At 38.3% G+C, this 60,948-nt stretch overlaps 1 protein-coding gene across 1 annotated transcript; it reads right to left on the bottom strand.

Annotated features, from left to right (window-relative positions):
* Positions 1 to 9,961: 9,961 nt before the first annotated feature.
* LOC150082345 (xibalbin-1-like) lies at positions 9,962 to 36,719 on the bottom strand. Its single transcript, XM_090379230.1, has 4 exons — positions 36,597 to 36,719; positions 12,371 to 12,488; positions 11,401 to 11,464; positions 9,962 to 11,274 (listed from the first exon to the last, which is right to left on the bottom strand). The coding sequence occupies exons 2-4, from the start codon at positions 12,447 to 12,449 to the stop codon at positions 11,136 to 11,138; spliced, it is 282 nt and encodes a 93-aa protein (XP_090235356.1). The 5' UTR covers positions 12,450 to 12,488; positions 36,597 to 36,719; the 3' UTR covers positions 9,962 to 11,135.
* Between the last annotated feature and the right edge of the window lie 24,229 nt (positions 36,720 to 60,948).

Here is a 60,948-nt window from a genome sequence, read left to right as displayed (position 1 = left end):
AAATTAAAAAAATATTTTTTCAAACGTTTTGAGTAAATTTTTTTTTTAAATATTTGAATCGTTCAAAATAAGTGAGCATTATATTTTAGTTTAAAAAATCAAATGTAGAAAATTTATTTGTTTTGAAAAATTCTTTTAAAAATTTTGGGAAAAAAATTAAAATATTAAATTCATTCGTTTGGGGAAAAAAATCCAAATCGCTTGTATTGAAAAAACAAATTTTTCACAATAGTACAAATCAATGTTTAAAATTTGTTTTGACCTTGCTTTCAGCAATTTTGTTTTTCAAGAATTTGAAAAAAAATCACAATTTAAAAGAAAAAATGAAGGGAACATTATGAGGTAAGGCATAACCTCATTTTGGAGCCCGGGTCGAATCCCGTTAAATAAAAACTAATTTAAAACTTAGTATTAAAACAAATTTTTCATCTGTTTGGACTAAACATAAAAAAGAAATTCCACAAAAAGCTTTCTTAATATTCAAATATATCAAATCGATTAATTTTTCTTGAAGATCCAATGAATTTAAAAGACCCTCCTCTTTCTTTCAAACAACTTCAACAAAATAGGACATCTCAATTAGCATTTCTCAATAGAATTCTGGAGTTTCCAAACAACACAAAAAGAAGTACTCGTAAGAATCTAAGATCAAGCTTGCTAACCACTAGAACATCATGATATGGCACCAACTTACTGGACAAGCTTTTCTACGACCAAGATTCGACCCTAAGAGTAAAATACGCGCATTTTCCACGCAACGCTTCCTCTACAGAAGCTTAAAATGAAAACTTTCCAACCAAACTGAACTTTCAGAGGTTACCAAAATAACTTTGTGACACCACCAGACTCATATCGAAAAGGCGAATACCTTTGAGGTAAGGTTTATGGGCTTTGCGATATCTTTTTAATGAATCTTTCCTTCCCCGTGGTTTCTGAGACGCGTGAAGTCAAGGTTCATCCGCGCCCAGGGAGCAATCCGTTGCCAATATCGAGTCGATAAGGCAACGCTGTAGTGCCGAGATAGCGCACTTTTACACTTGTTAAAGTTCGCGCGTGTTCAATTCTTCGCTGTGCGTACGAATAAATGGGATGAGAACGCCGGGGAGCACCAACAAAACTGACTTCGTCGACAAACAGAATTATTTTGCTTAGCGAAGGACTCACCCGAGTGTTGGGTTGTATCACTATTGGCCGATGGTTGTGCGCAGAAGGAAATAGGAAAAGATGAAAATGGCACGCGCGATCTCAGAGGTCCACTCCAAATGATAGAGCACAAAAGGTCAAAAATAACTTGGAACATTTGAAACTTTCTCCGGTCTGGGCCTAATAAAGTATTCTTCTAGACATCAGGAGTTAAATTACACAAAAAAAGAGTGGAACATCATTAAGAGCTTTAAATACACTGCATCGCAAAAAGGAAGTGGACACATGATTGACAAGGGCATCGGACGTGATCTGATGGACATTGCATAAAGGTTGATTGTCGTGTACTGATTTCAGCGTGGTAGTATTACGAAAACTGCGAATCTTATAGGCTCTTTGCGGAGACTTAAGATGTTCAACAACGGACCAGTGGACAGAGTAGCAGTCGCCGGTACTTTGTCTGAGTGAGCTGCCCTCCCGACACCGAGTGAAAAAGCTGGGTTTCAAATTCCGTCAGGAACTTTTATGGGCTTTTTCACTTCTTGGCTGAGTTAGTTGGTCTTAGGAGTGCATCAAGCATCATGCTACCTTGGCCGGTTTTGATGGACAATCCTCTCTTCTGAATAAATAATAGCCATCAGGTGACAGATCTGAGCTAAATGGGGAATGGTTTCATATTTCAAATCCACATTCATGAATGCGAATTTGAATGTGTGCAACTCGGGATTTGTATACAAGTGCATTGTCATGGAAAAACAAAATCCGATGACCCAGCCTTCTCTCTTCCTGAAATTACAGCTTTAAACGTTGGCATAATATACCCCTGTTATTGTGGTTTTTAATTCAATGTCCAACAATCCTTTTGTGTCCCAGAAAATTGAGTCCAACACTTTTCCAGCTGGGTTTCGTTTTAAAGTTTTTCGTGGGTGGTAATGAAACAACAATCCCTTGTTTCATTACCATTTTCATCACCAAGTTTCATTACCAGTCACCAAACTGGATAAAAATATATCTGGATTAACAGAAGTTAATTTTAAATCCTCTTTCGATGACCATCCTCTGATGTTTTTCGCGAATGGAAAGGTGTCTGGGAACCCATCTTGTACAAACTTGGGACAATCCCAGATGCTTGTATATTATTGTTAAATTACTTCCAGGAAATGGTACCTTTTAAATTTCAGACACTTCTGTTTTCTTCAGCCATGGTAATTGTCTCAGAATTGATTGCTTCGGATGGCCAACTAAATCTTAGATCATTCTTCTATGACTCATCAAAGTAACATTTTGTATTCCTTGTTCTTAGAACTTTTTGACCATACTTCGTATGTCAAATTCTCTCTCTGTCTCTTCTTGTTTTGTCTTTTTCTTCGCCCTGTCTATATCCGTGAGAAGTTGTGAAGGAAGTTGAATTCTGTTTCCATCAAAAAGAAAATCTCAGATGAAAGAATCTCGGATTCTAGATCTTTCTTGGATCGGAACCTCTTGGTTAAAGATAAGGAGTTTTTTTATTGTATTAATTGGTGCTGTTCATTAATTAGCACTTCAGGCTGTCCAGGTCGATCGTGTCAACAATGCTAATTGATAACTTTCCAATTTCCACCAAGGATCCAAGCAATAAAACTTTCCCAGCACGATAAACGACTTCGTGCCTCTGTAATTCTTTGCTCAATTAAAATGTGGCTTTAAATGTGCTGTCATAACTGCCTGTGAGCTCTTCAGAAATGAAATGATTTTTCACGCGTTCTCTCAAACAACGAGATGAAGCCGGTGGAAACTCATTAATTTATTCCTCTGAAAAAGACAACTGAAACCATTTCGCTCACAGCTTATTGACAGATGTTTTAATTTACACACGCGTGCACGCACACAAGCAAACGCTTGTCCAATGAAACAGCAAGAGGACAAAGAGAGAGAGAAATAAAATTAGGAGAAAACTGGGTCAAGTTACCCCAAGTTTCGCAACAGCCAAAACCATTAAGCATATCGTACAGGACAGGATGATTATAAAGAAACTAGAGCTGTCCTCTGATATGAGAAATTATTTGTTTTGTCGATAGAGGCGCTACTGTCGCAATTTTAAAAAACGTATTATCAAGAGTATTTGGACGAGAATATTCGTGTCATTAGCATACGGCTTCCAATGGGGTTACGATTTTAACTGGGCCTTAACTGGGATGATTTTACCATAAGACACACCTGACTGAAAAATCGCGGACTCAAGAAGTTACATATACATAGTCGTGGAGAAATATCTTGAAACCAAAGATATCCAACCACTGCCGTGGCCAGCACAATCACAGATTTAAATCCCATAGAACATATACTGTGCTGCTACTTTATTAGGTATATCCCTGCTGTGCACATAAATGGTTTATATTGATAGAAGATGCACTGAAGTTTGTTATTCGCTTGTTCATAATCCTTGTCCCTTGACATCTACTTATCGACCAGACAATTGAACGCAAAAACACTTACCAAAATGCAGATAAGTTCCCCTTAACGAAGTTCCAAACTCCCAACATCAAGAAAAATATCTTTTCCTCGTGCTTAATGGGGTATGTCACACTTCCAGGCGTTGGCCAATTAAGGAGAGAAAAACTGTCAGGTTTTAAAGATGGCCTTAGACATCTGTGAGGCGCAGAAAGGGAGTAACCCAAAACACTGTTTTGACACCGTGTAATTAATTCCCAACACTGTTGGCAGTCTTTAAACACCGTTCAAGAAAAAATAAGTCAGCGGTGTGATCGTGACTTCCTCTTCTGTTATTAGCATAATTGCGTTGCTTAAGGAATGATCAACCTTCTTTTGATGTACTTGAGCGTGAACCACGTCGCTACACTTAATTAATTAATTAATTAGCGAGGGTTTTAGTACAAAAACACCTGTGCGGTTCTTTCCAACTTACCAGACCGTGCTCTGTGTTTTCATCGAGTTCTAAACTCAGAATAAATGTATTAGGAGCATCGATTACCTCCAGATGGCTAAATGGAGTTCCTAATAATCTGTCCATTGAGTGTATAAGCTAATTAATTGGCTGCTTTCAATTTATCATAATAATTTTCAGTTTTTGAGATCATTCTTAGTTTTTTAATAGTAGATGTTTTATAAATTGAGCTCTACATATGTGGCTACCATAACAAGATCATTGCTGTGGACGGAGAATCAACAGCCATCGCGAAATCAAACCTGGAAAACCAGATAGCGCCACCCAAGGAGCTGCCAGTAAAATAAAAATCTGAAGAAGGGCTAATTTGTGGTCCCACGCTGAAGTCAGAGAAGCTTTCAGAAGAAAACAAAGAGCCTTGCCGAAATGGAAAAAGATTAATAGTTCGACCGACTATCACATGTACAAGAAAGAGTGGGCCACCTTCCTCAAATGTAAACGAAACGCAATCCGACAGGTAGTACTCAACAGAATAAACCACTCCAAAAGAATAACCAAGCCCCAACGATCCAGTAACTCCAAACCACAAACATTTCATCAACCAGTCCAGACAGTCCATCAACAAACTTCCCAACAAGCCTACTATCGGACCAGATGGCTTTCATTGTGAAGCCCTTTCTGTCTATCTTTATCCAGATTTTAAAATCAGGAACAAGCCCGACCATATGGAATTACTACAGGGTTCATCCCACATTCAGAATAAAAAAAACCCTAAAGAGCCCAAGGACTTTAAACCAAAACTTTCAGCAAAGGACCATCCCACTGCGAAGTGGGATGGTCCTTTGCTGAAAGTTTTTGAGAAAACTATCCTGATAGCACTCATTGATCACCACTTTTCTCACAGACCTAAACATCATACAGTGATCCCCAAAGACCAACATATAGTAACCTACTTACACCCTGTTTAAAATACAAAGAACTCTCAATAAGAAATCTCAACTGGATATAATTTTCTTTGATATACTTCTGCTTATATTGGCTCTCAATCGCTGCTCTGATGTACATTCTGGAGAAACACTTTGGTATTACAGGAATCGTATCAAAAATCATGAATCTAATTGTTACACCCAGAGAGCTGCTCATCAGCCATAAACCTTCCAGAAAAGTGTACGCTGTAAGATGGACAACCTCAAATTGTATATAACTTCGAATGACCCTGAAAAGACTCATCTCGTAATCCATCGACTCTCTACCCTATTTTAAAGCCTCGTAGCGTATCTATAGCAAATAGGTCTGGAACTCAATACATTCAAATCAGTTCAATTCACTTTTACCAATGAGAGGATTAAGAATGACATCAAAGCCTATCATAACGGTTCTCCTACATGAACTTGGCTTAAGATTGGAAGAGGGTTTCATCCTTCAGTGTCATTTCTCCACAATGAAAAAGAAAACCAACTCTGCAATATGGGAAATCCGACAGCAGCTGATGGACCTGCTCAAATCTAGAGATACGTCCAACAGTGCCTACAACCAAGTGCACTCTACGCATCTCCAATCTGGTCATCAGCCCCACCGTCTTATATAAGCAAATTTCTCACAGTCGAGTACTGAATGATGAGGTGGATGAATAGGGTAAGAGGCAACCCATTCACCATCTCCAAAGCAGTATTATGTACAAACCTAAACATCACTCTCAGGCAACTGCCTCGTGGGTAGGGTCATAGGGTTCATAGGGTCGTCATCCTCACCACACCGGGTGAAAAAGACCTGAGTTCGAGTCCATCGATGACGGTAAGAATTTTTTTGGGCCCTTTTTCACAACGTGGGGGATTTGGTCAGTCTCCGGCAAAAGTAGCATAGTTTTTTCTCCCGGAAACTAGGGTTTTTCGTCTAGTAAACAGAAAATCGACCAGAATTGGACAACGAACGGATTCGGACTGGTTTCAGAGAGTGGGAGAATTACGGATGGTAATTCAGAAGAACGATACCCATAGAAGTATCTATAGAAAAAGGCACGCAGCAGAAACATAACATCTATGAGACACAGAAGGGAGCGCCTTTGTAAGACACGGGGCATTAATTAACCTAACCACCCTTTTTTGAATGAAGTCTAGAAGACTGAGAGAGGTTATGGGGACACGAGTGCAGATGTTTGGACAATATTTCATGATAGGGTGGATTTGAGATTTGTACAGAGAGAGTAGGTGTTTAGAAGAAAAGGAACGTTGAGAGCCAAAAAGGAAACAGTTTTTGATGCAAGAGACAGCAATATTTTAAAGATTACAACCATGGTAATCTTAACAGAGATAACTGATCTTGTCTGGAAATCTAGATATCATGGAAGGTGAGAACAGGAGACTCTTTTTTGCAAGTTATAACACAGGACTTACTTTTGTAAGAAGAATTTAACAAGGTTTCTTCGCCCTTGGTAATGAATATTCAAGAAGTTGAAGTTGTTTGTACAGGATAAGATTGCTGAACCTAGAACATGGAATGTATGTGCTATCGTCAGCTGAACTATCGACAAGATTTCCTTTAGAAGACCATGCTAAACACGATCAAAACTCTCAGAAATATCAAGAGCAAATGGTCGAGGATCAGCAGCTTTTTCCATGGAATTTGTTCAAAGATGAGTACAAATAAAGGTCATTACAGTCCAAAGATGAGTAACCTAAGCCATTATATGACCAGTGGATCGACGCTGATGGCATCTATACTGGCTATCATTAATCGGGTGGAAAGTTTCGAAATAGTTAATTCACCTTTTTTATTGGCTGGATGGATAGCAGCAAATTTTCATGAAGAAGAAATATCAGTGGATAAGAAAGTTTAAAAATGAGAAACAGAAACATCAGAAATCTCAGAAACACAGCTTTGGAAAACAAATTAAGGAACACCGTCAAGAAATGAAGCTGTCTTGATCAAGACTGTTCGGAATTCTTCTGAAGGCACTGCGTGGAATGTTTTTGGGACCATGTGACGTGATTTACAATAATCAATAATTATTGTAAATCACCTCCAAGGTTATTTACAATATTATTATCTTGCTTATTGTAAATCAACAATAACTAAGATAATAATTACAAGAGTTATAAGAAAAGTAGAGTGCTAATAAGTCAGCTTTCTCTTTAGCTGAAGACGCAATGGAACCATCAAGTTTTAAGAGAGATGGAAGTATAATTGAACAGTAGTTGCGTTTAATAGCTCTGGCAACAGACCAGAATGCTCGAGAACTATTTGGACAAGAAGCAAGTTTTCTACTTTTAGCCTGTTCAAAACTGAGTTTGGATTGATTGGGAAAACGTTGGAATCGGAAGATTTAAAACCTTAGTTTAACAAAGAATAAGAGGAATATAATTGAAGCTGATCAATCCATTTCACATTCTTATAATGCGAAACAACATGAGACTGAGAATGACCATGAAAGAGAGAGGCTCCATTGCAGAAGAGACCATCATCAAGTTGCGATCTGAGGTACCTAAAGAAACAGCTGGGTGGTTGGTCGGTTGTTGTACGATTTTAGGTTCACCGTTATCGACGGGATTCGAACTCAGGTGTTTTCTACCCATGAGGACTTGAAAACCAGTAACAATCGACCGCGTAATTTGAAGCGGTGTTGGTGAGATAAATATCAAGAGTGTTCCATGATTGGCGAGGGTTGTGTAGTATTCTGGTCAGTAAAAAGAACAAGCTGTGTGACAACATTAGTAGAAGTAGAGAGGGATGAAATTTTTGGATATGGTGTCAAGAATATACCCGGCTTCTTATTATAGCGTGGCCTTGACGATAACGCCCTCCTCCACGCATACATACTTGGACATCTTCTGGTCATTATCTGGCAGAGTAGAAGCAGCGAGATTGCAAACTAGCTGATCCGGATGCCTCCTAGAGAGTTACCAATAGGTTTGATGATGGAAGTGATGGGGGTTGCTGGAGGTCAAAGATGGGTTTCGACACTTCAAGACACCAATAGGAAGGGTGGTGGTATGCACTAGGTGATTGACGTTATCTACCATCCAGTAATACTTGGTGACGCAGAAAGTCGGCCATTCCTTTGTGTGATGTGGCTAGCAGTTCTCGACCCCTGCTCGTGTTTGATTTCATGAACTCCATAAGGGAGTACTTTAGGAATAAACTTACAACTCTACTATTTTATGTGTAGTGTCATAAACTGTCACAATGTTAATTTTAAAAGAATAGATTGCAGCAGAAATAATTGGATTTAGATGTAGACATCAAGTCTTAATCCAGATTTTATTGTAATTTAGTACTACTCAGGATGTGAGACAGGGATTCGAATTGATTGTCGTTGATGAAGACATTAAAAAAAAAAGAATGATTCTAAGGAGAATCCCAGGAGAACACTGCTTTTAGATTTATTGATATGGTTGAGAGGACTTGTTAAAGGCTCAGAGATATACACACCCACCGAAAAGTTTGGAATCACAGCGTATGACAACGGTTTTCTTTATTTTTTTGAAGTTAGCTATGACAATGGAAGATTTAATGTAAAAACAACGCACTAGAAGCATTTTAAGATTTTTATAAGCGTTGAAATGATTAATATTAACAACTATACTGAATTTTCATCAAAATATCCTCCCAGAGATTTATCACACACGTGATAATTAATCTCCAGAACACAAACGGCATTCTGGAGATTAATTTTATAATAGTTCCTTTACTAACATTATTCTAAGCGATCTCCAAGGTTTCCCATAAATTTTGTGAGGATGGGCAGACTTCAAGGACTTGATGTTCAAAATGATCCCATAAATGCTCTATTGGGTTCAGATCAAGAAATTCGGTGGACATACCATAACTTGCAATATCATGTCCCCTCTTGTTGTTTAGCTTCTAGAAAGTCCCTGCACAGCTTATAGCTGTACTTGGAGTTATTGTCTTGTAATATAAAATATCTTCCACAAATTCGAAGTCCAGAGGATATTGCATTATGTTCAGGAATGTTCTTATAGCCTTCTTTTCTTAAAATTCCTTCAATTCTGACGATGTCATCCGCTCCAGACAAACAGAAGCAACCGCAGATCATGATGGAACTATCAACTCAGTTGGTATTATTGCAAAACACTCTAGGATCATCAACAACCTTCAATAATATTGAAACCGTACTTTGTAGAATATTCTAGAACGTATTAAACGTTCTACCACAGTTAGTAATCTTCTACACCTTTCTGGAATATTCTCAAATAATCACAAGTTTGTCTTATTTTGACAAAAACTTTTAAAATGGAAAAAAATTAAACATGATTCCAAACTTTTAGGTGGGAATGTACATAAAAAGAGTACCTATTTGTTCGTCAATCAGTGACAAAATATCGATTGCTACCAGCCAGTCTGATCAAGTCAAACCAGGCTGATCGCAACCGTTGTATTTCAGTATCAGAAAAACTGTTCCATTGGGAAAGAGCTAATGGAACTATGGAAATTTGCTGCAAGTTGCAAGCGAAAATAAGCCGGTCACGGGGCCATTTGCTTGGTCAATGAGTCACATTAATTGAACATAACCAAATATTGCTTTCACCCTTATCTTTTTGAATAACAACGCCCACAGGAATCAATCTACACTTTCAGGATGAACCAATCATTCTGATACTGATTGTTGTATTGGCAGGATTGGAACCCCAACCTTTTTCCACCCGTTGTGGATGGACAGTGATTATAATCACTGTGTTGTATTGACTGGATTTGAGCCCCAACCTTTTTCCACCCATTGTGGGTGGGAAAAGTCCTGTGTGCAAGGTCCCGTCAGTATCCAGAAACCACAATGGAATTGTGAGCGTACTCTCCACACATGACCATATGATTGTTAAAAGGTTGTGAAATATTGTGTGTGTGTGTTCTTAATTTATTTTCTTTTATAAATTTCCTTTTCTGCTTCTTTTTGCTGTCTCCTTTTAACACATCATCAAAAAAGACAGGAAGCACCACATATTTATTAGCCAGTTCAGCATGATTAGGAGCAGGTACAGATGTATTAATGAACCCGGGCCAATGCACCAATAGTGCTTAATACACGTCAAAAATAACTTTATTTTTAAGTCCACTTATTCACAATATTTTCGTTGATATATTTTTAGTTTAAATACATAATTTATTCATCTTAGAGAACAATAGGGACATTTTCAAAAAATGGCTGACCCGATTCATTTTTGATCTTCAAAGGAAAAAATCTTCCAGGGATTTATCTTTTAGCATTGTGCACGAAAATAAATTTTAAAATAAATGTATATTCGAGAAAGAAAATTAAATAATTGAAAGAGCGTTGAAAAATATTTTAAATTTACTTTTAAAAATATTTAAAAACTAAAATTAAAAGTTATTTGGTGCTGTTTTTAACTGTAACGAAAGCGCTTGACCATTCTAATGATTCATCGCGAGTACAACAGAAAACTATTTAAAGTGCTTTAATAGTTAATCGAAAGTACCTTTAAAAAGTGCTTAAGTACTTAATCAACAATTTCCACCACGGAAAAGGAATCCAAAAAAGACGCCAGAGGATGACCAAAGATGAATTCTTTGGTCATCCTCTGAATCTTTGTGGTCAGTTGGGAGTTGAATACGAAATCTGAATTTTGTGCATTGTGGTCGTGTCCAAAGAGTTAATTTTGAAAATCCTTAAAGAAAAATAAATTTTTACCGAAGATAATTGAAAGATGTCCCTGATGTTCTTTAAGTCACAGCCATATTTTAGGAAATATCTTACATTAAATATTTGTAGGAAGTTAACTCTATTAATAAACAAAGTTCATCTTTTGTACTTCTTTATCACACACAGGTACGTCGTTCTGTCCAGATAATTGATCTTCTCCAAAGCTGGAAGGCTGAGATTTTGCAGAAAAGAAAAATACATCTGTTGGTCACACAAATCTAAATACAAGTGTCTCTAAAGTGAAACTATATAGTCCACCCTCTGTTAACAGAGGAGGGAACTACACCGGGAGAAAGGTGTCGGGGGAAAAAGGAAAGGGACAGAGAATAAAACACAGAGAGGGATGGTGGAGGGGGGGATCGATGAAGGGATGAGACGTTGACATGTAGAAACTGTCAAATTGGGTGTTGGGTGTTAACCAGAAGACTCGCTACTTTATTTTCCCCACTGTTGGAAAAGGCCAGCACGTTCGCATCTGCAGTTGGTACCCCAGAGGTTGCATCGGCAAGAAGAATTTTGACAGCAATCATTGGGTCGACCATCGCAGCTTCCCCCTCGGCGAACGCAGCTCCGTCTAGAGGAGAAAGAGAGCAATCGCGATTACAATAACGAAGCTTAATAAGTTAGGGTTCACCATTAAAAAAAGTAAGATCTTTTGAGAGAGTACATAACCATTATTAAGATAATAATTGACACTCACTTGTCGGTTCTCATCAAAAGATTTTCCAGGTTTTCATTGTAATCATCTGATGGGCTGTTGCGTTCTGAAAGAAAATTTAAAAAATGGTAGAAATATAAAAAACATATAGACTTCTTAAGAAAGATTCCAACAACGATTTTTACAAAGAACCCCAGATGGAGCTAAGCGTTATAATTTCCTTTCTGTGGTATATTATTTTTAACCTCAATGATAATACCGGAAAGGTAATTTCCCGAGGAGAATCTAGGGCCGGAAATATGTGAGCTAATCTCCAAAGGAAAATTGAGCAATTCATTTGCTGGTGTATTCTCCAACGCTGCTTGATGTTTCCATCCGTTTTACAAATGGATGCAATAAAGAAAGGTAGATATCTCAAATGGTATAACGTCATGAGATACAGCCATATCTCCTCCTATAAACATCTCGCAGGTAGATTAATATGTGCTAAAGATGGACGTCTGCAAAAGCGATAAGATTCCCAATTTGTTTCTAAGGACGAGTATTGCTAATGAGAAAAAGGAAAACAATCCCTATAAAGTTCATATGAATTGAGAAATTCCCAATATTGCTAAACAATTCGCTCCATTTAAACGTGTAATGCGAGCAATGCACACTCTCCTTTACTGTTTCTCATCTAGGAGAACGCTCACCGAGTTTAGTACACCCACACATGCAACGCACCAACCCTTAATAGACTAATAACGTATGATGGTATCTGCTTGCAGCCAAATTAATTCTAATTACTCGACTCTGGCCAAAGATTCTAATCACAGTTTATGTACAGCGCAAACTCCAAGATAAAATCAACGCTAACCCAAATGAACCCTGAAGATAATTTCATTAAAAGTTAATTTTACGTACTAATTTATACAACTCTGGTGTACAGCAAAATGGAATTAAATGAAGAATGGAAAACTATCCCTTTTGTTTTTTATTAGAGATAAGTTTTGTGAATAAATTGGTATCTTACCTATTGGAGGATAGGGCACAGCAGCCAATGCCCCAACCAACAGAACAGACAAAACAACGGCGAAGATAATGTGCTTCATAGCTCAGCAAGGCTTGTTGTCAGGATAAAGAAACAGAATCTGGAAAAATAAAGGAGAAGAATGTCTTAATGAACGATTATCTTTAATTTTTTTTAAATGTATTAGCTTTCTGGACACGCGCAAATTACCAACACAGAGCAATATGGCCTTAGTTGTAGAGTTTTAGGAGCATCATCAACTAAAGTCATATTGTGTTGGTAAATTGCACGTGTTCTGTGGTGGATTTTCTGTTTACTGGACGAAAATCTCCAGTTTCCGGGAGGGAAAACCCATATCCTCGCCTGAGACCAACTAACAGAGCCACGTTGTTAAAAAGGGCCATAAAAATTCTTCCCGTCATCGAGGGGACTCGAACTCAAGTATTTTCCACCCGGTATGGGGAGGAAGGTGCTTCCACCAACGTATTCCAACCCACGAGGGAGTGCATTAAAGAGTGCAACTTCAAAAACAGTTTTTGAAGTTGCCTAAAATTCCAAAGAGATATTCAATCGAAATTTCAATTTTGCTGAAGAAGTACATCAGTCCTCTGGACTGCTAATCTCGTCTACTAGAATATGAATATTCTAGCACACGAGTCAAATTCATTTCGTATTTATGAAAAATGGAGAAAGAGAGAGAGAGAGAAAATATCCTGGCATTTGATTTATATCGATTTTTTGGGACAAACGTATTGGTTTTATCTAGAAATGAAAGTTTAAATCACTTCGATACATTATTAATGATTCAATAACAGAATCAAGAAATATTTCGGTAATATTAACTTTCCTCAGAAGCAAGACGAATGGAACTTATTTAAATATTTATTATAGTTTGTTCCTCTGTTAACAGTTGAGTAGATGTCGCTGTAGTCTTCACTACACATGTACTGATTTAATTTCCTTCTACCTTTCGTTATTGAGAATATTGAGGTTTTCTTTTCAGCTTGATTTTGTTTAAAGAGATGCACATCCAGTGATCATGAATTACAACCACCTCGTTTAAAAACGGCACGATTGTGGGAGCTCGTGCGTTGGATGCTTTCATATTGGAAACGGCCCGTCGGTTGATCAAGGCCCACTGTGGTTAAAGTGTCCAAAGAAAGGAATTGAACGGTTCAAACCATCTCCCGCCGACAGAACTGTAAAAGATTACTTGTTGGTACAGCAGCTCGTTGTTTGAGCTCAAGAGCAGATCACTGTGGGACAGTTGACATCGCAATACAATATAGGGAATGTAAGAACGAGGTCCCAAATTATGATGCAACGGACACTCACACGTATGAGGTCCCACAGCAGACCACCCAAGAGACAACCACTCCTCGCCGCTGATCATCATTGGTGAATGCTGTGGTGTCAACAACACACTGGTTGGATAACGGAAGACTGGAAACTGGTGTGTGCTGGTCGATGAGTCCAAGTACCACTTTCAACACGCGAGTGTTGAAAGTGGTACTTGGACTCATCGACATATGGACATTTTGCACGTGGGCAGTTGAGTTGGATCTCGAATGGCCCTAATAAGACTTCTTCTTTCGTTATATTGTTACAACTTCGCCCTTCAGTGCTCTATTTTACCGGATTGCTATGGATTCTTTCAAGACGACAACGAAATTATCCCCAGTGAAAAATTGTATCTGAATGGTTCGAGGAACATTCTCAAGATTTCCAACATCCAACTGGTTGCCTAATTCTCCAGATCTGAATCCAATTGAGAATGTCGAGATATGTTGGAAAAGTCAGTTCGATTTGGAATCTCTCCATCTGCCACAATACAGTCATTTGACCATTCTTCTCTTCGGACAAATGTGATGGATGAATTGTAATTTGGACAAAAGATGGCCCTATTAGATATCAAATAAAGGTTCCTTAATATTTTAGCCACTAAGTGTATAGTAATCCGTATTTAGTTTGTATAAATAAAAAATATACCCGCCTTCCAAAACATTTACACTAATTAAAAAAGTTGAAAAGCTTTCTGTGCACCATTAAAACTAACCGCAAAACTATAAAAATACGTATTTCTTAAGAACTAGGCTAATTTAAAATTTAACAAGGCTAATTTAGAAGAATCGAGCGAGGAGTCTTTAGTGTGATGAGCTTGGAAACAATAAATTCCTTTAGGGGCTATTATTTTTACATCGATCGCAAGAACGAACAAAGAGGATTCCTTTAAATTGGGTGAGCATTTAAGTATCTAAAGAACTTGTTCTTTGATAGTAATTGCTTGAGGCAATAGCCTGTGATTGAAGAAAGGTGTGATCCTGGAAAAGGTAATAGAGTTAAGAAATAGCCACTTCCGCATTACTTCCAATATCCAAGTGTTGGTTTTTCCTTCCAAGCCTATTGGGATAAACTTCAGTCAGTACCTGACTGAAGTACCCAATATTAACTGCGACGTGAGCAGAGAGGGTGCTGGTGGATCACAGAGTGAACGCGCGTGGTCGATGTCCGCTAAATCAACACGCCATCTGCTTGCTTTTCTAACCTTTCTTGATCATATAATTGAGTTTACCAGATGCTTCTGGGACTTCTAGGGCCTTCACCTGTTTCTTACGCGAAGAGGAATTGATTTGTGTTGATATGAGTGACAAACCTCTCGTCATGCAATAACATATGTGTTGCTTAAAAGATTTTTATTCTCTTAGAGGTATTGATCAAGCTGTATACACTGTCCGGTCTAAATATTATGGCCACCTCGATGGGCAGCCCTTCCCTCTTTGTGGCGAGAAACGATAAATACGATGTTGCAGGTTCATGACATGCGGTCCCTACGAAGAACTTGATCGACACGGTCAAAGGACTTCGAAAAAGAATCTTGTGGGTTGCTGTACTTAAGGTGTTATTAGAGTAGATGGATGGTGGACAATGCCGCAGTGATCTGGCCAATGGTGAGAGCCCATGTCTCATCGTTGGTCGTGGGAACGTAGGATTCCCCTGCTTGTGCTAGCCAATAGATGGAAAGCGTTGGAACGGATGTTTCCAAGACCACAATCTAACGAACCCTCTTATTGAGAAACCGAATAAGCACCCATGCTTACGACCACCTATCCCAAACGATTCCTGAACTTTGCATCTGGACGACCTTTTTGGATGACCAGAAAAAAGTTCCCCTTTCCGATGAATTACATTTTCTGATATGCCATGTGGATGGTAGTTGAAGGGTACGTTGAAAACTGCGAAGAGGAACCACATCAATGTCCTGATCCAACAGAAACAGACAGATGGCGACAGTGTTTTGGTATAAAAGATGTTTTCCTCGGAATCTCTAAGTCTTCTTGTCCCTAGACCGCACTAACTACCAATCCATTATGGCTAAAACAACATAACACAGTACAACCAAACAAACAGCACTCAATTCACGTATGGGCCTGTTCTACAGAGTTTGTATCTTCACAGTGAAAAGAAGGAATTGAGCTGATGTTCCTGGTGCCACCTTCATAAATCATTTATGTATTACATATCCATTATGGTTGATGAGGTACACCCATGGTGATTGCCTTCCTGGATGGCACAAGTGTATTCCAGCAGGAAAACGTGCCTTGCCACATTGCCGGTATTGCTTAACAGTGATTCGTCCAGCCCAAAAGTGACTTCCAGGTGCTACTTTGGCCAACGAAAATGCCAGACATGAATCCCATAGAACATTTCTAGGATTACGTGGGCCCATAGATCAGCGTATGGATCCTCCACCACGGACTCTCGCAGATTTATGAAAACCAGTCATGGCTACTTGGTCTTATAGAGTCCATGCGTAGCCATGTGGCAGCGCTATTGCCGGTAAGAGGAGGACATACCCACTTTTAGGAATGTGATCATAATGTTTTGACTGGACAGTGTAGTTTAAAAATTAAATTAAGAAATAAAATGCGTGGTTCATCAGGAGCTTTAATGGAAATTGGAAAATTTCTACTTGAAGAGGTTTATCAGTAGATTATAAATCCACAACAGCTTGTTCGTTATTAGAATTGAACGGCGAATGATCTTCTAAATGTTCGTTCCCTTCTGTACAGTAACTTCTGGTAATGGTCTTTAGAGATCAAAGTAGGCACCACATCAGAGGGACACCAATTACCGTTCGCCTGCTTGCGAAATCAGCCCGTAATGACTCTTGGCATTTGTATAAGCGTATATCTAGGAAATGATCTGTTTGCTCAGGCCACCAAGTGTTTCCACAGTCTCTTATGTAAATGCGACTCTTCTCTAGTGGCCAATAGATCAAGGTCAGATTAGACATTTTTGCGTGCGCGTGTGGGTTTTGGTGGAGCGTGGGTTGGTTTCTTTTTTTGGTTTTAATTACTGGGATGGGACCAAGAGCGAACTATAAAAGAGCGATGTAAAAGCTGGAGGAAAGAGATTTTATCTTTGATATTAGAATAATGGACCACGCTCTGAAGGCTGACAACTTAAATTAGAATAGCTAATAGGAATTTTCCTTGCGCAAACATCACTGTTAGTTGAAGGAAGTGTGCAGTGCAGTTTCTAATTAGGCAGAGCGCTTTGTAAACAACGTTTTGTGATGTCCAGGATCTTGTGGATAAATGAATCCTGTCAATGACGAAAGGTTCGTTTCATCAATCCATTGAAATATAATTAAACAACATAAATATGCTTTAATCTCGAAAAAAGGTGTTTTGAAATTGAAGTGGATGAGCTAACTTGACAGGATTTACAACATAAGCTCAGAGAACATCATGGTTGCCGGTTTTTTCTTTCTTTTTGTAGTACAAATAACCGATAGGTGGCGTATTAGAAATATATCGAGGTTAAAGCACTTAGTTGGCAATAGATGTTCTCTCTTGGCAACTGCTTCAGCAGCTGTTTTCCATTTTATGGCATAATCTATCAACTCAACTCCAAAAAGGTTCGTTTTGGTGCCAGAAATAGCTGTATTTGAAACTGGAAGATTTCCAGGAGAAATGTGAGGATTTCTTTTGCGAATTTTTCAGATTTAAAAGAAAAAGCAATAAAGTTACATAAGGAGGGATATACTTAGTGTACATAACGTGTTATTATATGAAAAAAGTTTCCATAGCAACCTAAAACATTGAAGGCCAAGTTTCTTCTTCGTGAATTGAGAACCTCGATCAATGGGCTATTTATCCGTAACATTGCGTGGAACTCTCTAAATATTGGGGAACCGATGAAATCCATAATGTAAAATTATCTCTCTCTCTCTCTCTCTCCATCCTGCAAAATGATCATTAGTCGAGTTTTGTCCAGTATTCTTCATCGCAACTGAACGCCTACAAGAAAAAACCTTCGTGCCGAAGACCATTATAAAGACTGTTGAGCAAAACATTTAGCTTTTAAAGGGCGTAACTATAGTAACCGACCCTAGTCTGACTAACCGAAGTAACTACAAAGTCTATAAAGCCCAGCAGGGAAACCAAAGGCGGTCGTACCCACTCTGCTAGCCAAGAAGGCTAAATTATAATCTTAAAAGAAAGTGAGTCAATGAGAAAATTTTATTTATCTTCCATTAGTTTTCGCTTTAATCAGCAGAGTGTGCTGATAGTCATCCCTAATGGATTATCTAAAGATAATTAATTATTATCAAAGTATATTTATTGACAGTCCAAGTAATTGAAGTGCAAAAATAACAGAGCCAGGGTTTTCTACTGATTGGAAAATCTTCACCGGTCCTAAAAGGCCGATAGAACAAAGAGAGTTACTGTCCAGACTCATCACTTTTTCCATTAACACAGAGGATCAGAGAAACTGCCCTTTTTTTGGATCTTTCCCATTCTTCTCTTGGTGGTTGCAGAGTTAATAAAAGAAACAGGCGAAGCTAACGGACAATTTTTTTTACTCTTTGACCTTAAGGAAACGCGTGGCCGTGTGGAGTAATATTACCGGGGATTATTGGGATTAGCGAGAATGGTGGAGTAGTCATCGGACTGATGGGCCTCGCGTGAGTCCAAGCAGATGTTTGTTTGACATTACAGAAACCTTGGGAGTCGATGGAACAAAATGATTTCACTTCACGGAATCGACAGAATTGCTTAATAAGAACTCGGAAATAACGCTCCAGTTTGTTCGATGTAAATAAAGGTCGCAGTTCATCTCCTGGGGAAACAGTTTCATAATAGGTTGCAATTTGTAATCTGTGTGCATTTTAATCTGTACGCACGCATGCACATTCAGTCAGTTTACAAAGCTACATTTTGTCCTCAACAGTTACTGAAATATCGAGTGTCGTTAGAGTTTTAGCTTGGCTTTCTGTGAAATTGTTCACAGTCCCTATGTGAGACAAATTCATGGTAAACAGTGCCCCGTGAGTCAAGAGATACGATAAGCACGATCTTCACATTTCCTTTTTTCTGGGCCTTGGAAAATACGGATGGAATCATTCGGTTTTGTAGTTGAAGGCAGGCCAGAGCGATGAACATTTTCTATGAATCAGCGGCCCTCTTCAAACTTTGCAAGCCATCTTCCAACAACATGTATCAAATTGACTTCGAGCATCTTCTCCATCGGAGAAGATGCTAATTGAGTGTGGTCTTGCCTGATTTTATGTTTTCTGAACGAAAAATCCAAGTTTCAGGGAGAAAAAACCATGGTACCTTTCCTGAGACCAACTTACTCAGCCACGTTGTGAAAAAGGCCCATAAAAATTCCTCAAGACCGGTTTACAGTTCGGCGAGAACCTTATAAAGCTGCAATTTAAGGCAGAGCTGCTATTGCCAATCAGTCCTTGTTACTGATGCTAATCTTACAAAGACGATATAATGGTGTCAGGAGCCCAAAAAAAAAACTGGTCACTTCATGATTGGAGACGTCATTTTTCCAACATCAAGAGGAGCTTGCATCTCGCGAATACCAATGACTGTCTTGTGCCAACATGGATGAAGAGGAGGATGAACAGCGGTTAGGCAGAAATATCTTGGTTTTATTTAAGACCTTTAATCACACCGAATAGACGAATTACTACCACTGATTACTTTGATATTCTGAGTGGCCAGGTACATCTCATGGGGCAAACATTATTTCCCACAAACGATGGCATATTCCAAGCTGACAATGCTCCAGATTTGTCCAATCTTTGAGGAGTACGAAACTTCTCATACCAAGATTAGAAATAAAAGTGAGAAGCAGTTTCCTCCACTTTCATCACTCAAGGAGCTTGAAACGTTCCGTCACGAAGAACGATCTGATGTTCCTCTTAAGACAATTCAAGATTCATATGAGTCTATTCCACATAGAATACAAACTGCTTTACAAGCAAAGGGTAGCCCAAGACGATATTGGCACATACCTGTAACTCTTATCACAGATATTTCCATTATTTGGTCCACCCCTGTATATAGATATCATTTATCATCTATTCCTGGAACTATAATTCTTTTTGAAGTCTGATAATAACTAGAATCGAAATCGATTTCGGTATAAATCCCAAATTACTTAAGGGCTTACCTCTTCCGATTCTGCAGCATCATCTATAATGAACAGAAGAGGAACCGGAACATTATTCATCCGATTCTTCTACCTTGGAAACAATCTTTGGCCAATCTCACGTACGTAATTTTGGCAACCATAGCAACGAACAGTTGCCCTGGTTACCGAAAAACACAAAATATTACCCCGTAGAAGCTTACAAATTTATCTTCTACGCTTACAGTTTCTTTCATTAATTTATTATGGCCCTCTAACAATATTAATAATGATTTTTCATCCCACCTTCTCTCTAAGAGCTCTTCTAGTTTTGTTTCTGAATCTTTTCTTCTCCATTATTTGCGGTTTAAATTTGAATAAATCGTTTTAAATCCTACCCGATTTTCAACCTTAAGTCCATTGGGACCTGGCACTCTATTAGACTCGCCACCTTATTTCTAAAATTCTTATTTAATTCCGTTCTTAGAAGATTTATCGCGCGTGATTGCATTCCAGATTCAATGTATGCAATTGGGCCATTCCTCTTCTGCTTTTACAATGGCTTCTGACACTGTTGTTAATGCCTGATCATCTGCGCTAATTCTCTAATTAAAATTCATGAGTATAAAAGGCAAATGTCGCTTCTGATATCACTCAACTGGAGGTGTTATCCAAAGGAGTCATGTGGAGTTTGGTTTTCTTTATTACCAGCACAATAGAAATAATTTCTTATTGTCTAGACGAGGATTTTAATGGGGTAAAAGAGGCTCAGATTAATATGTACCATGCAAGAGGCGAGGAAGATAACAAATTCTGAATAAATGAGTTCGGTTGTTTCTCTCCTATCGAATTACGTTTTTCATGCGTGTCTGAGTCACTGGAAAGAGGATGTCCAAGGTTTTTGTACAACAAACAAACTGATGTTTGTTTGTTGTACAAAACCTTGTTGTACAACATGTCCTGCGCATTTTTGACAACCAAATTTTCCAGACATCAATTCTATCGGCAATTTGTGGGATGTCGAGTTATGCAGCATTCGCCAGTCCACGCCAGTGCCTCGCGCCCTTGTCGAAATCAGGGACATCCTTTTGTCCATCTGGTCCAGGATACCTGAGGACGTCTTCTGCAGGATTGTGGAGTCGATGCTGCCTCGGATACAAGAGAGGCTGCCCAACACGCTATTCAGTAGGCGGTCATAATGTTTTGGCTCATGAGTGTACTGTCTGGTGGAATAGAAAAGTTATTTGGGATCCTCTTCCCTAATTAATTCTTGCAGTAACTAATCATATTTGCAGCTGAAGACCGTTGCTAGTTTAAACATACTGGGTGTGATTAAAAAGTTGAGACACTGAGTATCCTTCGAAGACAGTCAGTAGAACTTTTGTTGTGACACCCTGTGCCTTTATCGTCATGACAACTAGGGATTCCTGCGATGCTCTTCTTTATCTACAATTGTTACTTACAGATAAAAATAATAGAGCGTAAATAAATGTAGCTAACTTAAGAAAACTCTTTTAAAGACAGCTGAATAACCTTCTTCTTAGACAAAAAAATTAAAAATGTCGACAGAACAAAGAAAGCCCAAAAGAACGCGTGTAATCATATCGTGTCTGCTTGTATATCTGAAGGATATTTACTTAGTTTTTGACATGCGTCACGAAGAGTTAATAGCCTTGTCATGTACCCTTGGGAACTATGATGGATTTAACAGATGCACTTGCAGAAGTTTCCATTTACTGTGCGAACCAACGTACCCAAGGGAAAACGGGATTTACCATCCTCAGCATCCCGAGTTAAGCAACATTTATCATGTTGGTTGTTTCTCATTTTTGTGTCTGTTGTCAGAGCAACCGTTCTGACGAAAGAAGCCCAGGGGATTAGCTTTCTTTTGCATCCAGAAAGGGATGGTCATATTAAAGAAAAATCACAGGGCAACGTTTGTTTATAATGAATACATTACTTTTAAGAATGAGCAGAGACCAGAAAAGATTTGATTCCATCATAGTTTTCTGTCTTAAGAAAGAACTATTAATTAAGAATTAAAATGCAATGCATGGTCACCCAATATAAATGGAATTTTCAAGGCAACACGGTTACGAGAAGAGTTAAGTTTAGGAGATAATTTTGACATTGTTTATTTGAAAACATCTAAGATGGTAGGGTGGTTGCCGAGGGAAGTTTTCATTCTTATAAGTGATTCGAGAACTACAGGCCATAAATTCAAATTACGGGTAAGAAGATTTAGATTAGATTCTATAAAGTTTTCTTTCAGCTAACGAGTTATTAATAACTGCAATAAGTTGCCTCCATTGGTGGTTGAGGCAGCCAGTTTGTGGAATTTTTAAAGTTCCTTTAAAGAATTCTGGAATTTTTAAAACCAAGAATTTTTTTCAGTGTATGAACAGCGAGAAGTCATTAAATTTCTAAAGTCTGTAACATGTACCATGGACTTATCGAAGTTTGTGGTGAATCTCTGATGGAAAATTTTGCAAATGAATTTCCGAATTTAAAGATAGAAAATGTGTTGTTATAGATGGACCACAACCCGGCAGACCTCGATCATCACAACCACCAGGAAACGCAGATGGTATGGAGAAAGTGATTATGGAGGAAAGTCGATTAACAACTAAGCACATCCATTTGGAGTGTCAAAGGTTCGTAATAGTTCCTTGGAAGTTGGATTTTTGAGAGAAAAGTCGATCTACTGGACGCCTATCAAACTCTACTGACACTTCCCGAGGTTCAGAGAATTTTCTCATCAGGGACTGGTCCATTATCCCTTTGTTCCTTTACAAATGGACTCCAATCGATATTCAGTTGTAAACAGATGGTCTGTTTTTAGGCTGCATTCTGCTGGAATGAAATGAGATATTTTTCTGTCCATCATCTACTGTAAAGTCCTTTCATGTTCCTTTTTCTCAAAAGTCTTCAGATCTCTCCCTTGATATATAAAAAAAGAAAACGTGCACTTCCTACGATGTCTCAAAATCTGTTTTAAGGAATTACAGATGACATCTGACTTTTGTCGGGAGTTTCAAAACATGTCTCTGAGCTTATGCAAGCGAAGAAAATCGATGTGCACGCACTGAGAGAGAGAGAGAGAGAGACTTCTTGAAATATGAACTTGAATAAAACCTCATCGGAAATTTAAAAAAATACAAAAAGACATTTCTCTAAAAGCTTTTGGTTTCTCGGTGGAATAAACCGGATTCCTTTAGATAAAAAAAAAACATGAAAACAACTCACATCCAATCTTATTTTATTTAAATATTTTTAAGTAACAAAAGAAAGAAAGATCAAAGGCGTTTTAGAAGTGCCATTTAATCTTTAAAAGCATGTGTCTCTGTTAACTTATAAAATCATTTCAGCTAACCAGTCCATCTTTCTCTAGTAGTGTCCACGAGCAAATTCACTGATATCACTATCTCCAAAGACCAACTGATCGAGATCTTAAAGGCCTGGTTCATATTTGCAATCAAATCGTAACCAGCGGGAATCCTCCAGAAATTTGGAACATATACTTCGAGCACCCATTACCAAAATATAACATCAAAGGGACTCAAGGTCTTCAGGGCCATCGTTTGACAAAAACGACGCTGTTTCAAGATGATAATTCTACAATACACAGCCATTGTATTGTAGAATTATGATGAGTCCAATCATGGTTTGAGGAGCACCAAACTGAATTCAAGTAACCCCCGATGCCTTCACAATCATCTGACTTAAACGTTATTGAGCCACTGCGGCCATATTTGTTGTAGAGAACAAGAAGCAGATTAATATTAACCACTCCAGTACTTTGGAGAATAATTTCAATATTACTGGTAGTTCACTACGTATTTTGGGGCCAATTCTTAAATCAAGACACATACTGGGTACTCACCAAAACTATCAACATGCCTGGTCACTACAGGAGTATCATACTGAAGCATCCTTTCCCCCTTTCTTCACAGCTCAACAAAATTTACAGAACACGTAGAAAACTTGGTGTAACTCGCTTGACATGAAGCGAGACAGAATTTGGAATGGTGGTGTACCATAGAATAACGATGAAATGAGGAGACAGTAAAGGGACATTTATTGGGGTTGTATAGGAATTACCAAAAAGGGTCACATTACAGAAATCGATACAAGATGTTTAAAAATATGGTCACATGACATCCGTACGGTCCCTTCCAACGTCTAAGAAACCTGACAGCGGTGAACCATGGTCGACATAAGCGTGGCTATAAGATTCTGTGGCAACAAATCCCATTCTTCCACCAGCGCAGGCGGCCAATGCGACGCCCAAGGGCATCCCACACGTGTTCGATCGGATTTCAGTCTGCTGATTGTGCTGGCCACGGCAGTCGTTGGATATTTTCAGTTGAAAGATATTCCTCCACCACTTGAGTTCCATGAACAGTGGCGTTGTTGCGCATAAAAAGAAACGAGTCAACTGCACCCTTAAAAATCGCACATAGGGGTCGAGGATCTGTTCTCGGTTCCGATGCTCAGTTAGGGTAACAGCCCCACACGTGAACACCGCCTCCACCATAAGTGTCCTTTTCTTTGATATTGGATGGATGGTACCGCATTCCTCGTTGTCTCGCGATGAAATAACGTCCAGAATCTGTTTGCAGTCCAAAATGGGACTCATCAGAGAAGAAAACTGTACCCCATTTAGCTATATTTACTAACCATTCATCAAAAATGATGAAATACCTCATATAGTTACCAGTAGGTGTCGCTGTGACCAGTTCTCATACACGGCACTCCATAATAATTTCATATTTAATTCATGCAACAGCTGGCGTTGTCTGCTCAATAACATTAAAGACACACATCGGCTGTTCCCTTTTTATGACAGCTGTTACCTTTCAGATGGGATGTTGGGCCGGCCCTCACTAATGTACGTAGATAGGGACGCGTAAAAATACAATTAATTTTAATTAAAATAATTAGCGGCGTTGTTATCTCGAATAAATCGAGGTTAAATCCATCGTTGTCTTGTCTGATGATTGCCTCCATCAATTATTTTCACAAATATGGTTTCCCAATTCTTCCTTATCGAGGTTAACTTCATTGAGTTGGTTGTCATAGCAATACTTGACATTAAAATCCTCGTTATTGGAGTTTCTTGGGAGACATCGCAACATAAAGGGGATGCATTAAGTGGAGATGCGATTTAATGTCTCCAACTGAAACGAATTATTAATGTTTAGCACGAAATTTCAATCGACTCCATTCCACTTCACATAACTCTGTTAGTTTCGAAATATGTTTGCTCGCAGACGAGAATTTATCTCGACATTTGCGCCCTCTTGCTTAAGTTTACGCAAATGATTATTCAAACATAATTACAGTTTTATATACGACAAACCTTGTTGGTAATTAAACAGAACGGACTGTGACATTAATTTTTGATAATGAATTCAGGAATTTCGGCCTTTCCTTTTAAAATTATCGACTGAGCGCTTGAGAAGTCTACGAAAACGATATATGAGCGTTTAGATCTTAACTAGTGTCCATTAAACTATATTTTAATTTCTCGGGAAACTAAAATAATTCGAAGAGAGCCATATATGGTGAATAAGGAGGAGGATGCAACGAATCCAATGCTTATTTCTTCAATAATAGCCTGCGCAGAATACAAGCGACAGACACTGCTTGCAGTTACCCACCGATGAGTTGCCAATAAACACCAAAACGCCTATCTAAGTACCTGCACGAATAAACAGCAATATACTTCTGTTTTGGGAGTATTTAATCAGTGCTTGCGTTCACAATAAGATTGATACATTTGTAAGAAATTTCGTTTATGCTCTACACAGCGTACCAACTGATGTCTTATCATTAATAGCATTCACTTTTGGTAGAACAGTGTACATTAAACAGCATTGAGTTGCCGGTTTCTAGAGGATGTGTGCAGGATTTAAGTTCCTCTTAGAGAACTGAAATCCTGCTTCTTTCCTCCTAATTTTAACTTATGGTCCCCAGTTCCGGAATCATCTAGTGAAAATTCCACCTTTATTCATTTTACTACCTCTTTTAGAGTCTTATGGAACTCAATTAGACCTCTAAGGCCTTGTTGGCATGCTCTGTAGCCCACATATTCGAAATCGTTCCTCATATTAGCACCCTTTCGCAGATTTCACCAAGCGAGTTGCCTGTCTTTGGACCCTTTTAAGAAGCAAGATGTCTTCCTTTTAGGTACGATCACCATACTTGAACACAGTGTTTAAGCAGCGAAGGAGGGAAACATTCATTTCGCTGGTTCAGCAAAATATTATGTTCCTCAACATTAAGGCGACTTTCGACAATCTGTCCATCTCTGTACTATGTGCCATACTATGAGATTACTTCAACATCTCAGGCCACCTATTAGACCTTCTTAAGAAGCTCCTACAGTCCAGGACCCTATGGATAAGAAATCAGAACCATCATCACCGAATTGTCTTCTCCAAAGGGCTCCCTCAAGGGGGTGTTCTCTCTGCGCCTTCTTCGCCGCATCTTTAGAACCCTTCCTCGCAAATCATGCTAACTTTACCATGTACGCTGATGATTTAAAGTTCTCCCTTGTTACAAAATGCCTCTAGTCTACCTCAATGAAACAGATCTCCAACGTTCATAATCTGCATCTTATCATCAACTATATCCATCGTTGCAAAATCCAAATTCCTTTATATGCCTCAACCATATGGTCCTCTGCAATAAGAACCTAATGGCAATTTGAAATTCCATTTAAAGTCAATCAATAAATTTACGGTCAGGTTCTCTTGAATTTAGACAAGGGCTTATGAGTTTTACCCCGATTTTTTACAGTTCTCAGTACAATTCTCTTTTGTAATAAGTTCCAGTTCCAGGCTATTTGGATGTGAACTGTTCTCCTAGTTTCAAATACTAGAGACTTCAATGAAAGCGCTCTTACATTTTATCGCCTTTTATTGGTCCTCTTTACAATGTCGTCAGAAGATTATTGAGGATTGCGTGTCATGAATTCTACCGCGGGTTCCTGAAAAACAAAAGGGATCGATAATGTTTCTTTCGAAACAGTTTCTAAAACCTACAATAATACACATTTATTTAAAGTTTCGTGAAGTCACTTCCGATGTCCCTCTGGACGTTCTGCAGGGCTTCCACATTAGCATCACCGGGATCCAACGCCGATATCTTGGTCCAGGGTTACACCATAGGAATTCGGCATGTCTGCCGTGCGCCACGACCTGTGGAAACTCGAAAGAGGGGTTCCTGGTGGGGCTCCTACTTCGACAAGACGGTAGATCTCTGACCGGCCCGAATGGATCAATTGACGGGTGATTCTTACTGCTAGGGTCAACTACATTCCAATGTCTCCTTCTCTTTGGTCCTGGGACAGAGTCAAGACTTATTGGAAATGTAGTTACGATGCTCTAAGCGAACTTGGTGTCCCATTCGCGTACCTGCTAGTTCGCGAGTGGGTCTCCCCTCGTAGGGCTTCGCGGTGGGTGAGGTACTTTGGGCATCAGAACTTTTTATTTCATTCTTATGAGTAATTTAAATCCTTCTTCTTCTTCTTCTGGCGCCCCAAGAAGCACCCTACTTAGTTGATCCGATGATGTAGACAGCAAGTATCTCAAAAGACCCAAAACTGAGGGTACGCCACCATCAGTGACACCGCTTTTTCTCATTATCCATTCCACTGGAGAGCAGACAATCGGGAACGTATCATCCTTCTTCCTACAAAAAAGGACTAGAAGGGTTGGCAGGATTAACAAAATCTGTGAATGGTTTGCGTTCTGGAACTGAGGTGTTTCAAACGACAAAATTACGGCCACGCACAAATAGCCGCTCGTGGTAACCCTGCGTGTGCTCGATGTAATGCCAAAGGCAGAGAGAGAGAAAGAGAGAGAGAGCAAGAAACTTTCAGCTCCAAAGCCAATTTGTACGAATTGTCAAAAGAACATCCTCATAATCTCGAGCATTTGCAAAAATCTCTGCAATATCAAATAATATCATCCCCCCACCAAAGTCCTTAGCCCTAGAAGTGACTTCTTCAAAAGGGATCGAACCATACAACAACGCTCTTTACACAAGAAGAGTTAACTGCGGCATTGTCTTACGAGCAAGGTCTATGGAGCCTGATGACATCAACTATGAAATGATAAATCACTTTTCAACATAATTTATGGATCATTTTCTAGTTTTATGATCCATAAATTCTTGGCAAAGAATTTCTTTGCGAAGAAATTATGGTAAAAAGAAATTCTTGGCAAAGAATTTCCAGATTCCTGGAAGAAGGCAATCGTTCCTGCCTTCCCTGAACTTGTAAAGGATCCTAGAAATCCAAAAATCGTTCCATCACTCTGACAAACTGTTTCTGCAAGGTCCTGGAACGAATGATTAATGTTCACCTTACATATGATGGTTATATAATGGTTAATGTTCATCTCTCAAGATCTTGGGGGAAGATTATCACATCAAAATCTCTCTACCAGTAACCCTGCATCACACTGAGCATAGTATTCTGACTTCCTGCCAGTCTACACAGATGGTTTGAAGTCCGAATCGGATGTGGGATCACCTGTAGTCTTCCCACACACAAAGTATTCAACAAGATCCCACAAGAAGCCAGCATATACACCGCAGAGTTGTATGCCATAGAAATAGCCCTAAATCACATTAAAGATAGCGATTACCAAAGGTATATGATATATATACTGATTCGTCAAGCGAGTTATAGGCTTTATTATTGGTCGAGTGTAACCCTCCCTCATCCAATCCTGTCTCAGATTAGGGAAATGCATTTTTCTCACGTTGACTAAGAATGTGACATCAGCTTCTGCTGGATCCCAATCCACATTGGGACAAGGGGAAATAAATTAGCTGATGTCGTCCCCAAATCAGCCATTCCCCTAGATAACCATCGCCTGTCGGTCCTCTATAGAGACTACAGGCAAGTAACACGCAAATTATATTCCCAATGGCAAGATTCTTGGAATGGACAAGCCACAGATAAACTATATCAGATTAAGCCTCTAATGAAGCAGTGGCAGTCCGGTCCAGTCTAAGCAGAGTACGAAAAGAAGAAATTGTTCTTGCTTGGCTCCGCATACGTCACAGTCATCTGAAACACTCCTTTTTGATGAGTGCAGATGACCCACGTTACCATGCGGGTCATCCACCCTCATACAGAAAATAATCAAAAAGAAAACATGACGTTTCTGATGATTTACAGGGTCCTGATTCCCACATTTAAGTTGTAGTAATTTGGCGAAAGCCTCTTCTAGTCGAAGATGTAAGGTCTCTTTAGAGCCAAAGTTTCTTATAAACAAAACGAGAGATCATCTATAGTTCAATTCATATCCATGCTCTACTGTGCCACCCTCTATATCATCATCACAGCTGATGGTATATGGTGCGATTATTCTCTCAATAAGTTGGTACACCTTCAACGTCTTCCAGCAGTACCATGAGTTGGACATTTTTCACTCATTTCGAGAAATCTGGGTTCGAACTCCGTCGTACATTGAGTAATTTTTAAAAGACCCTTCAATTGGGCCTCTAAATACACTGCTGGACAAAATTAACAGAATAAATTGTTTTTCATGAATATTGTATTGTGAACAGTGTCCCCAAAGGCAATTATTCAATATAATAGGCATCATGGCTTACAAATTCCCAGTATCCAATAGAAATCGATCTACCACCTTATAACCGAAAAGTATGCAAGTTATTCATACCTATAAAAACACCGGTAGCGACTACATCATTTCAATCCCCTTTGTTTGTCTTGCTTAGTGGGACAGCCACATCTCCAGTACTCAGGATGGCAAGTCATCCTCGTTCTTTGAGATGATGTGTCGTTGGACAATTTGAAGCTGGGCAGTCGCAGGTGACGGTGGCACGATGGCTTAATATGTCACGCAGGATGATGTCCTATCATCAACTGTCTCTTTAGATTGGTGCAGTCACAGGTGAAAACATTTCCGACCAGACTGTGTTAAGAAGGCGCAATTCAATTGGATTCTACTCAAGAAAGCCAGTGGTTTGTATCCCATTAACCCCAAACCACCACAGATCTCGTCGAAACTGGTGCCACGAGCATGTGACCCAAACTGAAGATATCCAACGACTGCCATGGCCAGCACGATCCACAGACTTAAATCCGATTGAACACGTCTGGGGCGTCCACCGGTGTCGCATTGCACGCCGAGAACCAACTCCTCGGTGAGCCAATGTCTGCGCTGGTGGAAGAATGGGATTTGTTGCCACAGAATCTTACAGACATCCTTATATCGAGCATGGTTCAGCGCTCTCAGACCCGTTGGAGGGGACTTAAAACAAAATGTAGTGCTTTGCAAAATCTGAATTTGCAAGGTAGAGCAATTTCTAGAAGATACTTCACATCATCCAGTAAAATTAATAACATCCACACCTTTAAAGATGCCCAAACACTTTACTCAACAACGCAGTGGAAATACACTCGGTGGCCACAAACTGTTTGCTTTCTTGAACTTTCTGCGACGACCTAAAAGTTGGCCCTACTGGATATTGAACAAAGGTTTCTAATTTTTTGGCCAATGAGTGTGTTTTACTATTACATTTAAATAGGAAAGATAGTTCGCTGTTTGTTTGAGCATCTAAATAATTGTTCATGTTTAAAGTAATTAAAAATTTAAGAAATTGTGCTTATTTAAGCAAAGAGTTAAAAGCTTTTGGAAGGGCCGGCTATGCTCCGTTGTTAAAAATAGAACACATTTTAATATCTTCCCTCTTTTACATAACAATGGAGTATGAAGTTTATCGCGTGAACCTGCAAAGGTTTCTGGATGAGCTATTTCACTTCCTTCCGTGGAGATTACCAAGTTTTTTTTTCAGTTTTCTTACTAACACCATCTTTTCTTGAAAAGCTTCCTATCTTGGTTGCAATGTAAGACGAACACGCTTACCTAACACTGTGCGTGATATGTTTTGATGGATGGGGCGCCTTGAAACTCTTTATTTTCCTACCTTATCAGCATTCTAACGTAGCGGGAATATTCAGCCGCAATATCATTTCTGAATTTAACATAAAAATGCCTCAATTTAAGAAAGACTACTCTGCCCATTATTATTTAAATAAAAGAAATTCATATATAAACTCCGTAAAGATTTTAACTTTTTTTTCACCACCTAGTGACCCTTTATGGAATTAATTTCAGCGAAGTATTAAAATCCGTTGGATTTTAACTTTCTCTCGCCACCTAGCGAACATTTATGGAACTAATTTCAGTGAAATATTAAAGTCTGTAGATGTTTTAACTTTATTTCGCCATCTAGCGACCCTTTGTGGAACTCATTTCAGTGAAATATTAAAATGCATAGAGATTTTAACTTTATTTCACTACCTAGTGACCCTTTATGGAACTAATTTCAGTGAAATATTAAAATCCGTTGAAATTTTAACTTTATTTCGCCACCTAGTGACCCTTTATGGAACTAGTTTCAATGAAATATTAAAATGCGCAGAGATTTTAACTTTATTTTGCCACCTAACGACCCTTTATGGAACACATTTCAATAAAATACTGAAATCCGTTGAGATTTTGTTTATTTCGCCGCCTAGAGAATCTTTTAGGAACTAATTTCAGTGAAATATTAAAATGTGTAGAGATTTTAACTTTATTGCACCACCTAGCAACCCTTTATGGAACTAATTTCAGTGAAATATTAAAATCCGTTGAGATTTTAACTTTATTTCGCCACCTAGTGAACATTTATGGAACTAATTTCAGTGAAATATTAAAGTCTGTAGATATTTTAACTTTATTTTGCCACCTAGCGACCCTTTGTGGAATTAATTTCAGTGAAATATTAAAATGCATAGAGATTTTAACTTTATTTCACTACCTAGTGACCCTTTATGGTACTAATTTCAGCGAAATATTAAAATCCTTAAAGATTTTAACTTTATTTCGCCACCTATCGACCCTTTATAGAACTAATTTCAGTGAAATATTAAAATCTGTAGATATTTTAACTTTATTTCGCCACCTAGAGAACCTTTTAGGAACTAATTTCAGTAAAATATTAAACTGTGTAGAGATTTTAACTTTATTCCACCACCTAGTGACCCTTTATGGAACTAATTTCAGTGAAATATTAAAATCCGTTGAGATTTTAACTTTATTTCGCCACCTAGCGAACATTTATGGAACTAGCTTCAGTGAAATATTAAAATCCACAGTAATTCTTATTTATTTTATTTCGCCACCTAGCGACCCTTTATGGAACTCATTTCAGTGGTATACTAAAATCCGTTGAGATTTCAACTTCGTTTCGCCGCCTAGTGACCCTTTATGGAACTAATTCCAGTGAAATATCCATAGAGGTTTTAAGTTTTAAATTTCCTGACTGCGTGACTTCGATTATCCGAAAGGGGATAATCAGAAACTCCAATTATTCGAAATGATCAATCTCATCACTTAGTTCTGATGATTGACATTATATTTAAAATTATTTATTTCGCCATCTAGTGATCTGATGAGGGACTACTTTCAGAGAAATCGAAACGTGTCATTTTAAACAAAATCCTGTTGCATCTGTAATAGAATCCTCGTGTTAAGTTTTCTGCAATTAGGAATGAAAGATTTACATTTCCTGTAAGTTTTGTTCTAATTTGAATTTGATTCAGTCGCTTAATCCTATCCTGAGAATCAGTTCTCAACGAGTAGATTTAAGCCTATAGTAGCTATAGAAACCGTTAGTTTAAACGACTGCGCTCTCGAGCTAATTAAGACTCCTCGACTTGGTGTTGCTAATTAGATTTAAAATGATCGATAGAGGGAGGGAGAAGCTACCAAACATAATTAGAAACCATGTCTTCTCTAGAAGTACCACCATAAACTTTACTCCAGAAAGCAACAACGCTTGGAGAAAATATTAGTGGATATTTTAAGTTATCTTTTTGCAAAGAAGAAATGTAAGATGTACTCTATACTTCTGCTTTCTTTCTATCTATTTTTAGGGTCTCAGAGAGAGGGATAATAGTTGATTTAAAAGCATTGAAGAGAACGGTGAAGAAACCTCAAACAGTGTGGACATCTCTTAGAAAAATCATGGAGGTGACCCATGTATCGCTGCAGACTAAGAGAAGTCGACAGTGAAGTTCCAGGGCCGAGTCCAGGTAACGTTCAGCGCGAGCTGATGTACGTACTCGACTGCTTCCTTCTATAAAGTCATCTGAGTATCGTAGGTGGTAATGCACGCCATTTTAGCAATTGGGACTTCCCGCTCTGAAAAATTTAGGAATTAGCTCATCGACCAGCCCTTCTGAGAAACGCGTGCCCCAAATACGTCTACCGAACACAAATAACGTGGGCACGCCCAGAGATTTTATGTTTATTAAACTTAGGGCGAAGCTATCATACTGGAGGTAAACACAGTTGCCAACATACATACTCACTAATGACTGGGTGCCATTATTAGTAAAAGGAGACGAAAAATCAAAGACAACAACGATCGCAGAAGATAATTTACTTTAAAAAGGGACAGATTATTGGCACGTGGTGAACTTCAGACGAATAGACCACGGTATTATGTCTCTATTTCTCATACGCGCGAAAAATCTGATTTGCTAATAGTGCATGATGCCCCCTACTGTATTTTTCCTCTATAAAATCCATTCTTTTCGTCAACTAAATTTTTTGAAGGAAATCTGTGTTGAGATTAAAGTCCAGGAGACTTAGATTGCATAAATTACAATGTAAACTAAGCTACAGTAATTTACTGTTAAAGAAATACGAGAAGGCCGACAAGGGCCGGCTCATAATGACCCTCTGGGGAGTGCCTTGCTAAATTAGTCGAAGGCAGGATGTTAGAACGCTTGATTCGTGGTGTGTGTGGCTGCGTGCGATTTTATGAAAGTGTACAAAGTTTCTCACGAGATTACCTCTACTCTGAACAGCAGCGTGGCTTATTATTATCTTTATTATACACTGCATTGACAAAAGTAAACGATCACCTGTATTTTCCAAACGTTTTCGTGTCCGAAATAAAAGGTCCTTGGGTTTATTTGATATAATTTATAAACGCAGCTTGTTATGTCCAACTAGAAAACTTGCATCCAGTTCTGCTTGGAGGATGTCAAGGTCTCTAACGCCCCCTGGCGATAACTTTCCTTCAGAAGCAATGTTACATTAATTGGCTTAAGTGTGCCGAACAGATACCTGCAAAATTCCAAAGGAAGCCATAATAGGAGTATTAATTGTGTTGTCTAGGAGAGGAGTTCTCCTGGAACTATCCACATTGCATTTTCTAACCAGATAGAGCCTCGAGGATAAGAGGATTAAAAGCCAGCAATGGTTCCTCTTTGTCGCTTTTAATATTGGGAAAGTAGAGACAAATGAATGGAATTAGAAGCGAGATGTCTTAGCACCCCTTGAGTAATTACCATCCAGTTAAATTGTGTCGTCTTTAGAGAGGAGACACTTTAACTAAGAGCAGGAACACGAGGAGAATAAACTCGTTAATCCACACAACAAACCCCAGAATAAAAGCTGGTTTGCTGCATAAACAGCCTTTACAAATTTAAGCTGGAACATTGAGCACACTTTTGTACCTTTCTCAATCACCAAACTCAACGATTCTAACTTAATCGAATGAATTCCAACTCAATCGAGCCAGAAGTGTCTTGATGATGAACTACAGGACCCTTTAAATTCAATAACTGGAACTTAACCGAATTAAATCGTCTCCTCGTGGTTGCCCAATACTCCATTATTGAAATAATCAAGAAGAATTGGAAAAGCTGATGTTTCAATCAATTCTGTTTTCAAATATCATTTTTTCCACCATGCTTGTCCTTAAATCGATTAAGAAGGAGATTATAGAAGATGACGTTGGTCCCTCTAAATTATTCAATGATCCTTAAAGCGCTTCTGGCTATTTGGCTTGTACCAATTACGTTTTCAAACAGAGGATAAGTGAATTACTTAGAATTAACTCTGCGTTTAATCTTTGTATGGGAAACACGTTTAGATACTTTTAGAAATGGTTAAGAGAAGCGCGTAACCTTTCTCCAAGCAGTAGGTCAAACCTTCCGCGTTGAGAAGGAGGATAGTTTATTTAAAAGAACGACCATCTCCTAGAGCGATAGAATAAGATGTTGGTCGCATTCTGGAGTAAGTTAGAATTTTAATCAATGCTTTGTTGTTGTATACGCCTCACATAGATAAAACTCTTTGGATGGTTACTCCAAGAAGTTTTAATTTCTTTTTGGATTTTATTAAGACAAAAATAAACGCAGAAATATCAAAAGGTGTTTTATCTTTCTATCTTTTCTTATCCTCGTTATCGATTATCCTAATTCAAACGTTGGAAAATTATTGAATTACTTGTATGCGTGCAGGGACTCATTCGATTTTGCAAGCAATTTGAAGAGGATTACAGAACAGGAAGTCATAATTAGACAAGGAAATGACACATTTAATCAGGAAGTACGTTTCAATGCGTAATAATTTGCATAATACCGTCTGAATAATCCATGGCCACCAGCTAGTGGTTGTCATGGATTAATTTCCACCAAGGAATGAATCTATCAACATACATTATTTTCCATCAATCTATTGAATCCCAAAATGGACTTGGAATGAATCTACCTACAACCAGAAATATCCGGTTATTTGAAATGTCCGGTCCTAGAGATTCACCATTTTCCATCATCGTTTAGTCATTGGAGTTCCAACTGACATGATAGTTGCTGATAACAGATGTTGACAGTTTATACGCTAGTGCCAAAGGAAGTCACTAAGATCCGTCCCTTACTGATAAGTACAGCAAATGGTGGTGTCATCTGCGCTCGCGAGATTTTCTAGAAGGTTGATGGAAATTTTCAACTCACCAAGTAATGGGTTTATCGATGCTTCTACATTTTTGAAGAATGTCAGAAGAGGGGAAGCTATCGCCTCTTGTACATCATTCGGAAGATGCGGAGCTGTTGCTAAGGTTACGAGTGTTCGGAGATCTCCTAGTTGCCTTTTTTTTGGTTTTCTTCGAAGCTGAGTGTCTACGTTTCGATTACAATGTTTATTCGATGCGTTCTCTTCACACAAGAGATATGCATAAATTTAACAAGCTGCAGATGGAAGGCAGGAAATTGAATAAGGACCTCGCTCACTTAGTTAATTAAACAACTCCCCAGAGAGTAGCTCAACTCCATCTTCATCTCCTGCTTGTAGAGAAACGTGCTATCAGTATTCGCCTTGATGGGATTTATTAATAAACCTCTTTGATATTCGGGATTGTGTCCCAATACTTTTTTGTAGGTACTATACATGTTTATTTTCTAGTAGATGCAATGGCTGTTGCTAATTGGTTTGATTTCTTGCTTTTTTTCGAAAATGATTGCAAGCTTTGATCTTGTCAAACTCGCTTTCGAGTCTATAAAATACGTACTTAAAATACTACGAAAAAAAGTGGTATTTTAAGTACGTTTCAGGGATAATAATACACCTTCTTCTTCAGAGTGCCTGATATGCTAAATTTACTCTGCTTAACTATAATAAACAAAAATTAAATATATTTACAAAAAATACTCAAGAAATATTGAGTTATTTTTATGTCTAATATCATCCACCATTACACGCCCTTTTAAGGTACCGGGGCACTGCTGGAGGTACCGCATTTTGCAACCTCCCTTCTCCAACACCATCTCCATCCTACTACAACCTGTTGGATCGTAGTTCCCCTCCTCCCACGAGAAATCCTCCACGAATTAATAAATTAACTTTTTCTGAGCTTTATGAATTCAAAAAAAGACTATTAGCCCGGCCCTTAATTAGTAGAAACTTTTACTTACCTCTCCGAGGACAAAGAAACAAGGTTCTCTTTCACTGAGATTGTAGACGGGGAACTCCGACACTAGGTAGCTGCTCTTATATCCACGCGGCTGTTGGGATACAGTCTGCGCATGAGCGGTGGGATCGATCAATAGCAGGCGATAGAGCCAGACCAGTGTGTGCGCTCGCTGGCAGAAACATGTCCTTTTTTTTTTCTTTCTTTTGCTTATTTAAGCTCCTGTTGACGAGAGTAATAGAAAGGTGACATTTGGTGAGAAATCCTGAGCGAGTCTCTTTGTACTGAGGGGCAGGGGGAGGGGGAGGATGTTGCTGTGATCAGCAACAGCTGAATATCGGGTTGACGTACAATAAAGGGGGGATGAAAGGTTAAACAGCGGATTCGGCCTGCGGTGATACAAAGAGCGAAACAGAAAACAAACAACGCAGCACTAATGAAAAAAACAGCAGGGGGGAAGAAACCAAATCCCCTTGCTCACAATCTGCGCTGAGGGGAGGGATGGATACAGGGTAGAGACGATACGTATAGTTTAGAAGCTGATATCCGTGTATAAGAGTGTTTGTGTTCTGAAGGTTGGTTTGTCTGTTTTAGTGGATGATTTTTTATTGCTTCGCCCCCTGATTCAGTAATCCAAACAAGCCCTTCTCGACCCTCAATTAGCGGGTTGGTAGTGATGTTAGATTGTGTTACTGCGCATGAGCGAGTAGACGGGGATGAGAAAAAGATGAGTTAAATAAATGGATATTGGAAATGTGTTTTCGAAGATGGATAGAAAGAAAGTAGTAATGGGTTGAGAGCGATTTTTAACGCTCCGAATGGTTGTGTTTTTGCTGTTCGCTGGGGTCGCGTTGATGAAGTGATTATTCGGGAAGACGCAGAAATTCTTGTCTTCGTACCATCGTCTGAATGAGCGAACGGGTTTCTGTAGAGAGAGAGAAAGATTAAGTGTTGTTCTCGTATCGGTGGAAGTGTTTGGGAAGGCAGAAGTGCGCTTTCACTCATTGGCCGGATATAACGGACGCGGGAAATGGCGAACGAAGGCCGATCCGGATGCGAGTGATTGGAAGAAATCGGAAAGAAAGAAAGAAAGAAAGTCTTTGTGAAGAAAAGAATGAAACTATTCGTTACACTTAATTACAGCGCTTTAGCACATCTAAAAGAACACTGGGGAGAGGGGGAGATGAGCAGAAAAAATAAAAGGGAGGGACAGAGAGCGAGAGAAGAAAAGAGAGAAAGAGAAAGAGAAAGGAAGATAGATGTATAGAGAGAAGGAGGATGAATATATATACAGTATATACAGATATACAGAGAAAAGAAAATACAGAAATACAAAGGAAGATGGATATATATACAGAGAGAGAGAGAGAGAAAGAGAAAGATGGATAAGCGAGAGATAAAGAAAAGAGCGAAAGAGAAAGAAACATGGATAGAGAGAAAAAAGAGAAGAGAGAAAGAGAAATAAAGATGGATATAAAGAGAGAGAAAAAAGAAAAGAAGAAAGGAAGATGGATATATATACAGAGAGAGAGAGAGAGAGAGAGAGAGAGAGAGAGAGAGAGATGGATATGTAGAGATATAAAGAAAAGAGAGAAAGAGAAAGAAATATGGATAGAGAGAGAAAAAAGAGAAGAGAGAAAGAGAAAGAAAGATGGATAGAGAGAGAGAGAAAAGAAAAGAAAAGAGAGAAATAGAAAGGAGGATGGATATATGTAGAGAGAGAGAAGAGAAAAGAGAGAAAGATATAGAAAGAAAGATAGATATATAGAGAGAAAGAAAGATAGATTTAGAGAGAGAAAGAGAAAGAAACATGGATATATAGAGAGAGAAAATAGAAAAGGGAAAGGAGGATGTACATATATATTTGTATATAGGGATAGAAAACAAAAGAAAGAAAGAGAAAGGAAGATGGATACATAGAGAGAGAGAAAAGAAAAGAGAGGAAGAGAAAGGAGATGGATATATATATATATAGAGAGAGAGAAGAGAAAAGAGAGATAGATATAGAAAGAAAGATAGATATATAAAGAGAAGGAAAGATAGATTTAGAGAGAGAAAGAAAAGAGAGAAATAGAAATAAAGAAAGATGGATATAGAGAGAAAGAGAGAGAGGATAAATTAATGCCAAATAAAAGGAGGGACAAAGATTTACACTGAAAGGGAAAATAAAGGAGAATATAGATAGCGAAAGAGAGCGAAATGCAGATATGGATAAAGTCAGAAAGAAAGAAAGTGACGGAAAAATGGAGAAGAGGAAGAAAGAAAGAAAGGTGAACAAAAGAAAGAACAGAGAGAAAGACAGACAGACAGATAGACAGAGGGAAAGAACGAATGAAACTCAGGAAGAGAAAAACAGAAATAAAGACTGGTAGAAAATATAGAATGAAAAAGGAGAAAAGAGAATCAAGCACTGAGAAAAAGAGAAAGAAATTAAGATGGAGAGAAAGAAGGTAGGAAACAAAGAAAATGAAATAAATATGAGGGGGAAAAGGGAAGGCGGCGAGAGAGAGAGAGAGATAACGAGAAATAAATATGGTAAGAATGAAGGGGGAACTGAGAAAGAAAGAGAAAATAAGGATAATCGCAGAAACAGAAATAAAGACCACTGGACAAAGAGAAATAAGAATAATTGTAGAAATAAAAATAAATATGCGAGAAATAAACAGAAAGAATAGAGAACAGAATGAAAAAAGATAACAGACAAAGAAAAGGGGAAAAAGAAACTGCAGAGAAAGAGAAAAAACAAAATGAAGAGAAAGGAGAGGGAAAGAAAGAGAGAGAGAGAGAAATATGGAAATAAAGAATGAGAAGGAAGAAATACAGTTAGCAAAAAGAAAGATAGAAATATAAAAGGAAAGATAGATGGAGGAATTTAAAAAATGTGAAAGAAGGAAAAACAGAGAATGAAAGAAAAAAAGAAAAAAAATACAGAAAAAATCTCTCTCTCTTTCTATATATATATATATATATATATATATATAGAGAGAGAGAGAGAGAGAGTGTTTAAAACAGTTAAAGCAGACTTCGAAGTATGAAACTGAAGTATGAGGTTACTTCACAATATCGCGATTTATTCATTCGTATCTCACGATCCATCATAATCCTCTATTCCTTAATATCCTTAAGAATATCGGTGTCCCCCTTGCATCCATCGTTTATAATCGAGCTGTACAAAAAAAAAAAAAAAAAAAAAAAAAGAAAGGAAAAGAAAAAATCTCTGGAAAGGAAGTGAAGTATCAAAATCAAAGCTTTGCGTGTTCCCCTGTAAAGGCATCCTTCCTGTACAACGAAGGAGCCCTGCATGGATGATACAACGACTAACAGTTAATCTTTAATTAATCTCTTTATTCGACAGCGATTATCACTGGGTTTTAAGCTCATCTTTACTTGATTTATATGAAAACCAGTCTTTCTTTCTTTCTTTCTTTCTTTTATGATAATTTTAATAACAAAACGCATTACTAGTATTTTAATTTTCAAATGTTTTTCAATTTTCAAATGCACCCAGAAAAAAATTTGAAAAAATTTAAATTAGAGAGCAAAGACTTCTCCGGTATTTCTCTTAAAATTGGGATTACTAAATCCCCCTCTAAATTATAATCCTAATCCCTTATTACGCATATCGATGGATATTCAACCAGTTGCGCATGTGGGATTAAATCAAATCTCTCCGCATCCTCACATCTTCTCATTTATCACATTTATCCTTATCACCAAGAGCGGATTAAGCTTAATCCCAAGGTCTCGAGGGGGTTTCTACTGATCCATCAATCATGTGATTTTTTTCTTTTCAATCTCCAGTTATGTAACTTCCTACGCGTTAAAATCGATTTCGACCTCTGGTAATCATCCAGAAATCTTTTTAATAGATGGAGTTAAGATGAATTTTTCAAATCGATCAACAATATCGATTAATCTTCGTTACCGTTGACTTGTACCAAAGGGACTATTTGTTCATTCTATCTCTCTCTCTGTCTCTCCGTCTTCCTATCTGTCTCTTTGTTTCGTATCATCCGAAGAAATGTGTCTCTGGACTTGGACTTCTTTCTTTTTATACGCGTTTCTCTATTATCAAGCTAATAAATCCATCCATGCGATGTGGTTTACTCCATCAGTCATCCAACAAGAGGATCTGTGGTTGCAAATAACGCTCAATTCATTTTTGTGCGCGAGACAAAAAAATAAATTTTTATTTGGGGCCCCGCGACCTTGATGCTTCGCATAATATTTCAAGACCTTTTAGGAGATTCCACTTAAGATTTCTTGGGAGATCAAGGACAAGGGCGTTTTAATGTCATAAGAATACTGGAGCAGCCAATCTGGCATAGAGCCAAATAGAACAGATTCAATGGGGTCAAATCTTCCAATGGAAAAGCGAAAATATATTGGCGAGAAATGTGATTTTATCTATCCATCCATGGTCATTAGTCGAACTCCAGTTAAAAATATAACCAATGATGGTGACCAATAATGACTGTCGTGATTCTAGAGGGAGAATGCTTTTTCCCTTTATCGATATGGAAGGATGTGCAAGTCACATTTCAGCATCACGTGATCGGTTTCATTGATGTATTTTCTAAAGCAAAAAGTTGAAGTGGTTCTCTCTCTCTCTCTCTCTCTCTCTCTCTGAAGGATAGATGTGCGCTGAATGGTTCATAGCGGAAACATTACGAGATCATATCACGTCGTCTGCCAAAGTGAATTGCAGACGACACAAAAAGGGGTCAGTGAGTGAGGAGAAGGCTGTTAGATAGAAGGCACCTAAATATTTAAAAGGTTTTTTACCAATTGCAGTTTCTACCAGTCCTCAGACATACTCATCAATGAAGACTTTTCAAAGATGCACGCACCTGATTGTTATGTATCAATTTATCGACCGATTTATCATAATGTGATTTCTTTCTATGTTTACAACCTCGATGGGTGTTCAGGCCCTATCTACGTGTACAGATTTAGCAGAGTACTCAGTGCAAAACAGCACATTTTATGTCACTAAACCAGAAATGTCCATAAAAGATTTTCCAAATTGTCATCTATTTAAGAACAGTGCCTTACGTGTCATATCATGCTCAGGAGAGCGGAAACCTTAAAAAATAACTCAGAACAGTTGTAAAATTACTTAAGAAAGATCCAGGATCCAGTTATAGTGTCTTAATCCTTTTTGGGAATATTGTAAAGAACCAGAACTGGTTAAATTTCGTAAATAAAATAGCCTTAATCTTCAGATGGGGGAATGCTAACCTATCGCATCTACCTGTCTTCACCCTCAGAAATGTCTTTATGCCACCAGTTGCATCTCCTGGACTATCCTCGAAGCATTTGGTCCCAAATTTGCTCTCAGTTTTCTTACTACTCGCAGGATACAATCACATTCTATACAACTGCCAAAACTGTATCCATAAATTACAATGAGAGTTTGGTTACCTCTTACGCTCACCACCAGCTTTCACCGAAAACAAACAATGGAAAGTTTGGGATTGGATGATTCCTGGGTTCAGTGTCCCAAGTCCAGAGCTGTGTTCAACAGAATTAATTCGTAGGCCATTAAACGACACATCCACCTGTCACCTACGACTGAAAATTTGATTAAATACATTTCAAGATTCAATGAGTCCTGGTCAGGGGTCGCTGAATCCAAACCAACAACTCAACTCCAACATTGCTCCTATCTATTCCCTTTCCTGGAGTCTCTCTTGATGGGGACATAAATTGGGGTTGTCATGTACTGCTGAAATTGAACCAGTGGACACAGATATCTCATCATTCCACTTCCAAAAGTTCGGACTCCAACACTCTTGAAGTATTTTCCACTAATCGCCACTGAATCACCTTTACTGAAACTCATGGAAAAATTACCTTCTTGAGTTTAGCTGACAAATATGTGTGGCTCATCCCAAATCCATGCAGAAATACAAGGTGGAGTACTTTTGGGGCTGCGACTGTCATTCTCTTACCTTTCATCAGATCGGGAGAGTCCGTGCAAATGACATTAGAGTTCTACCTCTCATCAATCTACCAACAACTTTAAATGTCTACTGCTACCATAAATGAAAAGGTTGAGGCCACGAAGGTCCAGTTGGAATGAGGCATCTACACGGCATTAGTTAGGTGCACCTGATAAAATGGCCACTAAATGGTATTATGGAGATCAATCCCCATAATGGTACACTCCATACACCCACGTAAAGAATACTTTTCATTTTCAGCTCTTTTTGACAATACGCCCACGTGATCTAAAAGATTTCTTTCTAACGCAAAGAACTCAAGGACGCAGTCAGTAAGACACCCAACAACAAGAATTATTATTGGGTCCAATAGGGGCCCAAAAGAGAAGAGCGTGAATTTGTTGTTTCCTCTTCTGATAATTTAATTTATTCAATCGATATATCTTTCTTCAGCGCGCAAATCAAACGCCAAGAGGACAAAGGAACTCATCAATACACCTTTCTTCGTTCATATTCGCCTATAATTAAAGAAGAAAAGCTTTCTTGTTGGAGACTGGTCCAAATTATGATCTTTTTTTTTTGCAAACGTCACGAAGAGACTCGTCTGGAAGAAAGAAAGTATTAGCGTAAGGTGTACTGCGCGTTACTCGTTCAAAGGAAGAGCAAAGACATAGAAAAACGCTCCTTGCATTATTCATAAGCATTTTTAGTGTCATCCAATAGTGTACGTGTTTCTTTGAAGACAATCGATTGAGAGTTGTGGACTTGAGAAGTAAGAAGGTAAGTTTCTATTGTGCACAACCATTTTTCCAAAATCGATACACCAGCCAATGGTAAGAAAAGAAAGCTACTTTCTCTAGAAATGGTGAAAGAGTAAGAAAAGTATCGTTTGACTTTGTGGTACGCTCGACTTGCCTACTGCAGGGAGGACATCATCTTCATCTGTCGCCACAAATTCTTAACTTCCCTTCTGGTACACTTCATAAAAGCATCAACTCGACCACACGTCATCTACTCTAAAGCGTGGCTGGCCATTAAATTGTTAAATTAAGTTTACTGACTGTTAGAGAGAGAGAGAGAGAGAGAGAGAGAGAGAGAGAGAGATGGTAAATCAGTTATCTTTGTTTACGCTAGATGGCAGGCCAAGTGTTGGTATCATGGTAGCTGTAGTTTCAGTTTTTGTGTTCATGAAATAAGTGATTGGAACAAAAATAGAATCAAGAGAAAGATCAATTAGAGAAATGGTTGTACCTATCTCAGAAGAAAACAAGAGAGAGAGAGAGAGAGAGAGAGAGGCAAAAAGGAAAGGAATATATATATATATATATATATATATATATATATATATATAAGAAAGAAAGAAATACAGAAAGAATGACAGAGAGACAAAGAGAAAACGGAAAATATAAACAGACAGAAAGGAAGAAAGACGGAAAACGAAAACAGGCAAGAGGAAATAAAGGGAGAAAGACGGAAAACAGGCAAAAAGGAAGAAAGGGAGAAAGTGGGGAAAAAAGGCAAAAAGAAAGAAAGGGAGAAAGAGGGAAAGGTAAACAGGCAAAAAGGAAGAAAGGGAGAAAGAGGGAAAGGAAAACAGGCAAAAAGGAAGAAAGGGAGAAAGACGGAAAAAAGGCAAGAAGAAAGAAAGGGAGAAAGTGGGGAAAAAAGGCAAAAAGAAAGAAAGGGAGAAAGAGGGAAAGGTAAACAGGCAAAAAGGAAGAAAGGGAGAAAGAGGGAAAGGAAAACAGGCAAAAAGGAAGAAAGGGAGAAAGACGGAAAAAAGGCAAGAAGAAAGAAAGGGAGAAAGACGGGAAAGGAAAAAAAGGCAAGAAGAAAGAAAGGGAAAGGAAAACAGGCAAAAAGGAAGAAAGGGAGAAAGAGGGAAAGGAAAACAGGCAAAAAGGAAGAAAGGGAGAAAGATAGAAAATCAAACAGACAAGAGGAAAGAAAGGGAGAAAGAGGGAAGCGAAAACAGGCAAAAGGAAAGAAAGACAGAAAAATGGAAAATCAAACAGGCAAGAGGAAAGAAAGGGAGAAACAGGGGAAAGGAAAACAGACAAGAAGAAAGAAAGACGGAAACAGGCAAAAAGAAAGAAAGGGAGAAAGAGGGAAAAGGAAAAAGACAAAGATTGCGAGAAAGAGAAAAATTCGAAAACCAAGCGAGATAAAAATGCAAAAAAGGGAAAGCGAGAAAGAGAGAAAGGCTAAAAGATTGATAGAGTTGATAGGGAAAAGGAGAAAAAGGCTGAAATTTTTTGTGTTAGGAAGAGAGAAAGAACGATTGAGTGTACGATCGGAAGAGAAAGGTAGAGGGAGAACGATTGAGGGAGAACGATCGGAAGAGAAAGGTAGGCAGAAAAAACGAACAGGAAGAAGGGAGAAAAAAGGAGAAAGAGAAAAAGTGTGTGTGTGTGTATTCTTCACAGAAAAAAACAGGAGAAATACAAAAAGAAAGAAACAGGAGAAATGCAGAAAGTGAGAAAGGAAAAAATATTAAACGAGAGAGAAAAAGAAAGATGGAAATTCAGAAAGAATAATAGAATAGTGGAAGGAGAGAGAGAGAGAGAGAGAGAGAGAGAGAGAGAGAGAGAGAGAGAGAGAGAGAGAGAGAGAGGAACAAAGACAGATAGAAAGGATCCATTAGAAAAATGGGGATGTATGTAGAGGAGAGAAACAAATCTGAGAAGACAGACGAACAAAAAGGAAACTAAGGAGAGAAAAAGGAAAAGAAGAATGGCAAAAAGATTGCTATAAGAGAGAAAAAGAAAAAAACCTGGAAAGCAAAGCAAGAAAAAAGGCAAAGTGGGAAAGTGAGAAAGGCTGGAAGATTGAAAACAAGAGAAAGAAATATAGATTGTCAGAGAGAGAGAGAGAGAGAGAGAGGGATCGGAAGAGATAGGCAAGCATAAAGAAAGAAAGAGAGAAAATTGAGAGCGAGAGACAGAGAGAGGGAGAAATGGGGAAAGAAAGACAGACGAAAGGAATGAATGATGGGGGAAAAGGGGAAAGACAGAAAGATTGCGCGCGAGAGTGAAATCTGAAAAGAAAGACAAATATTGTGCAACGGAGAAAAAATCTGTAAAGAAACAGACAAAAAAGAGAAAGAGAGAAAGAAATGAAAAAAAAAACTATTATATTTAGGCCAACCGAATAATTAAATTCAACTGCCGTGATGTGTCTTATGTCTGTTAATTGCGTGTGTTCTGTGGTCGATTTGTCCACTTACTGGACGAAAAACCCCAGTTTCTGGGTGAAAAAACCTTGCTATCAACGCCTGAGATCAACTAACTCAGCCAAGGAGTGAAAAAAGCCCATTAAAGTTCCACGCGTCATCGACGGGATTCGAACCCGTGCCTTTTCCATCCGGTGTAGGGAGGACGGTGACGATAGCACTGTGCTACTACCCGCGCAGACTAGAAAGAAATGAAACATGTTTTTGTAAAGGGCCACTCCTTGAACCCGAGTTCATCTCCCCCTCGTATCTCTGTGAAGAACAGTACCACTGTAGAAGGGCCAAAAATGAGTAGTGTATTCTGTGTGTGGGTTCTGTTGTTCTGTTCTGGCAACTTGACTTCCCAGAAGCATCAGTCACCTGGACAGATGATTCTGGGTACTCGTCCACACCACGAGAAGGTGGGCCAGTCCCAATTGTGCTCGTGATGTCTCAATTCGAGACTCTGACCCGAAAGAAATGAAATAGAAAGAAAAAGAAATTAAATAGAATGAAATTTTGTCCATTTTTGCTCCGGACGTGCAAATATAAACGAGCCACGGCTTGGCAACTGCCATTTATAAGTCCTGACTGTGAGTGCGCGCAGTTACATCGTTTGTAAATGTGTAAAAATACGAATAATGTTTGGGCAACGAAATGTGGTATGCGAATAAAATTTAAAATAAAATAAAACTTAAACTTTCAGACGCACTTCAATCGCAGATCTTCGACTCCAATTGGTTTTTTGATGACACTGAGAAGGGTTTTTCCACCGGTAAATCCTGTGGTTTAAAGTCCTTCCGAAAATCGCCCGATAGTGCCTGATTTGATTCTCCAAAATTGAATAAAAGAAACGCAGAGAGCATCCTGAAGACAAGATTTAATCTTGCTTTCCGCAAAATTCTCTTTCGCCCATCTACTCCCCATCCACACTGAATCCTATAAGAGTGCCAACTCACTTTATGGTTATTTTTTATTACTCAAAGTGCCCGTGGCAAACCCGTTGGATCTGAATAAATCCGATTGCTTCGATGTCCGAATTTAGCTTCAATCTTATTCGTATCTTTGGTGGAATACCTCGGGGCATTGAGCTACTCCAAGTTTGGTCCAATTTCTTAACAAAATTCTTTTTGGCCATTAGGGTATTGTGTGCGTATTATAAAACGGAAGACACTCCAGAATATTAAATTTTTATTTGTTCTCAAGAACTTCCATCTACACTTTCGCGAAAATATTTAAATGCATTTCTATACTTCTAAAGAAACTTTTCAAGAAACTCCTCGCAAGATTTCGTGAGTTCTGTGATTATATGGAAGTAAAGTTATACATAGATGAATACACTGAATTTCCACTTTATTAGATACACATAAAATTTCTAAATGAAGCACTTATTGAGTAAAAGCATCAGCTGTTCGTACCATGTGACATAAAGGTTCTATCTAGATTGATATTACCAAAGAATGCCTACCCAACAGCGACCACTAGCATCAAAGAGCTGCTTTCGATGCACCAGACATTGGAAGATTCAAAGAACATTTCCTGGTCTGACGAATCCTTGAATATGAAGCAAACAGCATTAATCCATGGGCCCATCCCGCTAGGTGTCAACAATGGATGCTGGTGGCGGGTGTGTTATGATGTGGAAGTACTTTCGTGGTGCACTGTCGATCTCTTGATACGAGTGCAATGATAGTTGGGATATTACAAGTTACCCGAAAGTTTTTACCAGGCACATCTCTTCATGGCTGCATATATCCATCTGCCGATGGGTTCTTCCAACAGGGTAATGCACCATATCACAAAACTAGTTACTCATGAAGGTATTTGGATTTTAGCAAGGCATATGACTCTTTCCATCATGATAGATTATTTTATAAGCTTGAGCATGTTGGGGTTGCTGAAAAAAATTTAAGATGTATTGCTGGGTGGCTTCGGGGCAGAAAGAAGAGTTGTGATTAATGGATATTCTTCAGTTTGGTGTCAAATCAGAAGTGGGGTACCCCAAGGATCGGTTCTTGGAACACTGTTGTTTTTGATTTTCATAAACGACATCCATGATGGGACAATAGGCTTGATGTCAAAATTTGCAGACGACGTAAAGATTTGTAGGTTGGTTAAGGATCAGTACCAAGCAGCGATCCTTCAGGATGGCTTGAACAGGCTGCAAGAATGGTCAGAAAAGTGGCAGCTACGTTTTAATGCAACAAAATGCTTGGGGAACAGCAACCCCGAAAATAAATTATACACTTGATGGAGTTCAATTAACAACAGTTGAGGAAGAAAGGGATCTGGGCAATCAGAAAAGCCCATGGTGTCCTGTCGATCATTTATCGAGCAGAATCGTGTAGAGAGAGAGAGAGAGAGAGAGAGAGAGGGTAGCCATAATTCCACTGTATAAGGCAATTGTATGGCCTTATCTGGGATACTCTGTCAAACTATGGAGACAGCATCTGAAAAAAGACATCGAGCTTCTTGAAAAGGTTCAAAGAGGTGCAACTCAAATGGTGAGATTGGCAGAAGGACGACTGTAAGAAAAGAGGAAAACTCCGATTATGTGTACTACAGAGCTTGCATCCACCTCAGAGGTGACCTGATTGAGGTTTATAAGGCTCTGAGATGGATTAATAAAATGAATGAAGGTGGAATTCCAATTATCATAAACAATTCCAGAACTAGGAGCCATAATTTCAAATTACAAGGGTTGAGGTTTTGATTAAATTGTAGGAAGTTTTCTTTTATTCAGCTTGCTGAATAAAAGAAAACTTCCTACGTTGATTGCTGGAACAAGTTGCCCTCTCAGGTAGTTTGGGGCTGACAGTTTCAATAAATTCAAAGGTCATCTGGATGGTTATCTATGTAACCATCCAGTTGCAAGAACAATATCCCAAATCCCAATGCAACGTACATGTATGGGGTTGAACAACAGGCCACTCAAGAGACACCCTTTCCTCACCGCTATTCGATTTTCATTCAAGAGATGATTATGAAATCCATGGTCTACAGAATTTCTGCGTATGGTTCTGTCTTACCAATGTTCTGGACTCCATATCATTGTCATATGCACATTCTGTGGTCACTGAGTTACGACTACCCTCATCCATAATGGAACAAGCCATAACTTTCAGTATAAAACGCTGAACATCTTCCTACCCTAGATCAGTGGTAATTTGCATCTGGTTGTGCAAGTCAAAGTGATAAAGTAGAAGTTATGGGACGTAGTAAAGATATCACGGAGTTTCAAAAGGGAATGATTGTGGCAGCTCGTGCATTGTCTTGTCAGTTCCTCGCGGCCCACTGAGATTAAAGTGTACAAAGAATGGTGTCGAACGGGTCCAACCACCACCCTCCCACAGAAATGTAAAGGATCGCTCAAGGTGGGTGTTTGTGGTGAGCTAAAGATGTAGGGTGTTGTAGGGTTGCAACGGCAGGTAATTGTGCGACAGCTGACATCGCATACTGTATGGGGAACTCTTGTTGGACAATGCAGGGCTGGAAACGAGTGTGCTCGGACGAGTCCGAATACCTCATGCGACATGCCAACGGATGCCTTCGTATGTGACACAAGCAAACACGACACCATGGATCCGCCGTGCATGGTGCACCCTGTCCACGCGGGTGATGGAGGTTGCTTACATATATACCACCAACTCTTATTAGACCTTGTGGATCCTGTCATGTTGTATTTTTCTTGGATAGAAAGATCTTCCAAGACGATAATTTTTCTCATTTAGTATTTCTAGTTGAGAACCGAGTTAACCTGGAAGAGTATCATAACGATTAGTCATTGAAAGAGGGCTGACAAGGAAAAGAGTTCCATGGTAATCACTGGAACACCATTAAATTAACCACAATATCATGAATTAAGTTGGCAGAGATACTGTAATATCAATGTTAGATTCTCCAGAGAAGCTGCTAAAATTTGAGGGTTGTCATGGTATGTTGTGAATAATAAGATCATAAGGAAGCAAAGAGTCCCCTAATGGACTTCCTCTTTTTAAACCTGAAAGATGTCACCTGTTTGATTTCCTCTGATGAGAAGCCATCCACAAGATTTTTATTCAATTTAGGTTGAATGTAGGTTGAATGCCCTTCAATGTAGGTTGATTGTTTTTAGGTTCATCAGCAACTTAAGCGGTATTGTGCCTTATAAAATGTCTGTAAATTGCGAGTGTTCTGTGGTCGATTATCGCATATGCTGCTGGTGATTAGTATCATAAAGTGACATATGGTGTAATTAGGAGGCATTTAATGTCTGCCTAAAGATTCGCTCTTCTAGGTATCACCAGGGTCTGCCATACTGTGTCTACTGACGCTCTGAATATGGAAAAATGCCTGCGGATTTATTGGTAATCCGCGCGGACTTGAGGTACTGTCTAAGAAGAGGCATCTCCACAGAGATTTTAGTATTCGGTCATGCCCGAGGGGGATGGCGCTTGAGGGATGGCTGCTTGCTGTTGAGAGTTGGAGGATACATGATAAGTTAACCAATGTTTGGCAAACTAGATGGAATGACTCTAGCAAAGGTAGGGAAACCTATGCCTTATTTCCCTCCATAATGACCGTGGATTGGAAACTAAGATCCTGGATGCAATTCAACTTGAGTGCTTGCTTCCTGCTGACCGGGCATGGTTTGATATCTAGGCTAAGTCAGTTTGGTTTGATGCCTTCTGGGTTGCGATGGAGACTGGCCTTCATATCATGTTCAATTGTTCCTATTATAAAGATCTACGCAGCAAACTTGAACGGCAGACTTTTCATTTAGATTTGGATACCTTGCTGATTTGTTTGTAAGTCGAATGTCTTTTAAATGTTTCTTGACTTTTGTTAATATTTTTAAAAGAAGGGCCATGTTGCTAAATAATAGTGGAAGTATTTCTTCACAAGGTAAAGAAATGGATAGCATAACGTGTTATCCACCAGTGCCTTCGGCTGTCATTAAATTAAATTGGAAATTTTAGAAAGATTTACTCTAAATATTCGATTTTATTTATTTATATTTTAATTATTATTATGAAGTTGTTAGTATATGTATTATTTACAGTTGGACTCTCCTCAGAAATAGGTATGGATTTATTAAGTGAGGAGTAAGTAGCGTTCCAATAATTCAGTAATTGCCTGCAATCCTTGATTATTAACTCTAATTCGTTCCCTATCTATGAAACGCACTGTACCAATTGTATCTAATTTGGACCATCTGTCGAGGACATTAATGGCAGCTTCTGTGACTCCGTTTGCCTCACATGTGAGCAACTTAACCATCTGTAATTTAATATTGTAATAGCCTCATATATTTAGGAAACAGCTTGTGAATCATCTTTGTCAGATTAAATGCTCCTAATTTTGTAGAAGCAGGACTCCTGTAGCGATCCCCTGAACATCTGATCTGAAGTCTATAGTTGAGTTTTCGATTGTGTAACTGCAGCAGTACCATCTAAATTAGTTAAATTGCACGAGGTATAAGTTCATAACTACTTTTTTTCACTTTGTTCTTTAGATATTCTATATTATTCCAAAAGAATAATTTTGTATGTAATTATACTTGTGGCCCAGTTATCAAATATGGGACTTTGTTAAACAGAATTTTGAATTTTGCCTATTTTGGCAATTCTGTAGTGCAAAAATGTGGCTGAAATTAGTTTTCCTGTGAGTTGGTCGAGTCAGAGAATCTTTTAAAACCTGCCAATAGGAAGGGTCTATGAGTCCAAAAGGTGAGCTCAAAACTAGCTAAGTTCTAAGTATATTAGAAATATGCACTTAGAACTTTGAGCAATCCTCTTCATGTTTTTGTTAGGGTACCGTAACTGCCAGGACCGGTGCTAAGGGTACGCAATGAGGCACTTTCCACAGGCGTCGTCTAAAATAGGCACCCCTTGCATAATATATATACAAGGAAGCCAGTGGTTTGTATCCTATTAACTCCAAACCAATATATGCATTTCATCCAGAAGTGTATATAAATCTATTTCAGTTGGAAAATATATTTACGATTGAATTCTTAGAGTACTCACATTAGATAGTCGAAATTCTTTCCTTTAATCTTTGACATGTTCCTTTCTTTTTTCACGTGGCCAAGTTAGTCGATCTCAGATGGGAGTTGCATGTTTTCTTCCATCGGATTTTATATCCACCCATTCAGAAGACGCACACAATTTACAGACATACAGGCTATAGCCCAGAGCTTTGAAAAGCGCGTGTTTTAAATTCCCAACGCTGCAGATGCATTCTCAACTCCTCTATCTGTTCGAGAGTATCCAAAGCAAAGAATGTGTGCAATGTAGCTTGACTCCCTCTCTCTCTCTGAAGGTTAGAACCGATGATATTCATCCCAAGCATACCTTTTCTGACAACAACAACAGTAACACCAACTGAGCAAACAAATAAATGATTTTTACTTTCGTTCGTCCAATTTTATTTCGTAAACCGAACATCTGAAATCTCGGAAGAGCCCTCGTTTATGCGTTGGTTCAATCAGTAATTGCAGAATTACCCCAGGCGATTAAACCCTTCCTTCAAATTCAAAAACTGAGAGCATCCGGGACATTCCTTGGCGTGTATCAGCGACAATCAATTACCAGTATTAATTGGTACAAGTGAGTGGTGTCTCCAGAGAAAGCACGTCCTTTGTTTGAAAGAATAATTATCAGAACTCTCAAACAAATCGTTAAACTCCCTCTTCAATTGGCTGCAAAAGGTACTTGTAATGATTTTCCTCTAGGATTTGTTGTGTCCCGAATGGAAGAGGGGAGGGCGGGTGATTAATGTAGCAGATAAAAAGACATAAATTAATATTGATTAAAGAAATATTAGCGTTCATTTAATATTGGCGAGGTGGCAACAAGCGACCTTATTTGCATAACGATCTAAGTATGGTAACACATTAAGTTGATTGATGGTTTACATTCATATAAATTAAGGGCCGAGTAAGCCGCCAACCTGAGCAGGCCACAAACGCTTCTAAGCGCAACATCCAGTTGAAATTCTTCATTAGTTAAATAAGATGAATTAGAGTAACTTATTTAATCTACGTAATATCTTATTTCCCAAGGAAACAACAAGCATCACTCATCTCAGAAACCTTCTTTTCAATCAATACTTTGCATTGATAAACACTAGAAAAAACTGTTGAACTTGTCATCTTTTGTGGTCGATAAGATGTAGAATTTGCACGAGATCTCTATCCACAAGTGACTGATAAATGTGATTTACAACTTCCCAAAGCACACCAACACTGGCAAATGTCCTATAAAATCCACGGGCATCTTTCAAAGATGCTTTATGGACAACAGAGATGCTGCTAGCATCCCTTCGAGTAACATTAGTTATCCACATGAGATCCATCGGAAATTGTGAGGACTTACAGAAAACAGAGAGAAAGATATTTTTCCTTCTATTAACTAGAATGGAAACAAATTCCAAAAATAGAACACAAATATTATAAATAGAAATTAAAGACGTTCTGATCTTATGTGAATTACGAGAAAAAATTGAATTGGCCAGAGGATGTCATGACTCAGATGGGAATGACCATGGGCAATTCACGTGTGGGTCATGCGTTCATCGTTTGTATATCCTGTGTTTCCAAGGTCTATTTCCAATTGATGATGATGCCAACAGATTGTCATATTTTAAGCGATAAGGAGAGCATTGGTGAGGACTAATGATCTTAAATCCACAGGAACTGGCCATCTTTTAGATAACAATAGGACCATTATGCTAAAAATGTTGCGAGTTACGTCAGAATGTCTGCAATTCTGTCCAGGCACGATAGGAGGCACTATATGCTGAAATCCTTGTGGATTAACCGAAGAATTCAGGGAATCTTAAGGAATATCAGTAGGGGATTTTGTGTGGTGGGTCCAAGTTGATTGACGGAATCCATTTTATTTTTATAGGATTTTAGCAAGGTATTTGACGAATAAGAAGTTACTGTATAAGCTGGAACGAGTTTGGATTGCTGAGAACACTCTAAGATGGATTGCAGAATGGTTGCATGGCAGAAGGCAGAGCGCTGTGATTATTAGATATCCTTCAGATAGGTGTAACGTCAGAAGTGGAGTCTCCCAAGGATCGGTTCTTGGACCACTGTTGTTTCTGATTTTCATAAGCGACATCGACGAAGGGATAAAGGATATGATGTCAAAATTTGCAGATGACATGAAGATTGAGAGAGTGGTTAATGATCCATGGCAAGCAGTGCGCATTCAGGATGATTTGAACGGGCTTCAAAAATGATCAGAAAAGTGGCAGTTATGTTTTAATGAAGCAAAATGCAAGGTTAAGGAGAAGGAACCCTAAAATAACTAACACACTTGGAAGGGTTGAATTAAAAAGAGTAGATGGAGAAAGTGATCTGAGTGTTAGGACATGGGCAGATATGAAGTTCTCTTAGCAATTTAAACAGGCAGAGAGGAAAGCTCATTTTGCCCTATCGATGATTTATAAATAACAATATCGTGTAGAGATAGGTGGTCATAATCCAATTGTATAAAACAATTGTAAGACCATATCTGAGATACTGTGTCCAAGTATGGAGATCTCATAGGAAAAGAGCCATTGAGCTTCTTGAAAGAGTCCAAAGACGAGAAGCTGGCATTTTTAGATCTACAAAAGGGCGATCGTACGAGGAAAGACATCGATTATGAGGGCTGCAGAGCTTGGCAACCAGGCACCTTAGAGTGGACGTGATTGAAGTTTGTAAAGCTCTGAAAGGGATTAGTAAAATGAATGAAGGGTTATTTTCGCTGTTCTAAAGAATTCCAGACCAATTCCAGGTCATAAATTCAAATTACAGGGGTTGAGATTTAGACTAGATTTTAGGAAGTTTTCTTTTAGCCCACGAAGTGTTAATTACTGGAATAAGTTACCTCTGTGGGTGGTTAATACACAAATGAAAAGCAGGAAAAAAACTTTGAAAATGTTAATTTTTCAATAACTGTCTTCAACATCGAGGGAAGGACCTTCCTGAATGAAAACAATGTTTGCAATGGAAGCGCAGCAAATCACTATGTCTAAAGGATTCACTCTCCTTGAAGTCTGTTGCCAAGCAAATATTAATCCGTTTTTCCAGAATGAAATTCAAATCTAACATCTCCAAATCATCTTCAGATCTAAGAAGCATCTCTTCGTCTTCTCAATTCTCAGCCCATCTGTTGAGTATTACTTACCGACGTTTCGCATTCTGTAATAAAAAGATTGCTGTAAGAAATCTAAGCATCTTATTGCTCTGTTTACATCCCTTGCTGGTAACACGAAAAATTTTCAATATTCCTCCAGCAGCGTTAGTCATCCATCTTTGTAACATTTAACTGGAAGAGGGGAGTATTGCATATACGTGAGTGAAAAGCACATATCAGAAAGAATATATTGGATGGAACTTTGAGTTTATGCGAAGCACGGTCTGACAGGTCAGTGCCAGGAAAGCGTTACAATCCAGAAATAATTAAATTTAGATTCAACTTCAAAGCTGTTGTCAACCACTTTTGATGCGGATATGTCGTGGAAGAATTTGAGTAATTTTTAAAACTCCAAACTCACTGAAAAGGTTAAATGTTGTGTCTTTCTGAAAACTCAAAGCATCGTGCGTGGAGTTTATGCATTCCTTGGAATGCCTGGAATGCATAATCAATACAAAGTCAGTTTACGAAGTTTGTTCCCCACGTGCAAATTAGATCTCATTACGGGTGTCATCTTTGAGTTGGTGTTTCGCAAAAGGAGATAAGCGTCATTTTTCACGTGATTTGAATAAAGGTAAGAAAATACAAAGAGCAATATGAGTTCACTTTTCTTTAAACTTGTTTTTCTCCCCTCGAGGGGGTTTGGAGAATATTTGTATGACGTACGCGGACCTCCACCAGTTATCTGCGATTCTGTTGCTACGGCAACACTCACACGATAATTAAATTCAAGCTGTATCTCAGATTGGAGTGAGTCAAAAGGAGAAACAATTTGTTTCGCGCAAAAAACATTATTGAATAGAGAGAAAGTCGTAGAGTTGGAATGACGTAGGAAGATGAAAGATAAAAAAAAAAACATGGTGAATGGTATCGCGTGACCTCATAGACGATAATGTTTTCAAAGGTTAGAGAGCAACTCAATTTTATTGAAGTATTGACTTTATAAAGAAAAATTTTAACCTTGGTAACAGTTGCTCTGTTGCTAGGGCTCAAACGGTTATTTAGGCCCTTGAAATTCCACACAGTGAAGAGGTTTAAAACTCTAATTCTCAATTGCTGCAATGGTGCGATTGAATCTTTGATAATGCAGTGGAAGGATTTTCAAAATTGGTCCCAATCTTGGAGACATTAACCATGAACTTTTGATAAGACAGTGCATATGTGGGAAGGGTCTTCAAAACAACACCATTCCTACTAATAACGAAATTTACGATCCATCTTCCAGCAGTGTACCAGAACTTTCGATATCTGAACTAGAACTGAACCTGGTCTGATTCAAAACCAGATCGAGGCAGTTCTAGGAACTGCACATAAAATTATTAATATGGCAGACCACTAAGTAGTAATCGACACGCACTCTTAGGTTTAATAATGGCTTCGAAAACACTTGGGTTTAAGCAAACTCAATTGATTCTTATAAACACAAACTTAGCTCAACAGTGTGCAAGTGGAGATCGCTTAGCAGCTTTCAGTGTCTTCGGGGCTTACTGCCGAACCCTTCAAGGTCACCTTCAAAAATCTGACTGTTGATGTCTTTCAAAAGTGAAATGGTTTGAAGCACTTTGCTGTCATTTAGCGAGTTACTCCCACTTCCGATGCAATCTCCATGGTTACAGACTTCACTAATTGCACTCACCTCTGATATACGTCAAACAAATTCACGATCATCAATATAAACCATCTTAGATCCTCTCAACGTCTCCTGATTCCTAAATTCTCTTTCAATAAAAGAAAAACAGGATTCGATAAACCAATCCTGGTTTGCTTTGGGTATGAATTTAACCATAACTCGTGGATATTACTAATAGGCACATTCCTACGTTTATATCTTTCTTTCTTAACCTTCTTTTAGGCTAAACATCTCGCGTGCTCTCTCTTCTTACATCCCACCGACCAAATCAATTTTTCATCTTAACGAAGAACGTTTGTGGCTTGTTTCCTAGAAATACTAAATCTTCTTACCATTCAGAGCAACACACGCAAACCCTTTTTTCCGATAAAAAGAAACAAAGCTCCAGCATCCATCAAAAACATGAGTCCCAAAAAGAAAAACCTGCTAAGCAGATTATCCTAAAAGACATTTATATAAAATTACATCTCAAATTCATCTCTGGACACTTTTAAACACCATTTTGGTATTAAGCATGCGTGGAAACTTGGTTATTACGTCACTGACAGCTTTTCTTTATCTCTTTTGAAGAAGAAGAAATTAAGCTTAAAAATTGCATTATCTGTAACTATGGCTACAGTCAATTGTCTCGTAGACAACCAACTTTGTAATGTTTTATTTTTTAATGGGGCTGGAGCTTTTACAAAATTTCAAGACCAATTTTCATCCCTTTGTTTTCCTCTTTATCCGAGGTCTCTTGTATTCAAAAGGGCTGTTATTATTTAAGGATGCACATTTAGAAGAAAAGAACTGTTGCTAATTGCCCTGGTCCATGAAGTTTGTAGTCATTGTGGTAGACACTTGGCATGTTTCCAAATGATATTTCCTGGGGTGTATTTTTGTATCCAACATTTCCTAATTAACGATAGGAAAAAACTGAGCTGGAAAAGTCTTCTTCCAAAAAAGTTTTTCAACAGATTAATTAATCATAGAAGCGCTTTGATTAAAAATTTAAAAAAACCCACTTTTTTTAAAGACGTTTCCAAGGCTCCATTTGTACCTAAAGAAAGAAGTCTGATACTGAAATCGTATTGGTTACTAGGCAACCAATGAGTCCACAGGGCGATATCGTAGTCAACCCTTTGATTACCAAAGTTCAATACCCATTAAAAATGCTCCAGTCAGATATAGAATTTATTTCTATGTTCCACCCACGATGAAACTTATTTATAAGGACAGTTTCCATAGTAACAGAGAGAGCATCCGCATCAGAAGATGTGATTTATTTACTGCTTATAATTAGTAATGTCAGGGCTGTGCGGCTAATCAAATTAATGGGGTGGCACCCATTTTTATAGATGGCCGTACCTGAGTTATAAATCTTGAACGTAGCTGGATGAAAAACTCTAACTCTCCACTCCCATCTCCCTTACTAAAATAATGTTCTTAATGTTTTTCTGCGTTCAAAATCCTTCTTCTTTGCTCGTGTACTCAAAAATTAACATTGAGACGCCGAGCGTCAGACTCTGAAATATGTCTAACAGTTACGACCTATAAATCACCCTCTACGCTGGAGAGATTGAGCTAAATGGTAAAAGTGCGCGTTGAACATTATCAGTGCGGTACTTCAACACGAAGAGAGAGAGCAGCAGCAAGATCTCGTCGTCATGGCAACGCAGAAGGCGACATTCCAAGTATCTGTGCATGTCCTATTTTCTTCGTAATCTGGTGTTTATGTTTCTTTCAAAATGTTATCACGTTGTTATCTGTTAACCAAAAAGAGACTTCAGGGCAGATGGAAAAAAGTTGAGGAATACGTCGCTGTGTTTGTCAACCACATAAACAACCCCCCTGTAATCAACAAATTGTGTTCTTCCTTGAGGGGAAAGAACTTGTTCTTTGCTTTGGATTTTTCAACATTTTAATATTTCATGTCTACAGAATCTCGAAAGATAACGATTTATATGGGTTTGCCACTCCATTAAAATTGTTTGTTGCAATCAAAGATGGGAGCAGATCTTATCTACCTTCCCTTGGGTAGAGAAATAAAGATATTCAATGTTTATATCTTTGACATAAATATAAGAAAAGTTTAGATCAATGATGTCCAAATCATTCTGGTACTCAATGTCCAGAACTTCAGCTTTCCCCTTCCAGAAATGAAGTTTTCTTAATAATTAAAATTTAATTCTTAAGATTAAGTTTTATTTAGAGAATATGGAGGAAAGAAGCACAATTTCAACTGGAAGAAAATGGGTGCAAAGAAACCAATTTCATTGTTCGAAGCTTTAGTAGAAACGGAAATTCTATTTAAAAACAAAAAATGTAAAAAAGGTAATATCGGCTATAAACTTCACGCAATCAAAGAGACTCAACCTTGGGCAATTTAAAGATTTTTTTCTTTCGACAGAAGACGCTTTAGTGGCGTTCTTTGTCAGCCAGTAGTATTAAGTAGACGAAGAGTTTTCTGCCTCAACTTTTTTCTAAAAGAGAAAGGGATTTTTATGGCAGAAAAGTGTTGTCGAGCTTCAGAAATGAATGAATCTCTTTGGAGTTGGAAAGTTAGTTTTTTTGTCCTGTTTGATGAAGAGCATTGAAGAAGTGGGCGTCAATCTCCAGAGAAAAAATTAATTTGTTGTTTGAGCTGCTTCTCGTGTAATTAGAAGATGATCCCATTTGAATTGATAGAAAATCATAAGAACACGAATTTTATTATATGCGAATACACAATAAAATTCGTGTTCTTCCAAACGTGTTGGTGTCCGAATACTTCTGCTAAGCTAGTGTATTTGTATTCAGATACTTATATAAAAATATTGTGGCCTCTCTATAGATGAGCAACAAACTGACTAGCATCAAAAAGTTTATATATTATGGTGCTTTAACCGCACCAGTGACTTTCGATGTTCCCTTTCGTTGGCACCTTAAGCCCAGCTGATTTTCAAACTTAACAAGGAGGTATCAAGCTTTTCTTTTTTAATTTCCTTATTTTTCGCTTGCCTTTACGTTGTCCTCATACCAAACTACAGACCCGTACACTAAGGAATTCTGCACAATTTCTAGAGACGAACAAACTAGAATCAAACAAGATGGCAACAATGTATGGTTAGGAAAAGTTCTCCGGAATAAATCACTTTCAGAAGCTCGTAGTAACATTACTTCCATCTGACCTTCAGCAGCACAAAAATGCAATTGTGTTTTGTATGCTCTTCGGAAAGAAACTCTTGTATTCCCGCATAAAAAAAAGCATGACTTCAGCAAAGAGGATAAACTTTCTTGCGCACAGTTTCAAGATCAAAACATAGTAACAACTCCAAAGAATACTGGCATCCAAAACATTTGTTAATAAACCAAGAACAAAATCTCAAAAATCATCGTATTTTTATAATTGAAGACATTATTTATTCACATTTCTCCTTTGAAATGGGAATAGATAACGTTTATCAGCTATTTTCTCATAGTGGCCCAGCTAACCGGTCTCAGACAAATTTTAATATTTTATCATTACAGGTAGATATTGTTAAGTAGTTTTGTTTATTCGTTATATTAAAGAGACCCTACCAATGTATTACGCATTTTTATAGCTCCCACCTCTGATATTATGAGACCTAAGCTCATATTCTAACGGTCCAGTCATATTTGTCAACATAACTTGAATCAGGAGGTAGGATTTCGTTCTGAACGCAAATGCACTTTAAAAACGGATGAAAAGTTTATAAATAAATTACATCAATCTTTTAAAATGCACCTTAGTGTATACAGACATGAATTCGACAAATAATTTTTGGATTTTCTACTTGGTTTTCAGCTGGTTCCAAACATAGAAGCAGAAAACAAAATATTTTATTTAACTTTGTGAATATTCGTTTCAAAAAGAAATTCTCCTGGTCTGACATTTATTCTCTTCTTTTTCGTAAGACCGATGACGTTGCATCCTTGTTTGACTTTACTCTGAATATTTAATGTCAATAGTAGAACTTTCTCACAATACTTGCTACAGGGAATACTGAAGGCACTGTTGTGTGTTCCAAATTTTTTTTCTGCTATCCACCATGAAAAGCTCAACTTAATTCCAGACTTTGTGATTCCAATACGTTCAAAGTTTGTTTGTTTTCCCAGCGAACTGCTCTGACAAACTTCTAATTAGATACAACTACAAGAAGAAAAGGGTTTCACAAACTTCGACGGATATCAAAGAATAAAACAGGAACTTTGATTAAATATTGCAATAACACTGTCAAATGAAATCACTGTTTCATGGAAAAGTGATTCTTTGTTCCAATGCGTGATTTAACCAGAAGATTATTAGGGCCATGTTGAGTCGATGTACTGGGGATAAAAATTTCATGCATTCCTTAAGTCGGTTGACTTGTTTGCTGGATGAAAAACAACAGCAAGAGTCCGAGGAAGTCGTTTTT

The sequence above is a fragment of the Mastigoproctus giganteus genome, chromosome 8, assembly GCF_048544385.1.
Source record: "Mastigoproctus giganteus isolate SK-2022 chromosome 8, ASM4854438v1, whole genome shotgun sequence".
Taxonomy (NCBI): Eukaryota; Metazoa; Arthropoda; class Arachnida; order Uropygi; family Thelyphonidae; genus Mastigoproctus; species Mastigoproctus giganteus.
The sequence above is the reverse complement of the archived record's forward strand: the minus strand, read 5'-3'. Positions and strand labels throughout refer to the sequence as shown.

Excerpts from the sequence above, each read along its gene's own strand:
- LOC150082345 (XM_090379230.1), bottom strand. The coding sequence starts at position 12,449 with ATGAAGCACATTATCTTCGCCGTTGTTTTGTCTGTTCTGTTGGTTGGG. Across the intron at positions 11,465-12,370 it reads TGTGCCCTATCCTCCAATAG|AACGCAACAGCCCATCAGAT; the intron begins GTAAGATACCAA and ends ATTTTCTTTCAG. Across the intron at positions 11,275-11,400 it reads CTTTTGATGAGAACCGACAA|ACGGAGCTGCGTTCGCCGAG; the intron begins GTGAGTGTCAAT and ends TTTCTCCTCTAG.